This window comes from Molossus molossus, unplaced genomic scaffold, assembly GCF_014108415.1.
Source record: "Molossus molossus isolate mMolMol1 unplaced genomic scaffold, mMolMol1.p scaffold_m16_p_11, whole genome shotgun sequence".
NCBI lineage: Eukaryota > Metazoa > Chordata > Mammalia > Chiroptera > Molossidae > Molossus > Molossus molossus.
Genome location: NW_023425346.1, coordinates 11,434,972 through 11,507,060, shown reverse-complemented (window position 1 = coordinate 11,507,060; position 72,089 = coordinate 11,434,972).

Below are 72,089 nucleotides of genomic sequence, written 5' to 3'. Positions count from 1 at the left end.
ATTAGCTAAATTAAGATGAGGATATACTGGATTAGTGTGGGCCCCAAATCCAATGACTGGTGTCTTTATAAGAAGGCAATGTGCCCCTGGCTGGTGTGTCTCGGTGGGGTGGACATCGTCCTGTGCACCAAAGGGCTGCCAGTTTGATTTCTGGTAGGGGCACATGCCTGGGTTGTGGGCTGGGTCCTGGTGGGGGGCTTGAGGGGCAGCAGATTGATGTTTCACTCTCACATTGATGTTTCTCTCTCTCTCTCTTCCTCTCTCTTTCTCTCTCACTAAAAAAAATAAAAAATAAATCAATAAAAAAAGTAAAAGGTATGTGAAGACACAGACAGAGACACAGGGAAGAAGGTCATGTTACAGTAGAGGCAAACAAAGAGATACCAAGGATTGTCAGCAACCACCAGAAGCTAGGGGACAGGCATGGGCCATATTCTTCTTCACTGCTGCCAGGAGAGCCAAGCCCGACACCTCGATTTCAGACTTCTGGCTCCCGAACTCTGAGATGATACATTTCTGTATAATAAACCACCCAGTTTGTGCTGGTTATTTTTGTGTGGTAGGAAACTAATACAGTAATCTTTTCTTGTTTCAGACTATTGAGTATATTTTTGAAGTTTACTTCTGATTCCTGCATTCTCTCTATTTCCTCCAGGTTTCTTTCATTTGTTTTTGTTTGTTTGTTTTTTGTGGTTTTCTGTTTGTCTGTTTTTGGTTTCTAACTTTTCGGTTGGTGATATCCTCAAATTACTGGTGATGCTGTAACTGGTCACGGTTAAGAATGGGGCGCGGAGACTTGGTCGGAGTCTCTGTAATAGGAGACATTCACTGGTAGGCTTCTCTGTAGAGAAGTTAAGCAGTGAGTTGCCATTTTCATTGAGGAGAAACTACTAATGTTAGCCTGTTAACGTGGCACTTCCGTGAGACCATTCAGTTCATCAAGAATTAACCACAAGTGTCCTACCTTGTACTTATAAGCGAAGCTACCAAATTTTTTAAGTGGGGCAGGGAGAATGTATTGAGACTACTTCCGTCAATGGACAGATTCTCACTCAACTCTCATATATCAGCCTATGTCCCAGCGTCTCTCTCACCAAACTGTGCTGTGTCCTCAAGGCTGGAGAGTCTTAGATTCAGTTTCCTCAGAGAGAAAGCCCGTCTCTGGCCACGGGCTTGGCAAGGAGGAAGGGCTGGTTGCCCAGCTGCTCAAGTGCTTGGAGCCAGGAGCTCTAACTGTCCTGTGTACAACCATCCAGGCAGTTACCCTGGATTCAGCCTTACACCCATGTCTTCAGCAGGAGGTTTCAGATTCAGGAGCTCTGAGCCTGTGCAGGGGCATTCAGGGCCCACTGCATCCATTTCCGTAAGTGTGATCCTCTATCGGGCCCCAAGTCAAGCTTCTTCCACCCAGTCGGTTATCACTCTTCTGTCTGCTGCGAACTGCTGTCGAAATGTCTGCTGTTGCCCTTCCCTTCAGGTCTTTTACTGTTTGTGGCCTAAAACTTTTTAATATTTTCTTTTGCTGTAATTTTTAGTGGGTGAGAGAGAAACTAAGTCCATATGGGTTAGTCTATTACATTAAATTGAAAGTACCCTTTCATTTTTCAAATCATAGCTCACACCTCAAAACAAAAGAAAATGTAAGTCAAACAAAAAACCAGTTAGGGCCCCTATTTGGCCTGTAGATGCTTTGATCTCTGCCAAGGGCTTACTGTGGAGGCAAGAACAGAGACAGGGGTCTAGAGGTGCCATAGCAATGACACCTGGAGGTGTCAAGAAAATCAGGAAATATCAAGGAAAATCTGGAGTGAGACTGCAAATCTGCCACCCGGCAGGAGGAAGAGAGGAGAGTGCATGCTCCCCTGACGGGGACCGGACATCAGCAGACCTTGGTCTCAACCCACTAGACAAAGCGAGGGACTTATGAGTCCTGGGATGCTGGACAGAACTCTTGGTGTGAGGTTGTATGAGGCTGCATTGGTTATCCATTTCTGCATTACAAATTATCCCAAAATTTAGTGGCTTAAAGCAAATACTCATCATCTCAGTCTGTGGGCCAGGGATTTGGAAGCAGTTTAGCAGAGTGGCTCTGGCTTACTCCAGGGGTCAGCCAGGGCTGCAGCCATCAGAAGCCTTTCCCAAGGGGCTGAGGGACTCACCTCCAAGCTCATCCACGTGGCTGTTTGCAGAATTCCGTTCCCCTCTGGCTGTTGGTTGGAGGCTCAGATCCTCACCTGTGAGCGTGCCCTGTGATGTGCCAGCTGGTTTCTTCAGAGTAAGTGATCCAAGAGGGCAAGCAGCACGCTGTGGTACCATTCGGGACCCACAGTCTCCGCAGTCAACTTTGTCACCGCTGCTTTAGTTTATTTGTCAGAAATGAGCCACCAAGTCCAGGTTACTCCTGGGGAAGGGAATTAGGCTTTACCTTCGGAGGAGGGAATATAAAGGAATTTGAGGACACTTTATAACCACCACATGGGTTTATTTTGATAACTTTTTAAAAAAAGTCTTCTCTTTCTCACACGGACCTTATCTCTATGGGATATGTTTTCTGCTTAGAGGCATCATTAATTTTGGGAAGTGCAAACAAATCTATGTTAAGCAGATTTTCTTCTTGAACCCTTGAACAGTGATCCCTTCAAACTCCCTGAGGTAGGTACTGTTCTCAAATACAAAGCTCATTTATTAGTGCAACAAATATTTTTGAGCTCAAGTGATATTTCAGGCTGTGTGCTGGGTGCGGGGTACAGTGCTGAACAAGACTGGTGTCCGATCTCATCTACCCTATGTTGTCACGGGGTTTCCATTCCCGTCTGGGGGGCACCTGGAGGGAAGTCACCCTGTACTGCCCTCACTAAAGGGGGGGCAGGGACTAGAAGATGGGAGCATGGGTTTCTTCTTGGCTGCCCAGCACTACTCCGGGCCAGGAAGAGGACGAAGGGAGGGGGGAGGAGCCTCAACCCCCGGGAGGCGGTACATTTATCGGGGTACATCCTGGGTTGAGACTCTGTGAAGCAAAGGGACAAGAGCCCCGGCTCCACTGCCTTTAACTCAAGTAACGGACAATCTTGGTCCTGGGAAGGAGCAAGGAGCTGGATATCTGAGCACAAGGACTTTTTTCAGCCTTCCTCACATCATCTGTGCAGACAGCTGTCCCTTCTGCCTCCCCTTGGTCAGGCCTTCTCCCCGCCCGGGCGTCTGAGGACTGAGCATCTTGTGAGCTGGGACCTCAGACAGGGACCCATGGTGGGGACAGATGTTAACATGCACAGACATTCAGGGAGAAGCTTGTGACAAGTTTGGAAACAAAACTTGAATTGTTTCAGGGGGTTGGAGCAGGGACGCAAGCAGAAGCGAGCAATTTTGAAAGCCGGAGGCGAAAGGGAAAAAGGAACATTTGAATTTCCAGATGGGGTGGGCTGGCTCGGGAGCTGCCGGAGCCTGGGTGGCTGTGGGGAGCTTTTCTGCTCTGTTGCGGTTGTAATTACAGTATCTGAAAGCTTGCGTGACATTGCTAATTTTAGAGAAAATGGGACACTGATATCTGTAAGAACGCCCGGGCTCAGGTTGCTGATTAGTGCTTCCACATAGCGCAGAATCAAACCCAGAAATAGTGTAGGCATTAGGAAATATTATTATTAGAAGAATGTTCACAACGACGAAAATGAAAAATGTAAATGCCAACTCTTTAGAGAGGTTTAAAGAGATTAATTGGAATAATAAAACAACTAGAAGTCAAATTGGTTATGGAACTGTGCTTTGAAATGATGAATTCTATTTGAAGTCTATTTTCCGTCGGCGCATTTTTTGGGGGCTAATGTAAAAATAAATTGGTAAAACATAGTTCTGTGATGGAGCTTCTTAAATCCATGAAGGACTACATAATATGGGATATTCTGACCACGAATTTCCCATTTGTTGTAGGAAAATAAATTTTGAAAAGGAAAGAGCTGTAATGGGAAGGCCATAGAGTAGATATATAGGCAAACTTGTGAGCAGACAGTAAGACACAGGAACTGACCAGCACAGATCATTTAGGGGAACGCTTCTGGGGAAACAGGAGATGCTCCGCTCCAAAGCAGGAATGTGAGGATTATTTTAAGACCACGACGAGAAATAGTATCAGCAGGAATAGGGTTGAGACCCCCAGAATGAAACAGTCGGAGATAAACGGTAAACAATGGATAGGCCCAGAATAAATAACACAAAGGTTTATTTGTTTGTTTTGAATCAGACAGAGAATAATTCACAGGCAAGGAGCTGAAATCAATCATTATACTAAGGGATAATAGCCTGAGACAAATTTGACCGAAAATGTGTTACATCCCATCAATGCAGGCTAAAATTTTATCACGTTCTCTGACATTGTAGTAGTAATAGTGCATTTTTATAGTTTTAGAAGTTTAGCTTCCAAGAGGGCTGGGAAGAATATGAACTGTGAAGCCAAGCAGAGCTGGGTTTGATCTGTGTGACTTTCTGTACATTTTATTTCGCCGCAGCTGTGCTTCCTCTGTGTAAAGAAAATAGCAGTGTTAACATTTCAGGATTGCCATGATTAATGAGGCCACGTGTGTACAGCACCTTGGCACATATTACACACCTGTGAGGGCCTCTTCATTCTCTTTGCTTGAAGGGAAAAGTATGTGTGAAAGGGGAACTTACAATGTGATATGTTACCATCACTTAAGCTGCTGGCCACAAGCCTGTTTGACCTCCAAGGAGCATGCTCCGAAAGGTCAGAGCCTATTGGACTTCCCACGGACTCAGGAAAAGTTTACAGAGAATCCTGCAAAGTGTTTTGAATTCCATCTTTTTTTTTGGTACGTGCCCCTAGCAGGAACCGAACCCGGGACTCTCTGGTCTGCAGGCCAACGCTCCAATCGCTGAGCCAAACCGGCCAGGGCTGAATTCCATCTTAAAGAGAAGAAATGAAAAGGAAATTATTAGAGCAATTAGGCTAAAATGGAAGTCTGTGTTTAATGTCTGTGTGATTCTTAGACAATAAATCAAAGTTACTGATAAGACGTTAACCATAGTTTATAAAATATTTGCAGACAGCCTGGTTTTAGCCCTTATTAGCTGTGTGACCTTGGGAAAGTCACTTGACTTCTCATACCCTCTGTTTTTACAGTTCTAAAATGGGGATAAAACTAGTACCCACCACGAGATGATATATATAGCAGTGCTCAGTGGAGTGCCTGGCATAGGTTGGGAATTCAATTAGCACCAGGTGAAAATTAAACAATTAAACAAGTAATCGAATAAAATTCTTGTTCCTCTTGAAACCCCTAGCACTCGGGACTTTCGGCTCTTAGCCCTGGCCGCATCATTAATCACAATACGGTGAACTCCTGATTATCTGCACTAGTGAAGGGCACAGGCATGGATAACACAAAACAAGGGGAAATCTAAAAGCCATTTATATCTTTGGCTTTGGAATGAAGTCAGAGAAAGACACACACACACACACACACACACACACACACACATACACACTCACACACACACTCACACTCACGTTCGGTCCTGGCAAAGCCTTCTCAACCCGAATCCCTGTCAGCCTTTCTAGGGCTAGGGCATGGGGGAAGGTATACTTGGCAGTCAACAAAGTAGATAAAGGATATATAAAGCATGTAAAAAAGTTTAAAAATACAAAATGTATACAAATGAAATAGTCGTTGTATTAATAATAGTTTACTTGCAGTTTTGATAGTTGACTAAAGACAACTCCCTGCAGCGGACCCCGTGCTTGTCTGCTGCTCCACACCACCCACTGACTCAGCTGTGAACTGATAAAGGTGGGATGTGATTCACTCTTACATTCCTCTAGACTAGAGTATTTTAACTGACACCGCCCTTGCCGCATAGTAAGAGGTCAGCAAGCATTCGAAGTGTGAACTGATGACTTTTAGAGAGCTTTCTGTTTGGGTGAGCTCTGCACATGGACTTGGGATGGCAGAGGACTCTCGCAAAGTGCATGGAGACTCCATTTCATCTGCGATGGTTTTTGGTTGTTACCTTCTGAAGCTCGTGGCCCCTTCTGGAGAGGTCACTCTAGTTCTTCTACTGAAATATATAACAGTGATTGTGGAACTGGAGAGGGTTAGAGACCAAGAAGGGTACAGAGAAAGATGTGATGTCATGTTAAAGACGTTTCAGAATCTCCCAGGAGAAAACCCCTAGTCTCATGGAAACTTTATTCATTTAACTAATATTTGTTTAGTTTCTCTTGCAAATACAGTATCGTGCTAGATGCCAGGGAAACATACCCACTCTTTGTTTAGACTTGCTTCTAGGTCTTCTTCATCTCCTGTACTCAGCTCTTTGAGGGCAAAAGTGTCTTGTTTATCTTTGTGACCCTAGTCTCAGCACAATAGCAGCCCCACATTCAGTACCTAGTGGATGAAAGAGAGAAGGGATGAATGGATGAGGGAGACACAGTGCCATTGTCTCGGTAGGGAGGCAGCTCGTCAGGAATGTCTGCAGAACAGTACACCTGGTGCTGCTGATGGGATTGCTGGGAGAAAGTCTTCCTCTGTTTGCACGGCTGCATAAGGCTCACAGAGGAAGAAATGCACAGCAGAGGTCTCGATAAAGGGTATGAGTTGGCCAGAGGAAGAAAGAAGAGGAAGGCATTCCAAAAAGAAGAAACAGCCTGTGCTGATGCGTGGTATGCTGAGGGATGATCTGAGAACAGTGTCCACGTGGAAGAAGAGTGGGAGCAGAGGATGGGACACTGCACGGGAACCCAGGAGCCATTTAGCCCCTCCTTCTTACCTATGCATCACCGTGCCCTTTGTTTGTTTAAGGCTGATTGTTTCAACATTTCCTGTGTCTCTCCAAAGTATATGTGACTACTCCTCCCAAGGACAGTCTTTTCATGCCTTTGCTCTGTAGCACCAAGGGCAGATCAGGCCACAAAGCTTGCACAGTCAAGTCTGGTTGGCTGAGTCCCTAATTCTGGTCAGGGGAGAGGCACCCATCCCTTGTGCCATGCTTTTGTAGCCCCCAGTGTACAGGGTTTTGACAAAGATTATGTTTTTTGTCTCAATCTTTCTCTCACTCACCCATCCATCCATCCATAATTGAGAACGGCAGTCACACAGACAACCGACTTTAATAAAAAGTATGCTCATTAATCAGTAGAGAAGAGCAGAGGCGGGGTCTTCTAAGACACGAACGCTTTGGCAGGTGCCCCTGTAAGGGTTTAACTGCTTGATTTTCTTTTCTTCTTTGAGCCCCCCCGCCCTGAATAAATAAAGATGTTGACATTCTTGTATCAAGATGCCGCCCGCTGATGCTGGATAACTGGACTTTCCCTCCAGAGATGTCATCTTCAGTGGCAACAACCAGGGTGGGGGAGAGGAAGAGCGTGTGAAAGAAATTGCCCTTTCTGTTTATCTGAGACCTGCTGGAAATCTGATGCACCCCCTTTCTCTCAGCTGGGTCATGAGGCTTTCTTAATATCCGCCCCAACACTGAATATTTAGCACCGGGCAAGAGAGGCAGGGCGCGAAGGGAGAGGCACCAGGCTCTGTGCAGGAGTGCTTGCCGCCCACAATGGGAGGGATAGGAATAGAAAAGGCCCAGGCACGACATAAATATTTCCTATTATGGAGAAACTAAAGTCACAATGGAATCTGTCATGCTTGTGATATGAGAGATGGACAATATTTCGGGGCTGCTGCCATGCGGGCACCTGAATGGAGTTTATATTTTGTTTATGGAGCTGAATCCGAAGCCTTTTATTTTTTTGGCCAAGCCTGTGTAATTCTTCTTCATGGGAGCTCGAAATGGCTGCGGAGCAGCTCAATATTCCATTTATTTTATTTATAAAAGAAATTCAAAGGCTGAAAAGATGAAGTAATTGACTTACTGGGATGACAGTTAAACCCACTAAATTTAATCTTATCCTCTCAAGTACAACATATCGCGCTTACAAATTATCACCAGGCACCAGGCAGCCCCGCGCTCCTCACCTAATGCAAATGGAATGGAGGCCTCTGTTATTGTATTATCTGACTTTACTATCAGCATTAATCCGGCTTAGCTCACTTAATGATGCCACTTGTGGCACTCTGAAGGCAGCGGAGAAGTCTATAAACTACTTCCATTAAAATGCAAATCGGGCCCGCCGAGAAAATAAGTGACACAGAAAGTGGGAGAATTGGGCCGTGCGCGCGGGCCGCCGGCCGCGCGATCCCAGGATAATGACTGATGCTGTGATTATCGGCCCGCGCCGCAGAAAGGGGCCCGCCTCGCCGGGGCGCGCGCAAGTGCTCCAACAAGCCAGGGCATTTAATTTCTGAAGAGATTTCTATTTTTTTGTTGTCAGGAAATGAACAAATACTTATCAATGTAAAAGCTGCTATCTCCGATCTCGCTGCCAGGTTTTTCAGACTGATATTATTTGCACCCCATAACACAGGAAATGAAAATCTCGGCTTCTCCCGACGCCGCTGTATCTTCAAATCCTCCGCTAACAGACAGCCTTCCCCGCTGCCTCCCTCCCTGGTAAACAGCAAACTTTTGTGGGCTGGGGACTGAGAAATTCCAAGGCTTCGAGTTTTGCAGCCCCGACTTGGATTTCAGGGACAACTCCGAGGCGCTCTGCTCCCCGGGGTAGGGAGAGAGGTTGGCGGGGGAAGATGAAAAGGGGGGACGGCCGGGAATAATGGCCTTCAACAGTAACATCTGTTTTACTTAAGCAGCTTGATTCACTTTTAGGATGAAAAAGTATTCCCTTTCAGCAGGAGGAATCATGGGCCCTGGGTCTTGTATTGATTCAGAACAAGGCCTAATAAAACACGAGCAGGTGATTTAGTTTCATATTTTGATTCCGGTGTTTAAACAGTTTCTCTCAAGTTCTCCTGTGTCGGGATCATCCCTCTCCACTTTGGTTATGAGAGCGAGGCGGGGCCACGCGCCTGGCCTCTGCCCTCTCCTGGGCCATGCTGGATCCCGGGACAGCATTTCTGTTCCCCTGGGCGGCCCGCGCTTTGTGGCCTGGCTCTCAAATCTGCAAGGATTTATAGACCTCGCAGAAGGATCAATACTACATTTTAAATATTACAATACCTGTTATCCAGACAGTGTTATAACAAAAACATTTTATCCTGTCATGGGACCCAATTAAAATTGATTTCGGCCATCTCATTGGTGGGCTCTGTGTTGGCTACATCTGAGGACAAGTGTGCTCACAGGGCACGGGTCCTGCCCTGGAGGCCCCCTGAGAGCAGGGTCTTGTAGTGTAGGAGGGATCTGGGGTGCCCTGGGAGGGCAGTAGAAACCGGCTCTTGCCCAAGTGGCCTTCTTTGGGGGGCCTTGTTCTTAGCCACACTGACTCTTTCTGGCTGAGAAGTCATCTGAAGGGAAAGTGGGCTAACTAGGGAGACGCGAGCTGGTGCAGGAGAAGCTGTGGGGGAGACGGGAGACGGGGAGGTTTATCTCTGAGCCCTAACAGACCGAGTTCCGTGCATCCCGTAGTCCTCTCTGCCTGTCTGGTGTTCATTCGTCACATTGCCCTGTAACTCTCTCTGCCTTTGTCCACTTCCCACCCTCATGGACAAGGCTCTTCCCAAGGACAAGAGCTGCTCGGTGTCACTAGGCTTGGGCCTCTGCGGTGTAGATACCAGTATGAGCTCGATGATGGTTTGTTGAATAACTAAAAGAATGAAGAAAGGGAGAGTCTTATATTCTTACCCCATCTTTGCATGTGCTTAAGAATTGCCTATGAATACACACAGCACATCCATGGATTGCCCTTACACAGAAAGATCCCCTCAGACTCTCTTGGTCCACTTGAAATTGGCCAGCCCCACATGGTCCAAGTGTGGAGTCACACTGCATTTGTACCCTGGCGTCCTCACTGCGTGGCTTTGGATCTTCAGGGAGTTCCCGAGTCATTCTAAGCCTCACTTCCCTTATCCCTTAATGGGGAATGGGAATACCTGCCACATAGAGTTGTTGAGGGTCTGATGAGATGCTGTGTGTTAATGGTTCTCAGAGGGAGCATCCAAGGCAATTCTTCTGTGAGCTGAATGAGGTATGTGTAGTAACAGTGGACTGTGAGCTGCCTGGTACTAATTCATAAGAGAAAAAAAAATTAATTCAAATGATTTTTTTGACTTAAAATCTTGAATTGCATATTTTTTCTTTACTTAAAAGTTTGCCACATGTCTTCTGTAAGTGGTCCCTGTGTAATGAAATTGAATGTATTCAAGTTTCATGGTGTTGCTCTGCTCATTCATTATTCCACACGTACTTACAGCATGCTCACCATGTGACAGGCACTGGGCTAGATGATAAGATAGATAAAGAAGTAGCAAGAAAGACAAGATCAGTGTACTCAGGAAGCTTCAATTCTAGGAGGGGGAGAGGAGGCAAAGAAAGCAAGTAAATGAGTAAATAAAGACCATGATTGCAAATTGTGGTAAATGCCATGAAGGAAATGGTGAAGGTGATGTGATAGGGAATGTCCACAAAAAACCCTATCATTGCCCGGCTATGTGGATTGAGAGTCGTCCCATGGACTGAGAGGTCCCTGTTAGATTTCTGGTCAGGACACATGCCATGGTTGAGGCTCGATCCCCAGTAGGGGGCGTACAGGAGGCAGCTGGTAAATGTTTCTGTCTCTTCCTCTCTAAAAAATCAATGATAACATATTAAAAATCCTATCATTTCTAAATAACTGACCTTCTGAACAAATGTGAGCATAAGTGTGTGTGTGTGTGATACCTAGTCAGCCCCAAAACAGCTGTTTCCAGTTATCTAGAGCTGCAAAACAAAATAACCCAAAACTTAGTGGCTTAAAATATCAACATTCATTTTGCTCACAAACCAGCAATATGGGAAGGGCTCAGTGCGGATGGCTCATCCCTATTCTACTGGTCAGCAGCTGGGAGATCAAGGCTGGGATTGGGATCATCCCTCATTTGCACATGAGAGGCTGATTCTTGCTGTCGCTGGGACCTCAGCTGGGGCAGGGGCTGGGATACATGGCCTTTTTGAGGTGCTGCTTGGCCTCCTCATGGTCTGGGAGCTGGGTTCCAAGCGCAAGCATTCTAAGGCAAAGAGAACCAGGTAGATGCTATATTGCCTCTTATGAACTAGTGTTTAAAGTTCTACACACTTTTTCTGCATTCTGTTGACTAGAGGGTAGTCACTGAGGTGGACCCATATTCAAGGGAGTGGAAATAGACCCTATCTTTCTAGAGGAGAATAGTCAAAGAATCTGCAGTCTTATTTCTAAACCACTCAACTCCTCAATCGAAGAGATAAGAAGCATTTGTTTGAAAGACATTATCAAGTTATCAAATACACTTTACCTCCATACACCATCCCCCCCTCCCAATAAGTTCCCCTCCCTCTGATCTCTTGCTAGTTAGTGTAGCTACCTTGCCATGGTCATTGGACTAATCATCCAAATCTTGCTCTGTTTTTTATTTTGTCACTGTTTCCTTCATGACCCTCAAATGTCTACTAGAAAAAGCCAAGTACCTCCTTATCCAGACATTAAAAATCCTGTGTAACTGGCTTCAGCCTTATTCCCCATTTTACTTCCTAAACCAGTGGAGAGAGGCTGAAATTAAAGATGGAACCATTCAACTAGGTTGAACTAGCTATTTTCACCTAAAGGAGTCACATTGTGTTTTTCTTTGTCAGCTACTTTATCCGGTTGCTCCTAGCACCCGAAGTCTACTCATCCTTCAAATCTCAAACCAAGCCTGCCTCTAACCAGATATCTTTCCCAACCATTTAAAGAATAGTAGCCAACGTTTATTGACTACCTGCTGTATATTAGCTCGTTCACTACAAGCTTTACATTCATTTCCGTTAATTCTCACAGTAACCTTGCAAGTTACAGATGAGGAAATGGAGGCAATGAGATTTACTCTGGGCAGCCCAGCTTGTCTGGGGTGCATTTGGAATTCAAATCTGCCTGTCTTTCCTAAATTCAAGCTCTTTCTAACTGTGAAGTCTACAAAACTCCATGCTGTCTCTACAAGGTAGAAAGTGGTGGGTAGATAAGTCACAATGGACAAGTACCGGGTAGCTCTGAGGTCAGTGATCTTTCTCACTCTCTGGAAGTTGAGCTAATCAGGAACTTCCCTGTCAGTGAACAGAGCAATAAACAAAACTATTCACAGTAAAAGTGTTTGTCTTTAGTTGCATCTGGCTCAGGGCCAGCCATGCTTTTGAGAATTTTTATCATGGTTTCCTTAGGTCTCCCAATTACCAACTGGCAAGTAATGCCTTAAGTCCTGAGAGTATTATGTAGAATAATTGATTAGGAGTTAGGCAGCCTGGCTGTTTGTTCTACCTCAACACTTTTGAAATAAAGTTTTGCTGGGTTGGATAAAAAATGGCCCCAAATTCTCCCTTTTCCTGTAGATATGTCCCTTTGCAATGGGTCTTTGGTGGCCTTCCCCCACCCCCATAACAAGGGAGCTTGACTAAGGATGGGACTTGTCCACTTGCTTTGACCAATAGAATGTGGAAACAGTGACTGGATGGGAGTTCTAAGACTCGGCCTCAAGGGGTCCTGCAGCATCTGCTGCTCCCTCTAATGACTCTAATTCAATATAGCCCTGCTGAGAAGCGGGGTGGAGGACCAAGCAGAGAGGGGCCCAGCCATCCCTGCTCTCCAAACGGCCTCGGCTGAACCCAGCCCCCATTTAAACTTGCTGTGTGAGTGAGAACTGACCAATAGTCAACCACAGAACCTTAGGGAAAGGTAAATTGTTGTTTTAAAGCACTCGATTTTGACGTGTTACACAGCAAAAGATAACTAATACACACTGATGAGATTCCACTGGAGAAAGGGATTTGGAGATCCTTTGTAATACAGGTGTGGAAAGGAGCTTTGCTTGTAGGAATCAAATGGAATGGGATGAGAGAGCAGGCTCATTATCCCAGGAGTTCAATAAAATTGGAAGAAATCAGGCACATGAAGGATGTTCAGACCAAGAATTAATATTCAAATAATGAGTAAAATGAGAATTATAGGACAAGAACATTTCAGGGCTGGGAGGATCTTCTGGAAACTTGTGGTCCTGAGATTGTAAATAGGTTTCATCATTTTTTAGTTGCTTAGTAATGGCTGCCTGGAATGCTGTGTTGAGAATTCTGAGGCTTTGTCTATTTTCAACAAAAAAGAGGACTGTGATTGATTAGTAATGTCTGCCATGGGTGCAGATCTTACTTAAATTACTCTATTGTGCAAAACTCTTTCCAGTCTCAGCAGCTTTATCCATGCTGCAGACTCTATTAGGAATGCTGCTCCACTTCACCACTGATTTCTGGCTCACTTGTCTTTCAGGATTCACCTTCAATGCCCCTTCCTTGGACAGGCTTTCTTTCCCTGCCTCACGTAGAACTCCCCCACCCCGTGAATGTATCTTCATTGCGCTTGTCGTGATATGTTTGCATGTGTGTATTTGTTTTTTTAATCCTCATCTAAGGATATATTTTTTTCTTTTATCTTCAGATAGAGCGGGAAGGGGGGGGAGAGAGAGAGAGAGAGAGAGAGAGAGAGAGAGAGAGAGAGAAATCAATGTTTGCCTTCTGCACAACCCCAACCAGAGGAACCAGGGACCAGACCGCAACTGAGGTACGTGTCCTTGACTGGAATTGAACTCGTGACTCTGGTCTGTGGGCCGACACTCTAACCACTGAGCCAAACCGACCAGGGCTGTGTATTTGTTTTTAATTACCCCTTTTCAACCCCTTTGCACAATATATTTATATAATTGAATATGAATCGCAAGCTTCCTAAGGCCATGTCTATTTTTCCCAGCTATTTACCCAGTGTCTAGCACAGTGCTGGGGCACAGCAGGTATTTAGTGTATTTGTTGAAATGATGAGAGAGGACACGGACACCAAATTTGGATCTCCTAAAATGATCCAATTTCATCTTTTAACATGGGGTAGTTAGATCACAGTCTTTGCTCACACAGTCTGTTAAACTGCAAATTCCCTGTCCAGGGCTCTTCTAAACCACCAGAGTTGTGATGCACACAGATGGATTTTAGAGATTGTAAGCTCAAGGGGACAGGGGCTGAGACACAGCTGAGAGACTAAGGTTGTGCTGGAGCAGCCAATCAATTCAAATTCAGACATATAATCTACTGATGGGGAAAAACAATGATCAGTCACATTTCCTTAAATTTTGTTGCATTAAGCTGATATTTGGCCAGGCAGTGATAGGTGCTGTTGGATATTAACAGTTAAGGGCATGCAAGGAGTATTCTGTCTTGGGTTTTGTCTCTGCCCCCCTCAACACAAATGGAATGTTCAGGGGTTGAATTGATGTGTGGCTGTAGCGCCCTATACCACAGTGTGGGACAGATAAAATGTGATAAGACATTTTCATGACCCCAAACATCTTTTAGACATTAATATTTTGAAAAGAATATAAATGAAATAAAAATAAAGACAGGTAAAGATATTTTGTCTCACTCTCAAAATTAGAAGCAATAAGAATAAATTAATGACATATGGCCAAAGCAATCACCCTATTTGATGTAGGAAACCTGTGTTCACCCAGAACTTCCACAGAGGATGGACACATTTCACCACATATAAAGCCTTTCCTTATTAGGAGTGGCCAGTGCTTCTCCGAGGTGTTGGCTGCTCCTTGGGCAACAGAAGAACTGGCTACAGAGAGCACACAATAAAGAACAACAGCCACATTTTATGGCAGCTGGGTTGATATTAAGTAGTGTTAGGACACATTAAACATAATTTTAGTACTTTTTCAGTTGAAACCTTTATTCTCTCTTTATGATAAGTGTTCTTTCTCTAGCACTACCCTGCAGGTCAAGTCTTGGTAATTTTTTCTATAAAGGGCTCAATTATAAATATTAAGCTTTTGGGCCACAAGGTCTCTGTTGCACCCTCTGCCACAGTCGTGCGAAAGGCGGCACAGACGGGATGCAGATGAATGAGTGCGGTGCGTTCCAGTGAAGGATTATTTACAAAAACTGGATCTGGACTGCAGGCTGCAGTCTGCCCACCCTTCTGTAGAATAATGGGGTCAATGCCTTTTTTTCTGCTCTAAAGGATGAAAACTTCAGCAGCTGATTTCCAAAAAATTGCTTCTTGCCTCCCATTATATATTAACATAAGCAGTAAAGTATAGCTGGATTTCTATGATTTTAGAGTTATTAAAACAAAAGAACTAAGTTCATTGTGCCTCTAAAATGAAGGAACAGTGTCTAATCCAAGAAATTGTTAAAAAAAAAAGATGAGTAATTTCCAAATTCTGCTTTTATGCAGCAGCCCTCCTGCATTCGAAACTTTCCAGCAGAATAGCTATTATTTCCCAATGATGAACCACAAATGGGCTGAAGATATTTGCATACCTTTTCACACGCAATATACACCAGTACGCTAACCTCTGATTCTTCTTACCAAGTTCCATTTAATTTGTCATTAATTAGTAAATTGTTATGTGAAATGCTGCAAAGCATCTTGGGTGAAACAGCCAGCATGATGATTATTCTTCTGGAAGCTATCTGAAATTGTTACTATTGAGCAATTTCCATGAAAATAGAAGGGTCTTTGGAGCTGTTCTTTTAAAATAAGAATAAAATGAACCAAATGGGGGAGAACAAATAAAGGCAATAATAAATCAAGGACAAAAGACAGGAAACTAGTCCCCAAAAAGTATATAGGAAGATGTTTCTTTAACTTTCCTTCGAAGATGCAATAAAAACAAAACAAAACTAAAAACAAGTCCAAGAGTAAACCTTCGCATCCCTGAAAGACTTTAGCTAATGTGGCAGATGTGTGTGGGGTAAAATCTTGGCAGAGTATGAACAAGTTCAAGTTCCTTCCTTCTTTCTGCTACACCCATCATATTATGTATTTGCATTTATTTTGTCAATTTCAGAATCATTGCTTTGAGTAATTAGCACTGTTTTTCTTTCCCTTTCTCTCTCGCTCTTTCTTTTTTTTTTTGCCTTGTTTGCTTACTTGTTCGCTTTCCTGTTTCCTTCTTCTCTCCTCTTCTTTCACTTAAAGCCCGATGAACGCATCATCTTTCAGATAGATGGGATTTTGCCTTCATGTTCCTTCCAGTGTTTAATTCCTCCTTCCTGCCACCTCCATAACCAAGTCCAAATGAAAGGCGAGCCTCTTTGACCCTGTGCCCTCCCTTTCCTGCCTTCTCTTCTCCGAGGTTTCAATGGCTGATTGAAGGGTGTGTTAGGTTCACTGAACTTGGTCTTGGCTTCGGTTCCACCCAGAGACAAAGTCGGCTTCCAGGCCAATTTCCATATGAAAGCAGCTGAGAATTTCTCTCCCATTTTGGAATTCCAGGCAGCACCCTGGGCTCTGACTTCTCAGACTCAGAGTTTTGGCTCAACTTTCCCCAACCCCCACATCCGAACCCACCCGAATCTCCTCCCACTCCGCTCGCTGGCCCCTGGCGGGCTTTCCAGGTCTGCAGCGCACTGCTGTGGCCCGGGACAGAGGCTGTGAGCTGAGCATGAGAGCCCCTCACTTCGTGTGTCTCTGAGGCCCACGGTGTAAGAAAAGCATTTGTTTATTAGGGTTTGAGCTGGGCAGCGGGAGGTGGGAAATCTCAGTAGGATGGAGAGGGAGGGAAGAATCAATGCTTGTTAGGGTTGAGTCTAAGAAAATTGTAAATCCCGTTGCCAACTATTTGGAACAAATATAGCCCCATTAAAGAATTTATCCGGTTGTCTGTAAATCTGGTTTGGGGTCTTAGGCAAACTGCCTCCAAAAGTTCTGCTTTACTTCCAAGATGTGGTTTTGCCAAACTGGAAAATGACAACAAAAAAGATGTTGTTACTTTCCATTGCATTTCTTCTATAAGCAAATGGCCTGTTTGGACCCTTAAAGATGCCTTTAGCAAAACTAATATCCCCAAGCAGAAGGAACACAGGAAGCCTGTCTCTACTTGAAAGCCACAGAGATGTGTGTGGATTGACAAGCGAGAACATCACCCTCAGGCCCTCATCCACCTCAAGTAAGAATGGTTTCAGATGTTGCTGGTGGGCAAATCAGCCTTGATTTAGTTACTGGCTTGTATTAATATGGGTACCTTGATGTTTCTGCTCCAAGGTCTGTCCATTGTTAATACCTGGCGAGAATTTGGGTACGTTCTGAACAATGCTTTGCTTCTTTTTGTTGGGGAGTAAGGCACAGTGATTTATAGATGTCTTGTGGTAGAGCAAATGCTGTAATTGTTTTTATGATGTCTCCTAAAAAATGTCACTTCTATAATGGGGTGCAGTTGTTTGGAAGACTATAAATATAGCTATAATTTGACACCATGAGATTGTCATCCAATCCCTTCTGTGGCTGTGAGGACCTACAGGTTCATAGGCATGAAGGGCGTGTGTGCGTGTACACATGCACATGGACACCTGTGGGTTTTTATGAGTATGCACGGGTATATTTTCAACCTTGTGTGTGCAAGGGTACATGTAATGTATGTGTAACTGTGTGAGAGATATAAGATGTGCACATGAATGTGCACATGTGTGTATATGGACCTAAATCTGTAGAAGTACGTGGGTATGAGTGTCAGGGAGCCGATGAATGTGCGAATCAGGCTGTGGAGCCCATCCAGTAAGAACCCTGGCATCATCCTCCCAGCAGCCAGAGGCTTTCAAGGCTCTTTGTTACAGTTATTCCCGGTGGGCTCCAGACCTCAGCCTCCGTCTCGAGGTACACTGTGCTCTTCTGAAAGGAGAAATTATTAAAATGTGAAATGTCTGCTGTTGCGAGTCCAAACTCTACTAAGTTGTGTTGGCCAGGTCCCCAGGAAACATCCTGGACATCACTGGAAAAGCAGGCCCTAAGCAAAAACACATGTGCCTGCCTCTGCCGTGGAGTCTGACGGCCTTTCAGGAAATGGATCTATCTCTGTGGAAGAGCGAAGGAGGAAATCCTGCACCCACCCCACTGTTTGCAGTGAAGGTGCCTGGTGCCATTTATTATGCTGACCAGGTACCTTCTCTATGGATTACAATAACATAGTTCGCCCTCGTTTTATCTTGCTGGGCCTTTATTGTCCTGCGTCTGGCCTTGGTAATGAATTCATACATAGATGGGTGACCATAAGGAAAAAGTTCAAGTATTGTGACGCTGTTAGTATTGATCGTGGAATAGATTGGGGTAGCAAGGAGGGATTTCTTCATTGGATCAAATTCTCCTTCTTACCCCAAACCCCCAAAACAGTTGCAGCAGCAGACATCCCACATTTGTCAATGCAGCAATTTCAACTCTTCAGCAAAAAACCTCCCATCTCAGAAATTTTGCATCTAACAAATCATTGCATTTTGTTTTTAAATTTATCCTGTGGCAACATTTTGGCAGGATTGTTGGACTGTGGGATAAGGAGACGAAGAATTTTCAAGAAAGGATTTCCCACCCCCAACGGCTGCACACGGACCAGCATTGTCCAGGGAGAGGTGGGGATGATTAATCACGTCCAGTTCCCGAGGACCCGCTCTCCCGCTCCCTCTTTCCATTCCCCCCTTTCCATAGGCTGCTATGACAGGGAGAATGATTTACTGACTAGTTGAGGATAACAGATATCAAGTCTTAGTTTCAATCTAGTTTAGTGTCTTTTAAATAAACAGGCCTGGCTTTGCCTTGGGCCTTAACATCATTGGCTTTTTTGTAGCTTTTCTTCTGAGCAGTTTGTCTCAGCATCCAGGTCTTGAGTGCTTGGTCCCTGACCCCTGGACTTACTCTGCGGCCAGACCTAGAGTCTCAGACTCTGCTGAGCCTCAGATTGTGTTCTTGAGTCCCCAGCGCTGACCTCTGGCTTCCCTTCTTGACTACAGTTTTTACTTACCTTTCTGATTCTTCTGTTTGGGGGCTCTTGGTGGAAGTACGTTGCATGATCCCACTCAGCACTCCTGCTGCATCCTCGGTAGCTCAGGGATGGAACCCTAACTCCTGGCCTGCCCCAGGTGTCTTTTGAGATTTACTACTGGATGGAGATTTCATAGGAAATACAGAGAAAGAGGATGATGGTTTTTTGAGCATCTATCCCATGCCAAGCGCTGTTCAGAGGAGTTCTGTATATGTCACCTAACACAACAAGGTTTGTATTATCACTCCCGATGAACCTTTGCAGAAGCTGAATCCACAAGAGTTGAAATAACCTGCCCAGGGTCACTCAGTACACTTAGCCAGTGCAAGAACCAGGGTTTAATCCCACATCTAGCTTTTTTTTTTTGTTATCTAACTCTTTCCAATAACCCTTATCCCAATCACATCAGAATTTGCTGAGTATTTATATCTGCCAAAATATGTGCCAAACAAGTTATGTGTATTGTATTTTACACTTAAAAATGAGATAGAATTCACGTACTATAAAATTCACCTTTAAAAGCGTGCACTTCAGTTTCTTTGGCATATTCACAACGTTGTACAGCCCAGCACTGCCTAATTCCACAATATTTTTTATCTCCCCCAAAAGTAACCCATCCTCATGAGCAGTCACTCCTCATTCCTCCCTCGCCCTGGCCTCTGGCAACCACTAATCTGTTTTTGGTCTCTATAGAGTTGCTCATTTTTGAACATTTCATGTAAATGGAATGATACATTATGTGGCCTTTGCATCTGGCTTCTTTCACTGGGCATCATGTATCCAAGGTTCATTCATGTTGCAGCGTGGATCAATACTTTATTTTTTAATATATATTCCATTGTATATGTGTAATATTCCATTGTATGGACACACTAGATTTTTGTTTTTGAAGATAACCTTCAGCACTATGAAGTAGGTGCAATGATCATCACCATGGGTAAACCGAGCCCCAGGAGATAAAATGACTCGCTTTAAGTCATGTTCTAGGAAAGTTCTGCAAAATATCATCACTTCACATTTGTATTTTCAATGTAAAATGCTTATTGTCCATCCCTAGCAGGTGGTGGACCAGGCTTGGAACCACATGTAACAGGGATACAGGATGTGATCCATGTCACACGGGGGCTTCACACAGGCTGTCCCTACCCGGAGCCCTCAGGATTGCATACCACACAGTCCTTTCGGGACCAGCCCTTAGACCCGGAGCCCTGCAGTGCCTCTTGGGCCTCAGCAGTTCTGCAGCAGGACCTGGTCCCAGTCTGGCAGGGAGAGTAGACGCAGAGAAGTGGCACTTCTCTGATGTGACATCTGATTGTGCTTCTCGGTGGACATGTGTTTCCATGCAGGTCTTCCTCCTCAGCCAGAGCTGGGGAAGTTACAGTTTTTCTTTCCTTGGCAAGGATCCCAAGGGCCAAGTTGTTTATTGAGAATAAAATGATAAAACTACAGAACAGATAGATATGTATGATAACAGTAAGTAAACAACTTTTTCATCAACAAAATTTTATTCATGTCAACCTCTGATTGCTCCAGTCTGTCTGCATGACAATAAAATATTGACTCATTGCCTATTGCAGAGACTGTACAATAAGGCACAGTTCCTAACCTTGGGACGTTTACAGTCAGAGTGAGAGACAGAACCTGCCCAGGAGACATCTCTGGCCACAGCATACTCGGCCACACCTGCATTGGAAGTGGCCAGTGGAAGGAAGGGAAGGTCTTGTGTGTTGGAGCCAACTGGGAAGGCTCCCTCTGTTGGAGGAAGGAAGATGGGGCTGGGGGAGGTTGAGGCCTTCAAGAAGGGCTGCAATTTGGTCAAACATCCAGCAGAGGATAGAGGTGGAGGAACAGCCCAAAGAAAGGCACAGGGCTAGGCTGGATCTGGTGTGGTTGGAAAAAGATGATTACGCCTACCTGGCTGCAGTTGAAAGGACTTGGGAGGGTTGATGAGGAAGGCAGAGATGAGACTGTGGCAGGACAAGGGATTTGGATTTTATTTGGTAAGCAAACAAAATTTAGGGGGCGGGGATTGAGGCAGGGTCACCCTGAGCATGGTGCAACCTGCTGGTAGGACAGGCAGTGTCAAATAACTGGGGAAAAGTTTTTCAACTTTATTGCTCCTTGAGAAATAATGGCAGATGTAAGGGCTTGGACCCAGTGGGGAGAGCATGCCTAGGGTGGTGTGTTTGCAGGCAGCTGGAGCAAAATGCAGATAATAAGCAAGGTGCCGAGGACTTGACCTAATGCAGGCTTGTGCGATGAGAGGCACCAGAGTTGGTACTGGAATGTGTCTGGGACACTTGGTCATCACTACTTTCTATTGCCCAATTTGGTGGCCAAATCAAGGATGTGGGCTCAGAGTCAGAGAATTAAACATAGAGCTAGCATTTGGGATGAACTGTGCCTACACCTGAGCTTAAGAAATATGTCGATAATTTAGCTTAAAATCGGATGATTCTGAAGGTCCAGTGTGAAAATGTAAATGAGGACTCTTATGATCAGGAAATGCTATATAACATAAGAAAACCACTCAGAGATGTTGAGTGGCTTGCCCAATGTCACACAGCTAGCAAATGGTAAGCTCAGGGTTCAGCCCTTGTGCAGCTCACATCAAAGCCCACGCTTGTCTGCTCACTCATGTTACATCCGTACAGGCTTTCAGAGGTTGCGTTGCCAGAGAGGCTTCTGTGCACCTTTCCATCCTCGTCGTCGTCACTTTGGACTTCTTCATCCGCACGTGAGAAAGACAATACAGCCAGGCTGTGCTTCCTCGCTCCGGCCTGAAATGTAGATGATAAACACAGAGCCAGATTCAAAATTTAGGCGGCTAGTGTCTCTTCTCAGAGCTTCGGACAGTGGTTGAATCAATGTTCTCCATTCATATCCATGACTTTTTATGCCACAATCATGTGGCTGAACTTTTCTGCAACATTTCAACTATCTAGTGTTAGCATTTATTTATTTATTTTTTTATCCTCACCTGAGCATATGTTTTTTGTTGATTTTAGAGAGAGGAAGAGAGAGAGAGAAACATCAATGTGAGACAGACACATCTGTTGGTTGCCTCCCACATGCGTCCTCCTCTGGGGGATCAAACCCAGAACCTAGGCATGTGTCCTGACTGGGAATCGAACCCACAACCTTTTGATGTACAGAACCACACTCTAACCAACTGAGGGCCAGGATGGCTTTTAGCTTTTATATTTAAGTAGTTACTCTTTCTGTACCTAGATTTCATCATTTAAATTGAAATAGACGTTATTTTACAGATTTTTGTGCATCTTGGCCTCTTAGTCCATGACGTTTATTGGGGGAGTGAAAACGTGTGTGCACACGTGCTGTGTGTGTAGTGCACGTATGTGCATGTGCACGGTAACCTTTGTTATTGGAAGAGAACGAGCACGTCAGGGAATGGGAAGTGGTCTGGCACAGGGGGACCTCTTGTGGGTCTGGTGAGGTCCGTGAGGAGGCCCTGCTGCAGGGGTCTGCGGTGCAGGGGTGCGGAGGGGGTGGGATTGCTCCTCTCCTGACCTTTCCACCGAGATTCTGGCACCAACACTGACATTCCAAGCATCCTCTCCGAGGGCACTGCTTGGGGTATGAGGCCACTCACATCGAGCCAGGAAATTTCATACATATGTTTCTGATTCATTTACACTCATAAAAATGTGATTTTTCAAGAGCACCGTGAGATGCAGTAAGCTTTCGAGGCTCTCTCTCCTGCTCTGTTCTCTGCTAAGGGGAGTGGACAGAGCCCTTTGGCCAAGAGAGAACTTATTCTGGGCAGGATCCTGGACCCCAGAGGCAGGAACACCAGGAGGCTCACGCAGATGGTCCCCTGCCCGCGGAAGGTGACTGCGACAGGACACCATCAGGCTGAAACTGTGCCTGAGATCTGCCTTCTGCCCTTCCCCAGGGAGGCCTGGTGCAATGACCTGATGAGAATGATGGCTTTTTTTCTTGCTGTTTTTACTTTCTCTATTTCTCATCTTTTCATTTGCTCTCATTACCCTGGGAGCACTGATTCCTTGCTCTGCTTACCGCTCAAAATATTTCCAGCTCCTATTGTATCTTTGTTCCTCAGATTAGCTCATCATGAGCCAATTCATTTACTCTTTTTTTTCTGTTTGTTTTGTTTTTATTAACTGAGATATTGCAAATCGCCTGAAATAGAGGAGCTCTGTTTTATTCTCAAATCCATATTGCCTTGGAGGCGATTTGGCTCAGGAACTGTGTCTCTTGGCCTCTAATGTGTTTACCTAGTTTTACCATCATCCTCTACCCAGTCTATTCTTGTCTTTTTGTTTAACTGGCCAGCCCTGGTTGGTTTCCTCTTTGCTGCTCCCGGAGCTGGTGGGAGGGGTCTGCTCCTGTTATGGCATCGTTTCGAATGATGGGAAACAATTAAATGATGCTGCTCCAAATTAAGGCAGGCACAGGAGCTTTGGAGGCACACAGGTTGGCAAATTAATTCTAATACTATCCCTTCCTAGTCGTATGACCCCAGGCCTCAGTTTCCTCCTCTGCATCTGATGATGACAAAATCCGGTGCACAGAACTGCTGGAAGGATTTAATAAGCCTGTGTCACATTGGTCCCTCCACATGGCCTGCACAGTGCCAGCCATGCAGGAAGAACCATTTTATGTTAGTGCCAGTGTTCTCCAGCAAAAAGGCCACCGAGAACAAACCTGTAGCTAAGGAAGTTGGATTTATTATTCTTTGCAGTGAGGGAGAGCGTAGTCCCAGGAGATCGTGGAGCATCTCAGTAACAGGGTTTTTGAAAGAAACTATGATAGGATTTGGGCTTTAGCTAAGCAATTTGGGGGATAGTCTAAGGAAGCCGAGGGTTGATGCTGTCAGAAAGTGAAGGTAATTCTATAATTGGGTATCTCAACAAGGCTGATCCCTATGAAGGAGAGACTAGAGCACACAGCTGTAATCGGTAAAAAAGCAGTGGTCACTCATTCTGGCCCAGAGACGGGGTGTTCGCTATGCTGTGGCTCAGTGACCTTGCTTTTGTCCCTGCTTAGACACAATTATGACATGGCTTTTCACTGTCTCATTGACCCATGATCTCAGAGGAGCCTTGTGTGAGGTTGCTATTCTGTGAGTTGTTTATGTCCGGGAGGAGAAGTAACCATGTGTGCCACACCAAGTTCTGAATGTCAGGGGCTGCTCTTTTTTTCTTTCTTGCCAGCTTTCTCCTATTCTCTCTCTCAGAGGGGCAACAGGCTGTCTGTCAAGTTAAGGATGTCCTGCTATAACATCAAATGTCTCCCATGGAACCCAAGTCTGTGACAAAGTGACTACTTTGAATGAAGAACAGTTCAGGCAGAGGGAGGAGAGAAAAGTAAGGCATTAGGGAGGGGACTGCATATTATCTGAATTTTTTTCCTAGACAAGAGAGGAATTAGGGCCCCCAAGAGCTGGGCTGGGCATACAGGGAAGCAGCCCGGTGTCTGGGGCAAAGCCAAGACGGTGCCTACGCAATGAGTCTCAGCTGTGCGGAGAGGCCACGCACCGAAAACACGGGCAGGAGACCAGGGAAACACTGGAGTAGAGAGGTGGGGAGCTTGGGAAAGCTTTAGAAAGCACCGGAGTAGAGAGACAAGGACAGCTGCGTCCTCACCTACCCGCGAGATGGAACTCTGGAAGGTGCTGGACCAGTTTGCATACACATGGCACATCGCCAGCCATAGAGGCAAACATTTGCCTGAAAGTTGGAAAGTTAGGGTGTGACCAGATGATCGATATTTGTGAACAGCCTCCCTGCCCTCCATTCCACACATTTATCTGAACAATTGATAGATTACAATGGTTAGATTTCTGGGAAGCTGTACTGAGGTTACAGAAAGACTGGTGTTGCCTAGAGATCTTTCTGCCCTGGGTCACAAAGACGACTTGCCTCCGTGGTAGAGTCTCCTTGCAACTGCTACAGACTGAATGTCTGTGCCCCTCCCCCAAGTCATAGGTTGCAATGGAGTCCCCAGTGTGATGGTGCTTGGAAGTGGGGCCTTTGGGAGGTGACTGGGTCATGAGCGTAGAGCTCTCATGAATGGGATCAGTGCCCTTATCAAAGAGACCCCAGAGAGCACCCGTGCCCTTTGGCCATGCAAGGACACAGAGAGGACAGTCACCTACAAACCAGGAAGTGAGCTCTCGCCAGACACTGTGTCTGCAGGCATCTTGATCTCGGCCTCCCAGCCTCCAGAACTGTGAGAAATAAATGTCTGTTGTTTATAAGCCATCCAGTCTATGGAACTTTGTGGTAGTAGCCTGAACAGGCTCAGAAACACACTTAGCATATTGCAAAGGATGGCACATACTTCGCCACATGTCTCATAACTTGCCACCTGGAGAGTATCTCTGCAATGGGTCTTTTTGTCTGCAAAGTCAGTGCCAAGAACGGTCCTTTCCTTGGGCCCACTTTAGCAAGAATTCACCACTGGCTGTAAGGAGAAAGGACAATAAGTAGGCAACTTTGTGGGGGCAGTCTGGGATCCTTAACTCCTTCGCTGGTTTTCTAGACTCTTCTACATTCTTTGTCTTGTTACTGACACTCTTGTCTGTGCCTTTAATCTTTCCTCCTTGATTGCTTTCTTCTTATCAACATTTAAGTAAACTCATTCATTTAAAAAAATACAACTCTCCCTGCACCTCCCTCCAGCCACAGTTCCACCTTTTTCTATTTCTTTACAGTTGTTTTTCTCTGAATGTTGTCTACCCTATATCACCATCCCCTTTACCTTCCACTTCCTACAGTCTGCCTCCCCTGTCACTCCCCAGAAATTCTCCTGTGCCGTGCTCCTGGGATCTCTGCTCCCAGAATATTTAGCGCCCCCACATTTCAACCTAACCAGGATGCCTCCTCTGAGCTCCAGAACCATCTACCCACCTCCCACAAATAATTTCTACCTGCTTCCTCAAACGATGCACAGCAGGGTTTAAAATATTCCCTTTCCTTTTTAACCTGCTTCTCCTCCCATGTTCCCCACCTCAGCAAATGGTGCTGCCATTCATCCAGTTGTTCAAATGACAGACCCAAGACATCACCCATGGCTCCTGCTCCCCCTCCCTCCCATTTCCAACATGCAGCTGGTCACTGAGCACTCCCTGAACAAATCTGCAGGTAATTTGCTTTTGCTAGCTCAGGCCACAGTCTTTATTTGCCTGGATGACCGCAGCAGCCTCTAGTCTTCATGCTTCCAGTCTTTCTTCTCTGAGGCGCATTCTCCATTCTACAACCAGAGTGAGCTTTCGAAGTAATACCCCACTCACTTAAAATCCATCACTGGCCCTCACTGACCGTGGCATGGAGTTCAAACTGGGAAGCATGAGTTCATATGCCTCATCTCTTCTGTAATAGCTACCCAAACATACACAAGTCAGTCTGAGACTTAGTTGCTTCATCTGTAAAATAGGAATAACAACATTTGCTCTTCTTATTTAGTAATGAGGATGAAATGTCATCAAATATATAATATACAAAGTGCTTTATGAAGTAAGGAATGATGATCCACCGCTCAGCACATATCTGTTGAAGCCACCAGCTGGGGGTGGGGGGAGCAGATCTGTAGGGGAGACAGTATCTAGCCCCTTAAATCTGAGGGGCTGCTGCTTGACAATCTGGGGCCCGCATGTTCCGCGTTGCCTTTCCTTCTCCTCGGGCGTCTTTATTGCATCCATTCGTAAATCAGCTGCGGAGGAAGAACCACTTCAAATGAGCTTTCCTCAGCATTTATCACCACCTCTGAGGAGCATATGTTCTGTGAAGTTAAGAGAATAAATATAGATCTTTCTAGAAGGGGGAAAAAAAGGAAGGACTTTCGCTTTTATTCAATTATCACTTCAGCAGCTGTCTACATGACTTGGAAAATTCCCCTCACATCTCTCATGGATTCTCCATTGTCAAAATCCCCGTTCTCACTGGCTGACAGAGACTGGTCTTTAGTGCCAACAATATTGGATGTCGAAAAGCAGAAGGAGGTGACACTGGGATCTCTTATTCCACATTAATCTCTTCATTATTTCTGACATAGATATTATAACGTTGTCACAGATTTAATAGAGGATAATGGTAATACAATTCCAATGCATTAGGTGTGATCTGGGGTGACTATAGTCTAAACTTCTAATATGAAATAGATATTCCGTACGTGAAGGTAAATGAGCTTGAACACAGATGCACACAAAGGCACTGCCTTCACAATAGGGAGTGAGAAATGAGCTTTTCATTACTGGATATGATTGACATCTTTTTGTGTCCATTCATGGCTGCAAAGCTCCCAGTGTCAGAACAGAGAACATGAAAAATTTCTCCAACAGCTGTGATGGAGACTTTCAGGCTCTAAGTTATGGAAGCTTGAAGTCAGTTGTTTCAAAAAATGCAGAGCAAAATGAAATAATTTTGCACTTTGCTGTTAGTCAAGATGTTTCCTACTAAGGCATTTTTTTTTTTTTCACCCAGTGGTATCTAAATGATATGTAGCTTTCCAATAGCCACAGGTGGTAGGTGTCTGTTCCAAGGATTTCCCTTTTAGATGTTTCAGCAGGCCCCCACGGAGCTATAGAAATGGGAGAAGATCACTGCCCAGTTCTTCTTCAGTTCTAAGCCACTTTAGTTTCCTGAAACTAACTTATCTATCCTGTTTTTTTTTTGTTCCTTGTTTTCTTTCATGTGGGTTTTGCATCTGGACTTCTCTTTTTCCCATCTCCAAGGATTAGGAATTCAAATCTGTCTTTTAATCTCTAACTTACTCCCTCGAGTTGATTTTTTTCAAAACCAGTCTCTCTGACCATAGTTAAAAGAGACACATCACCTTCTTTCCACTGTTGGGTCTGCAGGGACCCCTCCCTGGTGGGCCTAGACCATCTCTCAGGCCCTGCTTGACCTGCAAGAGAGATGACATGACAGGTCAGGTCATGAGGATAGGACCATGAAGCCCATTTTATGGATGGGAACCTGGGCTTTGAAAAGGTCATGAGAGTGCACCATCCTAACTCTCAATTCAATACTCTGCTTCATAGGAGACAAGAAAAAATATTGGAATGAAGATAGTTTTCCTATTTGTTTCATAACCAAAATATTTTAGAACACACACACACAAAATGAATTCACACAGGTGGTGGAAGTTTTCTTAAATTTTGGCTAGAAGAATTTCTTCCTTTAGACATGTGTTTCTTGAGAGTTTCTCCTGACTCTGACAAGGGTAAACCACAGAGACTTTACAGGAAACTTTATTGCCATAATGAAAAAAATATAGCAAAAATCTCATAAGATCGCATAATCGTGAAATGTAATAATATATCTCGCAAAACCATGAGCTTTCCAGCAGGTATAAAATGGATCAATTTCCTACCTACGTTTATAAGAAAAAAAAAAAAAAAAAGACCATTCTAGTTTGTAAATGAGTGTTTTTTAGGATGCTGGTATATTTGGTTTATCTTTCTCGGAAAATACTGGATTCAAATAGGAAGTCATGAGAAGAATCACCTAATTTCAGCAAACTGAACTGGCAAATCCAAACTGTGAACACACATTTTTATCTTCGAAATTGCTCCATCACCTGGTCACTTGAGGCATGTTACTAATTAGATATTGGGGAGGAAAAGAAGTGGAGATATGTAAGTTCTAAGGAGCAAAGGAAATGCAGGAGTGAAGACTGGGTGGAGGGGGTAGGAGACTGTGGCTGGCAGACAGCATGTTAATGTCGTCGTAATGTTTACCACATACTGAGTATTTACTGGTGCAAAGGGATTTATATGTACTATTTTTAGTTTTTCACAATGATACTGCAACACTCTTATTATTAGTCCCATATCACAAGTGAAGAAAGAGAGCTGGGGTTATTTGCCTAAGGTTAAAAAATTTCTGTGGTGGGCAGCTTCAGTAATTTATATCTTCTCTCTCTCTCTCTGGTCCTTTCTTTTGTCTTCTTGTTTGCTCACTCTGATGAAACAACTGCCACGTTGTGAAGTGCTCTGGAGAGAGGCCCATGTAACAAGGAGCTGAGGGAAGCCTCTAGCTAACAGCTCACGAGAAACTGAGGACTCAGTTCAACAACCACAAGGAACTGAAATGATCTCACAACCACATTAGTGAACTTGGAGGTTGGATTCCTCAGTTGAGCCTTCAGATGAGACCACACCCCCAGCCAACACCTTGAGACCTTGTGAGAGACCCTGAACCAGAAGCATCCAGCTAAATTGTGCCAGATTTCTGACCCACAAAAACTGTGAGATAATAAATGTATGTTATTTTAATCAGCTATATTTAGGGGCAATTTGTTAACATAGCAACAGATAACTAATGCAATTACAAAGTGGCTAAGCTAGCATTTCAACCAAGTAGTTACTGGACTCCCAAACCTATCTTTTGTCTACATTATCTTCAATTTTTATTGACCATTTTCTTTGTGCTGGCCATCATGTTAGATACCGAGGATGCAAAGGCACAGGGCCTTTAGAGGAAGAAAGTCTAGGTAAATTTCCACGAAGAGTTAGGATTTGAATTTGTCTTTGTCTCAAATGTAAGGTAAATGAATTAGAAGGAGGATCACATCCCAAACCTGGAGAATGGTATGAGCATGGATATAGAGAATGAGATTAGCTTGGCCTCTAATGAATGGACCATATGAGAAAAAGTGGAGAGTTAAAAAAAAATGACTCCAATGAAAACCTTATGTGCCCTCAGGATACAATTAAAAAGGACCTGGACAATTTTGTTATATATACTTATATTAGCATTTAAAAATTTAAATTAATGTTACTATAGAAAAGATTCTGAGATATAATCTTTCAAGCTCTCTTTGAATTGTTGACTCCCATGATGTAGTAAGTGAATAAAGCAAAGTGTGGGATAGTAGTTATTCTAGTATTTAATAAGAAACATTGACCAGCAATTCCACTTTGGGGAATATATCCAAAGAAACCTGAAACACTAATTCAAAGAATATATGCACCTTTAGGTTCATTGCCACATTATTTACAATAGCCAAGATTTGGAAGCAGCCCAAGTACCCATCAGTAAATGAGTGGATAAAAAAGCTGAGGTACACTTACACAATGGAATACTACTAGCCCACAAAAAAGAAGGAAATTAACCTTGGACAGTGTGGCTCTGTTTGTTGGGCTTCATCTGGTGCATTGAAAGGTTGCCAGTTCGGTTCCTAATTGGGGCATATGTCTGGGTTGGGGGCTCAATCCTTGGTGGGGTGTGTGCAGGAGGCGGCTAATTGGTGTTTTGCTTTCACCTCAATGTTTTTCTCTCTCTCTTTCTCCCTCTCTCTCTAAAAATCAATGCAAATTTTTTAAAATAAAAGATGAAAGTCTTACCTCTTGTGACAGCATGGGTGGACCTTCAGGTTATGTGAAATGCTAAGTAAAATAGGCCAGTCAGAGAAAGACAAATGCCATATGATTTTACTTGTATGTGGACAAAATAAACTAACAAACAAAATATAAACAAACTTGTAGATACAGAAAACAGACTGGCAACTGTCAGAGGAGAGGGGGTTGAGGAGCTTGGTGAAAAAGGTGAAGGGACCAAGCAAAAAAAAACAACCTCATAGATACAGACAACAGTATGGTCATTAGCAGAGGGAAAGGAGGATGGGGAGAGGTAGAAGAGGGTAAAGGGAGATAAATGGGGACAGAAGAAGACTTGACTTGGGGTGGTCAACACATAATATAATACATAGATGATGTACTATAGAACTGTACACTTGAAACTTATATAATTTTATTAATCAATGTCAATAACTTTTTTTTTTTTTAAGAAGCATTGAAAGGATAAAGCAGGAAGCAACAACAACAAAAGGCTAGCTTTGGGATAGGGTGGAAGAGATGTGAAGGGTACAGGAAGGAAGCAAGCCTAGTCTGAACGTATTTTTTTTTTTTTATAAATTTTTATTTTTTTTGTTACAGATGTTTCTCCTTTTTTACCCCATTGGCACCCCCTACCCATCCCCCCCCATCCCTGGCTTTGTTGTCCATGTACATTGGTTATGCATACATGCATATAAATCCTGTGGTTTATCTCTTCCCACCCCCCCACCCCCTCTTCTGAGGGATGTCAGTCTGTGCCCTACTTCCATGTTTCTGGGTCTGCCGTATTCCTCAGACTGTTATGTTCATTATATTCCGTATATAAGTGAGATCATGTGGTATTTGTCTTTTTCTGCTTGGCTTGTTTCACTTAGGATAATACTTTCCAGGTCCCTCCATGACGCCTCAAAGGATAAGAGATCTTTCTTACAGCTGCATAGTACTCCATTGTGTATATGTACCACTGCTTTTTTATCTATTCTTCTACTGATGGACACTTGGGCTGTGTCCAGATCTTAGCTATTGTAAATAGTGCTGCTATGAACATGGGGTTACATATATTCATCCTGATTGTTGTTTCAGTCTTCTTAGGGTATATTTCTAGAATTGGGATCACTGGGTCAAATGGAAGTTACAATTTTTAATTTTTTGAATTAACACCATATTGTTTTCCACAGCGGCTGCACCAGTCTGCATTCCCACCAGCAGTGAACTAGAGTCCCCTTTTCTTCGCACCCTCACCAACACTTGTTTAATGATTTGTTGATGGCAGCCATTCTGACATTGTTGTTTTAATTTGCATCTCTCTGATGATTAGTGATGTTGAGCATTTCTTCATATGTCTCTTGGCCATTTGTATGTCCTGTTTGGAGAGGTGTCTATTCAGCTCCTCTGCCCATTTTTTAATTGGGTTCTTTGTCTTCCTTTTGTTGAGTTGTATGAGCACTCTCTATATATTGGAAATTAACCCCTTATCTGATATATCATTGGCAATGATGTTCTCCCATACAGTGAGTTGCCTTTCCATTTTGATGATTGTTTCTTTTGCTGTGCAGAAGCTTTTTAGTTTGATGTAGTCCTACGTGTTCATTTTCTCCTTTGTTTCTGTTGCCTTAGGTGATGTATCACTGAAAATTCTGCTGCGTATGATGCCCGAAATTTTGATGCCTACATTTTCTTCTAGAATCTTTATGGATTCACGGGTCACATAAGTCTTTTATCCATTTTGAGTTTATTTTTGTATATGGTGTAAGTTGATGGTCTAGTTTCCTTTTTTTTGCATGTAGCTGTCCAATTTTCCCAACACCATTTATTAAAGAGGCTGTCTGTACTCCACTGTATGCACTTGCCACCTTTGTCAAATATTAATTGAGCATATTGCCTTGGGTCCATTTCTGGGTTCTCAGTTCTGTTCCACCGGTCTATATGCCTGTTCTTGTGCCAGTACCAGGCTGTTTTGATTACAGTTGCTTTGTAGTATAACCTGATATCTGGTATTGTGATCCCACCTACTTTGTCCTTCTTTTTCATAATTGCTGTGGCTATTCGGGGACTTTTTTGGTTCCATATGAACTTTTGAAGTATTTGTTCTAGTTCTGTGAAATATGTCGTTGGTATTTTTCTATAACTTTACTTTTGAATTTTGTAAATATCTTAGTAAAATTTTAAAAAGTAAGCATTAAAGTTGAAAATAAAGTAAAACAAATTAATCTATTTGTATCTAAAACTAAAAAGTATTATCCCAAAGAATGTTTGAACATCCTATTACTGTGCACACATAGAGTATTTTCTTTCTTTCCTTTTCTTTCTTTCTTTCTTTCTTTCTTTCTTTCTTTCTTTCTTTCTTTCTCTCTCTTTCTTTCTTTCTTTCTTTTTCTTTCTTTCTCCCTCCCTTTCCCTCTCCCTCTCTCTCTCTTTCTCTCCCTCTCTCTTTCTCTCTCTCTTCTTTCTTTCTTTCTTTCTTTCTTTCTTTCTTTCTTTCTTTCTTTCTTTCTTTCTTTCTTTCTTTCTCTCTCTCTCTCTCTCCTTCCTTCCTTCCTTCCTTCCTTCCTTCCTTCCTTCCTTCCTTCCTTCCTTCCTTCCTTCCTTCTTTCTTTCTTTCTTTCTTTCTTTCTTTCTTTCATTCTTTCAATCCTTACCCAAGGATATGTTTAGAGAGGGGAAGGGAGAGGCAGAGAAACATCGATCGGTTGCCTCCCATATGCACCCAGCTGGGGATGGAACCCTGCAACATTTTGGTGTATGGAACAATGCTTCAGCCAACTGGGCTACCCAGGCTGGACCATAGAGAATGTATTCTAAGAACAAATAGGACTGATTCTGCTTAGTATTTTAATGTAATGCTGGTGTTATAATTTTGAAAACTACTTAATTGATTTCATAGGATGAATCAATTAACTTATGCCAATGTTATCAGGGACCAAGAGAAAATAAATGTGATATAACAAGATGTGCCTGGCTTACTCTTCACATTATCTGCCCTAAACGTAAAATCAGCCACTTCTCCAGAAACTCTGCTTCCTCTTATTGGGAAGTGGTATTTTAAAAACATAATCTGGGCACTAGAGAATAGTAAAAACGAAATCTCTTACTTGTGTCCTTTTATTGCCCATGACTCTGGATGCAGCTGCTTTGGTTTAGTTTTACCTCCAGCTCACAATGGGAGTCGTAGGAGATGAGTTTGGAAGGGGTGATTGCTGTCAGATGGTAAAGGGCATTAAATGCCTATTATACAAGTCTGGATGTTGGCTATCAGTGGAGGGGAACAGTTGAAGGTTGCTGGGACTGATGTGTCTGCTGTTGATGGCAACAAAGAATAATATTTAGTCTGATACACATTATATACTTAAGTTAGTCATCTGGATCTAACACTGGGGTTCATAATTTCTTATTTGCCTGTATTCTATAACCCAGTTATAGAATGAATACAAAACCTCTTATGCAATTTTGCAAATGCTGGTTTTATTGCTAGCAATGTACCATCGGACCTACTTGAGCTCCTGAGCTTAGCTCAGCAGGATTTTAGTTTTATCTTGTTTGTTATCAAGTTGTTACAACAATCTTAGTTAAATAAATATTGAACTTAAATATGTGAATAAAAGCTATGCTAGGCAGCCCAACATTTTGCACTAAACCAGAATGTCTCCAAATTTACTTCTTGGGAAATGTACTTACTTCATTGTCACTTTTATTTTATAAAATACAGAAATAATACAGAATAATTTATATAGTATAAAACATTAATAATTGAGATAATAATGGTCTTCCTACCCCCACTGTCACTTCCTGTATGCTTTTGATTTTTCCATTGGTTACCACCATAATTCTAAACAACAGATCAGTAATTCTTGATTTATAGACTCCCTCATTTGGAAGATGAAGAATTTAACTCACCTACATGTACTAACTTAACCTTCCTTTCTGTTTGCCTCTAAATTTGTTGGTTAGATTGTTATTGTCAGTTGTACTGATGATCTTTACAATGTAAATTAATATACCAAAACCTCTACTTTCGACTTTGTTTTAAACACTATTTTTTATTTATTATTATTTAGAAATAAAATACCTGTATGTTACTTTCTATTTTTTCTCCTCCTGCTTTGCTTTTCATCCTCAATCAACTTAATATTTTTCTATTACCAAGATTTTGCATTGACATTTTGTTCTAGAATTATAATTATATGTTAAGTGTTTTCCCCATGGTTTTATTTCAAATATTAAAAATAAATACATTTATATCATGATTACAAGTATTTTTACTGTAGAACTAAACAGTGGTGAGATCATGGAGAAATAAATGTAATGTTATATTATCAAACTTGTGCTACATATAGAGAATGTTCCAAGTGGCAAGGTCAATGAGAATCTCCTTTTTAAACATATGCCTTAAGTTGCTTAAGTTAATGCCATAATTTAGTACACTTTGCTTTTGATTCATGGCTTTCGTATGCTTTTTGATTTTTACTGGAGCTTATATTTGTATTTCTTTCTTTCTTTTTTTCCTTTTTGAGAAAAGGAGCTGTACTGTATTAGCATGGTACTTGGGATCTTTTTGCTTCTACTTAAATCATAATATTTGTTGAATAAAATGTATTTTTCTTAAAGAAATTTCCCTTGGGATCCTCCAACTGCTGGTTCTAATTTATGTCAGGTTGGTATTGCTTTAATTGCATTTTGTAATAGTTTTCTTGATTCCTAGAGCCCGTGACTTTTTACTTCCTAGATTCCTTTCCATGTACTGAAGTACATCCTCAAATTTTTTTGTCCATGAAGAGTGTATGGTAAGTAAACCTATGGCCTTACATGCATGAGCATATCTATTTTTATTCTTTTTCTTTTTTTTTTTGCATTTATCTTCAGATAGTGTGGGAGGGAGAGAAGCGGGGAAACAGAGAGAGAAACATCAATGTGAGAGAGACACATCGACTGGTCGCCACTTTCACGACCCCAACCGGGGCCGGAGACAAACTGCAACCAAGGTACATGCCCTTAGCGGGAACTGAACCTGGGACTCTCTGGTCCCTGGGCCAACGCTCTGACCACTGAGCCAAACTGACCAGGGCTATTTTTATTCTTCATTGATAGTTTTCCTGGGTATAGAATTCAAGTTTCAATATCATTTTCTTTCAAAACATTGAACACATTCTTGGTCTTCCAATATGAAGTCAATCTTGACTCAATATCTTTCTTTAGTTCTGAAAAATTTATCTTCTAGTTTTTCATTGATTATTTTCTCCTTCCATGTTCTCTTTTAGTTTTTTTTTTTTTTTAACCTGGGACATCTATTAGGTAGATATTGAGCTCCTGGATTATTTCTCTCTGTTTCTTACTTAAAAAAAACCACAAAAACTCACATTTGCACTTTTTGTTCTTTTGTTGTACTTCTTTTTGTAGCTTTCTCTAATAATTTCACACTTGAATTTGTTTTCTTAGACTATATTTTTTAGTTTTTCAAAATCAGCTGACACCCCGTAATATATTAGTTTCAGTGTACAGTATGTATAGACAATCTTATTTTTTATTTCTAATATTTATATCAAAAATTACTTCATTGAGCTCCTAGTTAGTAGTATCCTATTCTTGTTTGGCAAGTTACTTTTGAGCATTTTAAAGAAGTATTAATCTTAAAATCTGCCCTTCCTCTGAAGTCAGGTATTCGCTGTCCTGCCCTTCTGTACTTCTGGTTTCCTCAAACACCTGCTGATCCTTAGGTACCTTTTCGTATTTGTGAGTTAAGCACAGAGATGTGTAGCCGAGGATCGGGCGGTTAGGTGAAGGTGAGCTAAGAAGGGAGCATCCGAGCAGCGGAGACTTGAGGAGGAGACCAGAGCAGAACCGAGGAGAAAGGCCCTGGGAAATTCTTCTTCCCCAAGTTCCGGGCCCAGGTTGCGATGCTCAAATTATCCCGGAGCCAAAGCTGTTCTGTTTTTCTAGAAATAATATGGCCGAGGCAATAGATTTAACTTTGTAAAGTGTCAAGCCTTGAGGCAAAAACAGAAATAAAAAAAGATAAAGAAACAGGAAAGGCAAAGCCCGCTGGTTAAAGCCCGGGGAGAGTGTCCCGTCTGCTGCTGCTCTGCGAGGCTCCGCTCCGCGTGCAGCTGGCTCCCGGTCTCCAGCTGCCTCGTGCCTTTGTGTCTTTACGCCGAAAGCGTGAAGCTGTGCTCCCCTGTCAGAGGAACCCCGCCTGACAGTCGCGAGCGCTGGCGGGAGTGTCGGCGGCAGGGCTGTGCAGGCGCGGTTAGCCGGTGCTTGCTGGCTGACAGTCACTCCCGGGTCAGTCCTCCCGGCAGCTCGGCAGGAGGAAGCCCTGCTGGAGGGACACAGACCCTTGGAGAACGCAGCCTTATTCTCCCTCCAGAGCCAGCTTTAAAGAGGGGGTCCTGCCACTGGGGGAAGAGGCCACATTCCCTGCGGGGCTGAAATAATGGAGAAAAAATCCTCTCATGTTTCAGTAGAGAAATGACACTTTTTCTTTCTTTTTTTTTTGAATTTCAGCACTCAGAGTTCTACATGTGGCTGGATGAGGTGGTTTCCAGATGTCTGCGACAGTCATATGAAGAACTAAAATGAACTAATTGGAGCTAGCGTTTAGGTTGTATGCACGGTTACAAGCTCTTTCAGCACCTACTGCCTGCGACCTTCATAGCCGCCTTCAGAGAAGGTACGTCTCCATTCCCCAGGCCCCTGGGAGCCGAAATCCACCTGCAGACCTGGCTGGCTTCACAGTGCCTTTCCCACCAACACCCACCTGCACCACTGCATTAAAACCCCCTTCACTGCTAATTGGATAACTTCAGGTAAATTAACCTCTTTGTGCATTAGATTTCTTATCTATAAAATGGGGATAATAATAATATCAATAGTATCAACTTCATGATCTGTCACATGGGTTAAATATATATGTATAACTCAGTACATGCTTGGTACATAGTACACATTCAGTAAGTATTTGTTTAATAATTGAATAAAAAGATATAATAGTCTTATAGAACATCTGTTGCCATATAGGAGGGATTCTCAACTTTGGCATTATTAACATTTGGATTGGACAATCCTTTATTGTGGGGGGCTTGCCTATGCATCGGAAGACGTTCAGCAGCATCCCTGACCACTCCTCACTAGATGTGAGTAGCAATCCTCCCACACCCACAATTGTTTTAACCAAAAATATCTCTAGGCATTGCCAAATGTTCCCTGGGAGGCAAAATTGCCCAACTGAGAACCCAGCCTCAGAGAAAACCAGGTCTGCCTTGGACAGCATAGAAGAATACTCTCTATACAGTCAGTAGTTTAGATGGTCAATCAATAATAAATAATTCAGACTTTGTGGGACACCTGGTCTCTACTGCATCCACTCAACTTGGCCGTTGTAGCATGAAAGCAGCCACAGACCCCCATGAACTGAGGAGTGCTACTGTGTTCCAGGAAACTTCATTTACAAAACCAGGCTGACCCTTGGGCTGTCATTTGCTGTCCCCTGCAAATGCAGAATGAGCAGCAATGTAGCACTCTTGTTAAATATGCCCCACTGTAACTGTGCCTACAGCCTGGGCCTGGCCTTAGGTATAAGCAGAAGGGACTTGGTCCACATGTATACAGTGAAAAGGGCACCTCTAAAACCCTCTGCCTCCTACGCTGGGTATGGTACCTACAGCATCGAAATGGAAGGGTCATCTTGTGAAGAGCCAAGCATGGCTCTGACCAGTATCGCTTCATGAGAGCATATTCCTACAAGAAGCCTAGAAGATAGCGCTGTTTTTAGTGCAGATCACCCACATGTAAATGAGTTTTTCCATTCAGAGAGATTCTTAATCATCTATATCCACAAAACGTAGAAGGATATGGAAGTGAGGCAGGAGAAGAGACAGGTATGTAAAAATGCATATGGTAGTCCCTGAACTATCTCTGATCGTCCCTTGACTTCTCTGATCGACCTATGCAGAATATATACAGTTTAGACTGAAGAGGAAATGGCACAGGAGTCCACTCTATTATTTGGCAAAGGTGTAATTAGGCTTACAGATGGAACTTTATTAATAAGGAACACTGAAATCCTTTAAATAGTACCCTACAACCATCGTGTCAGCTGCCTGCAGGTTAAAGCATGTCCTTTGTTAGTGAGATGATGGTCTACATATCTACAGAACACAATGGACACAAACATCGACCTGCCACAGACACTCTCACGGTGCCATGGTTTGAAGCCTTGCCAAGTGCAGGCAAGAGGGTGCTAGATGGTAAGTAAGGAGTTTGAATTAGATCTGTTTGGGATCCCACTGCTTTACTTTACTTAACTCAGATCTACCTCTGGCATGGGGTATGCTTTGGTTGTGACTTCACTGTAGCTTTCAGAGCAGATTGGGAAGTCAATGAGGAATAAGCAACAGTCATGGGAGGATTCAAGAAAAGCTCTATAAAGGGGCCAACTTAGCTGGTAGATCCATTTTGTTTTTTTGCTCTATCCCCTTATTTCTGCCCAAAACTTGGTTGTGATGGCTGGAATTTTTGCGGCCACTCTGTAATTAGAAGTCTGGGTTGCTTGGCAACACTATAAAGCTGCCACTACGTCCTGTATAACCTATCCTTGGACAAATGTCTTTATGAACTATTTCTAAAGTCTTTGCTGTAACAAGTGCTGTAGCTTAAAGATGACCACACATTCTTTTCCACTCTTTTGATAGAGAGATAGATTCTCTTTCCCTTATCTTAAAGTTTGGGTTGCTCTATGGCCTGTTTTTATCAACAGAGAGTAGCAATAATGTATCTTTTGGGGCTGGACTTTAAGGGATCTTTAGTTTCTACCCTTGCCTCTTAGAACTTGCCCTCTTAGAACCCAGCTGCCATGCTGTGAGAAGCCCAAGCCACGTGGCAAGACCACATGGAGGAAAACTGAGACACTCTGATCAACATGTCAGCTCTACTCTCCGCTCAGAGCCTACACTGACATACAGCCATGTAAGTGAGTCTTCTAGGATGTTCAGACCCAGTCAAGACTCCAGATAACTGCAGCCTTTGTTAATACCACATCGAGCCAAAGAACCACACAGCTGAGCCCAGTCTTCCAGGTGACACCACAAAAGCATTCGATGTGTGAGAGTCCCCTTGGATGTACCAATCCCTCAAGCCTGCAGATAATTGAAGCCCCAGCTGATACCACTGGAAATAAAACAACCACTGAGCCAAGCCCAGTCAACCCACAGATTTATGAGAGATAATAGAAGCTTGTTGTTTTTAAAGGCATACCAATATGGTAACTGAAAATAGGAACCACCGAGGATAAAACTGAGATTCTGCCTTGTGCAAGTAAGAAAGTTGGAAAACATCAGAAAAACTGAAGTCTTAAGTGTACGTTAATTATTGCAAACATGGCAGCCTAATTCTCAGCCTAACTAATTATTTTGGAGGCCCTTGGAACTAAGAAATAAACATTAAAACTGAACTAAAAGTGGTAAATCTTTAGATCTCTGGGCTGGCCAACTTATGAAACCATCCCACAGGTCTGCCAGCATGACCCTGGGGACACAAATGCCCCTCCACCCTAGAGGATAATTCCTGTTGATGAACTGATGGGTGAGAATTACACAGCACATGGGGAAATGTGTGCCTTATAGTGCAAACAGTGGTGAAAGGTCACAGCCCAAAGTGATAGGCAATGAGAAGGACAAAAGGGACTTTAAAATTATGTTAAAGAGACTTAAAAAGATAAAGGGTTAAATCTGTAGGGTAATAATGGAATGCTATGAAAAAAAGAACAAACTAGTTGAACAAAAAAGTGAAATTCTAACCCTAGCCAGGTGGCTCAGTTGCTTGGGGCATCATCCTGTACACCAAAAGGTTTTGGGTTCGATTCCCAGTCAGGGCACATACCTAAGTTTTGGGTTTGATCCCCTGTCAGGGTGCATAAGGGAGGCAACTGATCAATGTTTCTCTCTCACATCAAGTTTCTCTTTCTCTAAAAATCAATAAAAACATATCCTTGGGTGAGAATTAAAAAAAAAATTCTAGAAATGAAAAAGAAAGTAATTGAAATGTAAAAGTCTCAGTGGATATATTAAACAGTATACTATATATATATATCTGACTCACACATACAAAGAATTAGTGAATTTGAAGCCAGATATGTGAAATTATTTAAAATATAACACAAATAGCTGAAGAGACATAGAGTAGAAAGAACTTAAAGACATAGGTGCTATACTGTGAAGTTCCCACACTGGTCCAATGAGGATTCTGGGAAGAGAACATAAAGTGAATGTGGGTGGGTTTTATAATTTTTCCAGATATAAATATCTGAGTCCTTGAGTTGAAAAATCATTGAATCCCATCCAGCCGGTATGGCTCAGTGGTTGAGTGTCAACCCACGCACCAAAAGGTCACTGGTTTGATTTCTGGTCAGGACACATGCCCAGGTTGTGGGCCTGATCCCCAGTGGGGGGCATGCAGGAGGCAACCAATCTATGTTCTCTTTCATCGATGTTTCTATCTCTCTCTCTCTCTCTCTCTCTCTCTCTCTCTCTCTCACTTCTTCACTCTCTAAAATAAATAAAGGAAAAAAAATCATTGAGTCCCAAATAATAGCATACACTACACAACTAAATTATTAACTGAAAGAATATACATGTATACATTTATGTGTGTGTGTGTGTATATAATTATACTTTCTTAGAAAAGAACTCATTTTCATATATATTCTTCTTTGTAATTTTTACCAATGAAGCTGGATCTTTGATCTATCTATCCATTTTCTCTGGCCCTTTCCCCCATATATGTGCCTTTACTCACTGTGTCTCCCTTTCCAAGGTTGTGGTGGTACCAGTTCTATCTCCAATGCCTGGCAGAGACCTACCACCTCCTAAAAGCCTCCTCTGACCGCCCCAGAGCATCGCTTCTACTTTCTCTAAAATTTTACAGCACTAAAGTCTGCTCACTTATTTGGCTCTTAGTCCACTGACTTTTGCACGAGCTGTGTGGGAGCTCTTTCACGTGGGAGCCTTCGGTTGTATTTCTCTGGGCTCCCCAGTGACTAAATTTGTTCTTGATAAATATTAGTTCATTAATCAATAGATAACCCTCTAAAGATCTGCAAGTCATCTTTGGGAAGATCAAAAGGATAACAAAGAGAAAGTGTGTTGGCAACTTTTAGAAAAACATGATGTTACTATGGCTGCACACCCACAAGAATAACAACACCACCACTATGACTCCCGTAACACCGCTCCTTCCACTGGCACTACTGTCAGCACCACTCTCACTGCTGACGTCCAGCAAAAGTCTCCAGTGAAAAACAGAAGCCTTGAGTAGAACTGTCCAGTGAAATGGAGCAAGAGGACTACCGAGCGGTGGTGGTGTAAGCCGGCGGAGGGTAGAGGTCTGAAAGGTAGGAGAGCAGTGAAAGGACTAAGGTTGCAGGAGAGAGAATAATGTAAGAGGGAAAGAGAGGAGGACTGAGAGTCACTCCCTGTGGGGGCAGAATGCTTGGAACAACAAAATTAAAATGAGGCAAAGAACCACAAAAATGATGTAATGCAATTTATTCCCATAGAAGGGAAGACATTTAAGCCCCTCAGTCTTACAGAAGATGCAGAGGCTGCTGCTCAAGAGCAAGCTTAATGAATGGCTCAGAGAAATGGGGTTGTCAAGTCCACAAAACCACTTCCCTAGAGATGTAGCTCTATTCTTTCAGTGATCCAAATTCACTGGAACAATTGGAAACTACTTCCGAGGTCACAGAAGCCAAGGTCCTTCCCAGGGTACAGCCTCACATCAATCCAGCTTGGAAGGGAACTAGAGCTTTGTGGATTTGGCAGTTTGGGCTAAGCCAAGAGTATTTTGACCCTTTTCCCCAGCTGATAAAGCTAGAGAAATACCTGGATTGATATCACCAAAACCACCAGTAGATTTGTCATAAGCATCAATCCTTAATCACTAACCGACTGGGTTCATTTCTATAGCCTTTACTTTTTAAATCATTTTCAAAGGGAAACTACCTTTAATCCAAAATTTCTCTCATATCCAGGATGAAGTTTGTATCATTTTATCCTTTCAAAGTCAGAACATTCTTTCCTTGTTTAATTTATTAACTGAGCTTTCTACATTGTGTGTGATGGCTCTTGATTCAAAATGTCCTGCTGAACACATCAATCTGTTTAGTTGCTGACTTTCAACTTTCTGGCTCAATCAATCACAAAGCACCCTCATCCTTCTTGGCTTGTCCTGAATTACATTTGATACCAGTCCAACCTTATCTTTAATAAGCTCACCTAGGTAATTTGCATATAACAAACAAATTAGGTCTTCCAATGATTATGTATAGGGTGCCAAAGCCATAAATCAATCTAGAAATATTCTACCACTAGAAGCCTTCTGGCTAAATGGGGAACAGAACCTAATAAACAAATTAAATTAATTCCTTCTCTCAAATTCAATTTATTCTTTACAATATAGAGTTCTATCTGTTATCTATACTTAACAGTTAGATTTAGATCAGGAATAAACTCATGCTACTGTTTTGGATGATTTGGCATCAATTGTTTGATTATTTTGGCCAGATCACAAATTTGTGGTGTTCCTCTGTTCTACTTTAGTGGCTCAGCTGTGAGTATACATGTGGAATAGTACCGAATAGAGCCACAGGGGACCTGGATTGTCCATCTAGCTCTGACAGAGAACCTGTTAGTTTAGGATAATATGCTACCCTCAACTTCCCCACTCCAAACTGAGGGGGAAGGAGTCTGTGGATAAGCTTCAAGGGGTCTGTAAATTTGAAATGACATAAAATATTTTTAATGTGTTTATACAGTTTTTTTCCTTTTAGAGAAATATTCATAATTTTAATTAATCTATTTCTAATATCAAAAGGCTAAGAAATTCCAGATTAAAGTATAATCTATTTCTATTTTAGTATTTATGTAATAAAATTTGATTATTATTTTGTGGTTTCAAGGGAGATTTCTATTTTTCAAGAAGTCAGAGTTTAATACATTTGACTATACTCCCTAAATTGAATGCATCTACAAATCAAGTGTGAGGAAAGATGGACCTTTGACAAACTATCCTGGGACAATTGGTTGTATGAAGAAAAATTAAATCCCTACCTCACACCATATAAAAAAACAAATTTAAAATATATTAAAAACCTAAATGTGATAAGCGAAAGCTAAAAGCTTTTAGAAGATATGCAAGAATATCCAGCAGTAAAGTATTTCTAAAATAAAACAAAAATTACATCATAGAAGAAAACATGGATACATCTTACTAGGCTACAGTTGCAAACTTCTGTATTGTCAAAGACTTCTAAATGAATTTTATAAACATACCACAAACTAAAAAAAAGTGTTTTAAAAACTTGTAACTCACAAACTATTAATATTTTGAATATATTAACAGTTTCTTTCTCTAAATTAATAAGAAAAATGGGGAAAAGATATAAAGAGGTAACATAAAGCAGAGTTACTACTCTGAATGGCCTGCCTCTAGCATTCACATCCCTTCACGCTCAAATAGGCCCTGCCATTTCTGCTCATTTACTATTTATTTGAAAGCTTATTCTGTGCCACTTGCCATAGTTATCTATTTCATCTGGGCAGCTCTTTATGTTAAGTCCCTTGAGGCAAGTACTATGTTTTAAACTTTTAAATATATCTATCAGACAGTCCCTAGCTCATCACAGGATACCCAGGAGAAACTCAATATATGCCATGTATACATTTTTTTTATACTTAAACATCTCTGAAATCAAGATGCACATTATAGTCTATGGCATCTGACATCATCAACCAACTGGTATTCAAGACGTAATTTGCCTTTAACTGCACGAGCACAAACTTGGTTATCACTATAATCATTTATACTGAGTACGTGCATTGTTGGCACTGCATTTATTGAGCTTAATTGTCATTTAAATATATTTTAAAAGATTACACTATGATTTGACATTGATACACAAAATTATAGTGAAGGCAAAAGGCACGGAAACAGTAATGGGGAAAAAAGCAACTACTCATCATTGTTAAAAGGCCATGATTCCACATCTTGAGAAACAAAGACCAAGTACTTTAAAGGGTCTCAGAATGGAAGGGACCCATGACTTCATGAAGTTGTGAGAAATTCTGTCCTGAGATACGTGTAAAAGGGCCGCCTAACATAGGCCAGGCAATGCAGCCCAAGGCAAGGGAAATTGCCGAATGTCAGAAGGAAACTCAAAGCAACGGGCTGATGTAATTGATTCAAGCTGCCTCTTATTCAATCAAGAAAATATCAGCATAAACTTGAAGCGTGCACTTTAGCAGCTCCGAAGAGAATTCCCAATGGAATAGTGCAGAGTACTCTTTAAGAAACACTGCCTCACCCTGTCTGGTTTGCTTCGTGGTTAGAGCGTCGGTCTGCAGATGGAAGGGTCATGGGTTTGATTCCTGGTTAAAGGCATGTACCTGGGTCATGCAGGAGGCAACCAATTGATGTGTCTCTCTCACACTGATATTTCTCTCTCTCTCCCCCTCACTCCCTCCCACTCTAAAAATCCGTGGGAAAATATCCTCAGGTGAGGATTAACAGCAACAAAAAAGAAACACTGCCTCCTCGGTGCACTTGACGGCACAGAGGGTGATACTGTGGGGAGAAACATAAATGTGGACTCTCAAGTTAGACTCTGCATATGAAGAACTTTTAGAAATGTCCTAACTATCTCACATTTACTTTTTTCTGTGTGTGCAATAGTGATAGTGGATAAAAATCTGGGCAAATATGTCTAAAAGATCTCTTTCACTGAGCTTATAATAAACAACACTAAGTGTTAAAAATAAAACATGGTGTTATAGTTGTATATAAATAGAAGGGCAACCTACAATTAGTTGAGGTAATAGAAGCGATCATTTTCATTAGCTTGTGGTTTACCTGTTCACTGAAACTGAACTGGCCTTTGAATAGCTTTGATGGAGAGAACGTAATAACAGTGCTGAGTCCAGGCCTAGCCTTTAAGATCTTTAATTTTTACTCTTTTGGAACTTAGACATCATTCCCTAAAGAAGCTAGTCTAGACTTCAGGAGAAGAGAGGCCATGTAGGGGAGGAATGAGGCACCCCTGTGATAGCCAGCAGCAAGTGTCAGAAGTGTGAGACAGGCCTTGGGCATTACAGCCGGAGCTGAACCCCGCTGTAGGAGTGACCTCAGCTAACACCACATGGGGCAGAACCAGCTGAGCCCAGCCAACCTACACAAGTGTGAATGGTGATACATTATTATTGTTTTAAGAAACTAAGTTTTTCAAGGATGCTTTTTTATGTAACAGTGGATAACTCAAAGGGGCTGTTACTATCACAGCAATGTCAGATATGTAGCATTGGCTTTGGGGCAGAGAAACAAGACAAGGCTGTGCAGGCAACAAGGAGAGGGTGAAAAAGCGTGAAAGGCTCTTCGTGAAGGAGAAAAATGGTGACCACTCAATGTGAGCATTGCTACCAAAGGTTGGTAAAAAAAAAAAAAAGAACAATATTATATAGTAGCAGAACTAGGAACAAGACTGCCACCTGGGATAACTTGGAAAAAGAAACACTACCAGTCTAGCCTGGGTAACTCAGTGGTTGAGTGTCGACCCATGCACCAAGAATCACTGGTTTGATTCCTGGTCAGAAGACATGCCCGGGTTATGGGCCTGATCCCCAGTTGGGGGCATGTAGTTAGGCAGCCAATCGATGTTTTCTCTCATTGATGGTTCTATCTCTCTCTCCCTCTTTCTTCCTCTCTCTCTAAAATCAATAAAGGAAAAACAGAAAAAGAAACACTACCGCCCTGGCCGGCTTGGCTCAGCGGTTAGAGCGTCCACCTGCGGTACAGAGAGACCCGGGTTCGGTTCCCGCTAAGGGCATGTACCTCGGTTGCAGTTTGTCCCCGGCCCTGGTTGGTCGTGCGGGTGGCAGCCACTCGATGTGTCCCTTTCACATCGATGTTTCCCTCTCTCTCTCTTCCTCTCTCTCCCTCCCACTCTGTCTGTACAAAAAATGGAAAAATGTCCTCGGATGAGGATAAAAAAAAAAAAGAAACACTACCAAGTAAACTTGTGGATATGGATAAGAATATTTTTAGGCAGACTGTTTAAAATGACTAACTAGCTTCTGTTAGAAATATACAATACAGTGTTGCAAAAAAAATTGAATTAAAAAGTAAACTGTTTAGTTTTCAAGCATAATTTAGAAGAAATATGGAAGACTCAGGACATTTTCTCTATCTGGCAAAATATTTTCAAAGCCTCATGGAAAAGAACAAATCTAGACTACTTCCAGTAAAGTGTCCTTAGCGTCAACATTAAATCAAAAGTGTATTAAAATACACAAAAATTAAAACAAAATACTCTTTGTTTAGGCCTCAGAAAAATTTAAAGTGGTATTTGGTAGACCCTTTCAGACAAATAATAGAGCTACCAAAAATTATAAGGCAGTGCCTCTCAGAGAGATATCTGTCTCAAATTGAATTATGGATATGACTTTGAGGCACAGAATAAAGCCAATAAAATTTATAGAAAACCCACAGAGTTTCTAAGAGGAGTGTATTAGTGAAAATATTACCAACTTGAACTAAAGGGAGCAGAGCAGCTCATAGTGAAAAGAAGGTTCTGGACTTCCAGTTTTCTACAAGCAGGCTGAAAGAGCCTCTCTGCTGAAAATACTCCATTTCGTGTAAAGGTTCAGCCCACAGCCCAGATGAATTAAGAGAACCAAACCCCAGGAGAAGAACTGGCACTTAATAAAAATAAAATTCCCTCCCTCAACATGTGCCCAGCTGGGTTTCAAATTTACTAAGGACTAGTACATGTTATGTGCCTTTCATGTGAATAGTGGTGAAATATAACATAAAATTGACCATTTAGCTACTTTAAGTGTACAATTCAGTGGTTTTAAATACGTTCACATTGCTCATCTCCAGAACTTTCTCATCATCTCAAACTGAAACTGAGTCCATCAAACAATAACTCTCCATTTTCCCCTCTCCCCAGCCTCTGAAAACCACTTTTGAGTCTATGAATCTGACTGTTCTAATACCTCATATAAATGGAATTATAGAGTATTTATCCTTTTTTGTCTGGCTTATTTCACTTAGCACAATCTTTTTAAGGTTTACTCACATTGTAGCATGTCACAAAATTTTATTCCTTTTTAAGGTTGAATAATATTCCATTGTATGTATATGTCACATTTTGTTTCTACATTCACCCATTGAAGGAAATTGACTTGTTTCCACCTTTTGATGAACGTGAATAATGCTGCTATGAACATTGGTATATAAATATATGTTTGAGTCCCTGCTTTACTATTCTTTTGTATACCGTATGGTAAGTTTATGTTTAATTTTTTTGAGAAACTGTTATATTGTTTTTATGGTGACTATACCATTTTACATTTCCACCAGCAATGCACAAATGTTTCAATTTCTCCACTTTTTGCTTTCTTTCCTCTTTTTCTTCCTGCTTTTCCTATCTCCCTTTCTCCCTCCCTCCCTCCTTCTCTCTCTCTCTCTCTTTCTTTTGAGACTAGACATTCTAATTGGTATGAAGCGGTATTTTATTGTCATTTTATTTGCATTTACCTGACTAATGATGTTTAGGATATTTTCACATATTTTTTGATCATATGTATATCTTTTTTGCAGAACTGTCTATTTAAGTCCTTTGCCCATTTTTAATTGGGTTGTTTGTTTTTGTTGTTGAACTGTGAAAGTTTTTTTTTTTTTTTAATATATATTCAGATATTAATCTCTTATCTGATATATGACTTGAAAATATTTTCTCTGATTCTGTGAGTTCTTTTTCACCCTGTTCAAAGTGTATTTTGGTGCTCCACAATGTTTAAATGTTATAAATCTAATTTATTTATTTATTTATTTTTGTTGCCTGTGTGTTTGGAGGCATATCCAAGAGATCATTGCCAAACCCAAACCTCTGAAGCTTTCCCCTCTACATTAAAATTTTTTTTTTCTTTATTGATTTGAGAGAGAGAGGAAGGGAAAGGGAGAAAGAGAGAAACATTGATGAGAGAGAACATGCCCCCCACTGGGGATTGGGCCCCCAACCTGGGCATGTGCCCTGACCGGCAATTGAACCGGCGACCCCTTGGTGCATGGGTCAACACTCAACCACTGAACCACACTGGCTGGGCTCCCTCTACATTTTCTTTTAAGGGTTTTATGGTTTAGCTCTTATATTTATGTCTTTAATCTATTTCGAGTTAATCTTTGTCTATTGTGTAAGGTAAAGGTCAAATTACATTCTTTTGCATGTTGGATATTCAGTTTTTCCAATACTATTTGTTGCAAAGACTGTCTTTCCCTATGAAATGGTCTTGGCGCCTTTTTCAAAAATAATTTGATTACCTAAGTCTGGCTTATTTCATTTAGCATAATGTTCTCCAGGTTCTTTTATGTGGTTGCCAATGGCAGGGTTTATATCTTTTTAATGATTGAATAACATTAATATTTCTTCGTGTATGTATAATATATTTTCTTCATCAATTCATCCATCAACAGACGTATAAAATCTCACTTATGTGTGGAATCTAAAAAAGTCAAATTTACAGAGGCAGAGAGTAGAATGGTAGCTGCTAATGGCCGGGGTGGTGGGGTGGTAGTGGTGGTGGTAAATGGGGTGATGTTAGTTAAAGGGTACAAAATTTTACTTATATTATGAATAAGTTCTGGGAAATCTTGTATATAGCATGATGACTGTAGTTAATAATGTAGTATTGTATACTTGAAATTTGATAAGATAGTAGATCTTAAGTGCTCACACTAACAAAAAAAAAGGTATCTATGGTGATGAATGTATTTGCTTGATTGTGGTAATCATTTGACAATGTATACATATGTCAAATTTAAATATATACAATTGTTATTGTCTCAATAAAACTGAAAAGATAAATTAAAAATTACTTGACAGCCCTGGCCAGTTTTGCTCAGCGGTTAGAGCATCGGCCTGCAGTCCAGAGAGACCCGGGTTTGGTTCCCACTAAGGGCATGTACTTTGGTTGCAGTTTGTCCCCGACCCTGGTTGGGTCATGCGGATGGCAGCCATTCGATGTGTCCCTTTCACACTGATGTTTGTCTCTCTCTCTTTCCTGCTCTCTGAATAAAAAATTAAAAAAAAAAAAAATGTCCTCGGGTGAGGATAAAAAAAATAAAAATTACTTGACAATATATGTGAGGATTTATTTTCTGGCTCTCTATTCTATTCCATTAGTCTATATTTCTGGCTTTATGCCAGCATCACACTGTTTTGATTATTATAGCTGTGTACTAAGTTTTGAAATCAGGAAGTGTGAGTTGTTCAACTTTGTTTTTTCCCTCCAAGATTGTTTTGACTGTTCAGGGTTCTGTGCACTTCATATGGTTTTCAAGATGTGTTTTTCTATTAATATAAAATTGATCATCATGATTTTTGACAGAGATTACATTGAATCTATGGATTGCTTTGGTAGTGTTGTCATCTTAACAATATTAAGCCTTCTAATTCATAACTATGGGCTGTCTTTTCAATTTTTCAGGTTTTCTTTAATTTCTTTCAGCAATGTTTTATAGTCTTCATTGTATCAGTCTCGTCTTCTTAGTTAAGTTCATCTATAAGTATTTTATTATTTTTTTATGCTATTGTAAATGGAATTGGTTTCTTAATTTTCTTTTTAGTGTTTAGTATTAGTGTATAGAAACACAACTAATTTTTGTGTATTAATTTTTTATCCTGCAACTTTGATTAATTTATTTATTAACTTTTTTTGGTGGAATCTTTTTTTTTTTTTTTTTTTTTAATACATAAGATCATAACATCTAAAAACAGAGACTATTTTACATCCCTCCCCCACCTCCAATTTGGATGCCTTTTGTTTCTTTTTCTGGCCTAATTGTTCTGGCTATAACCTCCAATACTGTGTTTAATAAAGGTGGTAAAAACAGTCATCCTTGTGATATTTCTGGTCTTAGAGGAAATGCTTTCAGTCTTTCACAATCAAGTGTAATGTTTGGTGTGAATTTTTTATATACAGTATTATGTTGAGATAGTTTACTCTTATTCTTAATTTGTTAAGTGTGTTGATTGTGAAAGGTATTGAATGTTGTTAAATAACTTTACTGCATCAATTGAAATGATTATACCCCTGTCTTTCATTCTGTTAATGGTATATTACATTGGTTGATGTTTGTATGTTGACCCATTCTTGCAATCTAGGACTAAATCCCATTTTGTTATGGTATATATGTCTTTTAATATTCCCCTAAATTTGGTCTGCTAGTATTTTGTTGAGGATTTTCCCATCAATATTCATGTGGGATATTGGTTTGCATGAAGTCTTCATTTCTTGTAGTTTCTTTGTTTGGTTTTGGTATCAGGGTTAATACTGGCCTCATAAGATGAGTTTAGAAGTGTTCTCTCCTCTTTAAGTTTTGGGAAAAGTCTAAGAAAGATTGGCATTAATTATTCTCTAAATGTTTGGTAGAAGTTTGATTACTGATATGATTTTTTAATTACTGACTCAATCTCTTTAGTAGTTTTAGGTCAAACCAATTTTCTATTTTCTCTGATTTAGTCTTTTAGGTTGTCTGTTTTCAGGAATCTGTCTATTTCATCTAGTTTACCTAAATTGTTTAGTAATAATTATTGGTGGTTATTATGATTATGTCCTTCATAATTCTTTCTATTTTTGCAACACTGATAGTAATGTTTTCACTTTCATTTCTGATTTTAATAATTTGAAACTTCTCTTTCTTTTTTTTCTTAGTCAATCTAACTAAATGTCATTTTTGTGACTTTTTTTTAAAACCACTGATTGGTTTCGTTTATTTTTCTCTATATATTTTTAAAATATTTTTTTATGTATGTATGCTTTGATTTTATTCCTTCTGCTAGCTTGGAATTTATTTTTAAATTTTTTTATAATCCCTTAATCTGTACATTTAAGTTGTTGATTTGAGATATTTATTTATTTATTTTATTTTATTTTTTATCCTCACCTGAGGACATTTTTCCATTTTTTATTCAGGTAGAGTGGGAGGGAGAGAGAGGAACAGAGAGAGAGAGAGAAACATCGACGTGAAGGGACACATCGAGTGGCTGCCACCCGCACGACCGACCAGGGCCGGGGACAAACTGCAACCGAGGGACGTGCCCTTAGCGGGAACCGAACCCGGGTCTCTCTGGACCGCAGGCCGACGCTCTAACCGCTGAGCCAAACCAGCCAGGGCAGTATTTATTTTTAATGTGAGTGTTTACGACTATAAAATGTCCTCTTAGTGCTGCTTTTGCTGCAACTGATAAATTTTGGTATGTTTTAACTTCGCTTGCATTTGTCTCAAGGTATTTTCCAATTTTCTTTGTAATTTTATTTTTGACCCATTGATTGCTTAATTGTGTGTTGTTTATTCTTTATATATTTAAATTTTTTTTCAGTTTGCTTTCTGTTATTGATTTCTAGTTTTATTCCATTGTAGTCAGAAATGATATTTTGAATAATTATAACATTTTAAAATTTAGTAAGACTTGTTTTGTGGCCTAACATATGGTCTGTGCTGGAGAATGTTTCATGAAAAACTGAGAAAAACGTGTATTGTACTGTTGTTAGTGGAGTGCTTTGTGTATGTCCATTAGATTTAATTGACCTATAGTGTTCTCAGATCTTCTCTTTCTTTGTTGATCTTATGTCTGGCTGTTCTTTCAAATTGAAAGTGGGGTGTTGAAGTCTCCAACTATTATTGTAGATGTATATTTTTCTCTTTGATTTTGCTAATGTTTGCTTTATATATTTTGAAGCTCAACTGTTTGGCACATACATGTTGATAATTATTATGTTATTTGGGGTATTAATTCTTTTATCAATATATAATGTTCTTCTTTGTCTATTTAACAATTTTTGACTTATAGTTTATTTTATCTAATATTAGTATAGTTACCTGGCTCTCTTTTGATTAGTGTGTGTGTATATATATATATGGAATATCCTTTTCCATAATTTCACTTTCAACCAATTTGTGTCATCGGATCTAAAGTGAATCTTTTGTAGACTGCATATATTTGTATCATGTTTTTAAATTCATGCTGTCAATCTTTACCTTTTGATTGGGAAATTTAATTCATTCACATTTAAAATAATTACTTATAAAGAAGAACTTAGTTTTGTTATTTCTTTTCTGTATGTCATTTTTTTTTTTTGGTCCTCATTTCTTCAATTACTACTTTCTTTTTTGTTTAGTTGATTTGTGGAGTGTCAAATTTTGATTTTATTCTCATTTCTCTTTGTGTATATTTTATAGATTTTTTTTTGGTAATTATCATGGCAATTACATATACCATTCTAAAATTCTAACAATATGAGTTGATACTAATTTAACTTTAATTGCATATAAAATCTCTACTATACAGCTTCTCCCCTCCCACTTATATTATTGATGTCATAAATTACAACTTTATGCACTGTATATGCACTAACACAGATTTATAATTTTTGCATTTATCTTTTATTATTTAAATTTTATTTATTTATTTTTAAACTTATCTTTATTTTTTAATGTATTACAGATGTTCCTCATTTATCCCCCATTGACCCCCTCCTCCCCACTCCTGCCCCCCTCCCTGCATTTTCCCACACTGTTGTCTGTGTCCCATTGGTTATGCATAAATGCATATAAGTTCTTTGTTTTATTTCTTCCTACCTCCCAATCCCCCTTCCCTTTGAGGTCTGTCGGTCTAGCAATCAATTTGTACTTCTTAATTCCTTCACCTTTTTCACCCATTCCCCCAAACCCCCTCACATCTGGTAACCAACAAAATGGTCTCTGTATCTATGAGAATGTTTCTGTTCTAGCTGTTCATTTTGTTTGTAGATTCAATTGTTGATACATAAGTATTCATTGCCATTTTTTTCTTCATATCTTTTATCTTTTTCTTCAAGAAGACCTTTCAACATTTCATATAATAATAGTTTGGTGGTGATGAACTTCTTTAGCTTTTCCTTGTCTGGGAAACTCTTAAATGGCCATCGATTCTAAATGACAGCTTTGCAGGATAGAGTAATGTTGGTTGTAGGTTCTTGCTTTTCATCACTCTGAATATTTCTTGCCCCTCCCTCTGGCCTGCAATGTTTCTTATGATAAATCAGCTGAGAGTCTTATGGAAACCCCCTTGTAGGTAACTAACTGCTTTTCTATTGCTACTTTTAAGATTCTCTCTTTGTCTTGAACCTTTTGCATTTTGGTGATGATGTGTCTTGGTGTGGGCCTCTTGGCGTTGATCTTGTTTGGGACTCTCTGTGCTTCCTGGACTTGTATGTCTGTTTCCTTCACCAAGTTAAACAAGTTTTCTGCCATTATTGTTTCAAATAGGTTTTCAATTTCTTGTTCTCTCTTTTCTCCTTCTGGCATTTCCAAGATTGGCACACTTGAAGTTGTCCCAGAGGCTCCTTACACTCTCCTCATTTTTTTGGATTCTTTTTTCCTTTTGCTGTTCTGATTGATTGTTTTTTGCTTCCTTATATTCCAAATCAATTGTTTGCTTCTTGGCTTTACCTACTCTACTATTGAATCTGTGTAAATCATTCTTTATTTCAGATAGTGCCTCCTTTATTTCTGACTGTGCATCTTTCATATCTGTCTGGTCTTTTTTTTATGTTCTTGAGGTCCTCACTAACTTCGCCGAGGTTCTCACTAAGTCCATTGAGCATCCTTATAAGCAGTGTTTTGAACTCTGCATCTGTTAGGTTGCTTATCTCCAATTCGCTTAGTTTTTTTCCTAGAGTTTTGTTCTGTTCTTTCATTTGGGACCTGTTTCTTTGTCTCCTCATTTTGGCAGCCTCCCTGTGTTTGTTTCTATGTATTACTATGTAATGAGAGGTATGGGGCTAGCTGAGACTAGATGCTGCTTGTTTGAAAGAATTTAGGAAAACCTGAAGCAGGATCCAAGACAGGCCAATCCTATGGTTAAGCAACTGGCAACAGCTTGGGTGGGTCTAAAAGTTGGGTGAGGTAATGCCTCAGGGAATCACCAGGGTGGGGCAACCAGTGTAAGCCAAATTGCTGGAGTCCCAGATATGGCAGCTGTCTGCTGCCTCAGGGAAGGGCTCACCAAAGGAACAAAGGCCTCTGACAGCATGTCTTTCAAGGAGAAAGACCCCTCTCCAGCCCTTGCTCCAATGCCAAACAGCTCAGTTCTTTCCTATATGTCTCTAATGCCCCTCTGAGCTTAGAGGGAGCAAGTCTGAGTAAGTCCGTGCACACGTTCTTTAAGAGGAGCTGCCTGGGTCTCCAGCCACCTCAGCCTCCCTGAGCCTCAGTTCCTGCTGGTTTTCCAGCCAGAAGTTATGAGGACTCCTCTTCTTGGTACTAGAACCCTGAGCAGGGCGTCTGATACCCTCAGTCCTCAGGGAGGACCTTTCCAGCCAAGGTATCCTCCTAATTTTTATACTCCACATGCGGGTGTGGGACCAGCCAGTCATGCCTCCGCCCTTCCTACAAGTCTCTGCTGCTGCTTCTTTAAATTCGTAGTTGTAGAACTTCCATTCAGCTTGATTTCAGGTGGCTTTGAATGATGGTTGTTCTATAGTTTAGTTGTAACTTTGATGTGGTTGTGGGAGGACGTGATACCGCGTTTACCTACGCCACCATCTTGGCATTTATCTTTTAAATCCTGCAAAATATATAAGTGGAGTTAGAAATCTAAATTATAATAATACCAACTTTATATTTGCCCATGTATTTATCTTGACTGCAGATTTTTATATCTTTATATGACTTTGAGTTACTATTTAGTATCTTTTTATTTCAGTTGAAAGGACTCCCTTGAGTATTTTTTTATTGGGCAGATTTAATGTAAACAAACTAAATTTTTGTTTATCTGGTAATGTCTTCTTTTTGTTGTTTTTGTTAATTCTTACACAAGGATATTTTTTTTCCCATTGATTTTTAGAGAGAGTGAAAGGGAGGGAGGGTGAGAGAGAGAAAAAAAACCAAACATCAATGCAAGAGAGACACATTGATTAGTTGCTTTCCACGCATGCCCTGACTGGGAATTGAACCGGGAATTGAACCTGAAACCCAGGTATGAGTCTTTGACTAGAAATCGATCCCATGACACTTCAGTGCACAGGCCAATCAATGCTCTAACCACCGAGCAACTCAAGCCAGGACTTATCTGTAATGTCTTTTTTTTTAACTTGTATACATTATTATCTTTTTAATTTAAAAAAAATTATTTTATTTATTTTTGTTACAAATGTTTCTCCTTTTACCCCACTGATTCTCCCCTCCCCCTCCTTCCTCGCACTGTCCCCAGCTTTGTTGTCCATGTCCACTGTTCATGCATACATGCATATAAGTTCTGTGGTTTATCTCCCCCCCACAACCCCTCTTCTGGGGATTGTCAGTCTGTACCCCACTTCCTCGTCTCTGGGAATACCCCATTTCTCAGACTGTTATGTTCATTATATTCCACAAATAAGTGAGATCATATGAAACTTGTCTTTCTCTGTTTGGCTTGTTTCGCTTAGGATAATAATTTTCCAGGTCCCTCCATGTCGTCTCAAAGGATAAGAGATCTTTCTTTCTTACAGCTGCATAGTACTTCATTATGTATATGTACCACAGCTTTCTTATCCATTTGTCTACTGATGGACATTCAGGTGGTTTTCAGATCTTAGATATTGTAAATAGTGCTGCTATGAACATGGGAGTACATATATTCTTTCTGATTGGTGTTTCAGGCTTCTTAGGGTATATTCCTAGAACTGGGATCACTGGGTCAAATGGCAGTTCAATTTTTAATTTTTTGAGGTAACACCATATTGTTTTCCATAGTGGCTACACCAGTCTGCATTCCTACCAGCAGTGTATAGAGTCCTCTTTTCTCCACACCCTCGCCAATACATGTTGTTTGCCAATTTGTTGATGGCAGCTGTTCTGACAGGTGTGAGGTGATACCTCATTGTTGTTTTAATTTGCATCTCTCTGATGGTTAGTGATGTTGAACATTTCTTCATATGTCTCTTAGCCATTTGTATGTCTTGTTTGGAGAGGTGTCTATTTAGTTCCTCTGCTCATTTATTAATTGGGTTCTTTGTCTTCCTTTTGTTGAGTTGTATGAGTATATATATTGGAGATTAACCCCTTATCTGATATATTACTGGCAATTATGCTCTCCCATACAGTGGATAGCCTTACCATTTTGATGATTGTATCTTTTGCTATGCAGGAGCTTTTGAGTTTGATGTAGTCCCATGTGTTCATTTTCTCCTTTGTTTCTGTTGCCTTAGGTGATGATGTATCAGTGAAAATTCTGCTGTGTATGATGTCTGAAATTTTGTTGCCTACAGTTTCTTCTAGGATTTTTATGGATTCATGAGTCACATTTAAGTCTTTTATCCATTTTGAGTTTATTCTTGTGTAGGGGGTAAGTTGATGTTGTAGTTTCATTTTTCTGCATGTAGCTGTCCAATTTTCCCAGCACCATGTATTAAAGAGGCTGTCCCTACTCCACTGTATGCTCTTGCCACCTTTGTCAAATATTAATTGAGTATATTTCCTTGGGTCCATTTCTGGATTCTCTGTTCTGTTCCACTGGTCTATATGCCTGTTCTTTTGCCAGTACCAGGCTGTTTTGATTACAGTGGCTTTGTAGTATAACCTGAAATATTTAATGTGATCCTTCCTACTTTGTTCTTCTTTTTCAAGATTTCTGTGGCTATTCTAGGTCTTTTTTGGTTCCATATGAACTTTTGAAGTACTTGTTCTAATTCTGTGAAGTACGCTGTTGGTATTTTGATGGGGATTGCATTGAATCTATAGATTGCTTTGGGTAATATGGACATTTTAATGATGTTAATTCTTCCAGTCCATGAACAGGGTATGTGCTTCCACTTTTTTATATCTTCCTCTATTTCTTTTTTCAATGACCTATAGTTTTCTGTGAATAGGTCCTTTATTTCTTTGGTTAAGTTTATTCCTAGGTATCTTAATTTTTTTGCCGCATTGGTAAATGGGATTTTTTTTTTGTTTCTCTTTCTGTGAGTTCATCATTGGTGTATAAGAATGCCATTGATTTCTTGATGTTAATTTTGTATCCTGCTACTTTTCCAAATTCATTTATTAAGTCTAATAAATTTTTGACAGAGTCTTTGGGGTTTTCTAGGTATAGTATCATGTCATCTGCAAATAATGACAGTTTCACGTCCTCCTTTTCAACTTGGATCCCTTTTATTTTTTCTTCCTGTCTGATTCCTGTGGCTAAGACTTCCAGTACTATGTTAAATAAGAGTGGTGAAAGTGGGCATCCGTGCCTTGTTCCTGTTCTTAAGGAAAATGCTTTTAGTTTTTGCCCATTGAGTATGATGTTGGCTGTAGGTCTTTCATATATGGTCTTTATTATGTCGAGATATGATCCCTCTATTCCCACACTGCTGAGCGTTTTTATCGGAAATGGATGCTGGATTTTGTCAAAGGCTTTTCTGGCATCTATTGATATGATCATGTGGTTTTTAGTCTTCATTTTATTTATGTGGTGTATCACGTTTATTGATTTGAAAATATTGTACCAGCCTTGCATCCCTGGGATGAATCCCACTTGGTCATGGTGGATAATATTTTTTGGTGTATTGCTAGATCTGATTTGCTAGTATTTTGTTCAGGATTTTGGCCTCTATGTTCATCAGGGATATTGGCCTGTAGTTTTCTTTCTTTGTTGTGTCTTTTTCTGGTTTTGGAATTAGAATTGTGCTGGCTTCATAAAACAACTTTGGAAGTCTTCCTTCTTCTTGAATTTTTTGAAATAGTTTGAGGAGAATGGGTGTTACTTCTTCTTTGAATGTTCAGTAAAACTTCCCCGTGAAGCCATTCGGGCCTGGGCTTTTGTTTGCTGGGAGAGTCTTGATTACATCTTCAGTTTCTTCTGTTGTTATTGGTCTGTTCAAGTTTTCTATCTCTTCCTGGTCCAGTTTTGGGAGACTATGTGTTTCTAGAAATTTGTCCATGTTACTTAAATTGTCGAAATTGTTGCCATAGTAGTTGTTGATAATCTTTTGTATTTCTGTGGTGTCAGTTGTTACTTCTCCTCTTTCATTTATGATTTTGTGTATTTGGGTTCTCTCTCTTTGTTTCTTGGTAAGTCTAGATAAGGGTCCATCAATCTTGTTTATCTTTTCAAAAAACCAGCTCTTTGTTTCATTGATCCTTTGAATTGTGTTTTTGGACTCTAGGTCATTTATTTCTGCTCTGATCTTTACTATTTCCTTCCTTCTACTTGCTCTGGGGTTTTCTTTTTGTTTGCTCTCTAGTTCTTTAAGTTGTGAGGTTAGATAGTCTATTAGAGACTTTTCTTGTTTTTTGAGGTAGGCCTGTAGTGCTATAAACTTCCCTCTCATACCTGCTTTTGCTGCATCCCATAGATTTTGTGTTGTTGTGGCTTCATTTTCATTGGTTTCCAGAAAGTTTTTAATTTTTTCCTTGATCTCCTTGGTAACCCATTCATTGTTTAATAACATGCTATTTAGCTTCCATGTGTGCAAATGTCTTTGCATGTTCTTGTTGCAGTTGATTTCTTGTTTCATGCCATTGTGATCTGAGGAGAAGGTTGATATGATTTCAGTCTTCTTGAACTTGTAGAGATTTAGTTTGTTCCCTAACATGTGGTCTATCTTTGAGAATGTCCCATGTGCACCTGAGAAGAATGTGAATTCTATAGTTTTGGGGTGTAATTCTCTGTAGATATCTATTAAATCCATTTGGTCTAGTGCTTCATTTCAAGTCTCTGTTTCCTTGCTAATTTTTTGTCTAGAGGATCTATCCAGTGATGTCAGCGGGATGTTGAAGTTCTCTGCTATGATTGTATTGCTATCGATTTCTCCTTTGAAGTCCTCCAGAAGATTTTCAATATATTTTGGTGATCCTATATTGGGTGCATATATGTTTATCAAAGTTATATCTACCTGTTGGGTAGATCCTTTCAATATTATGTAATGGCTTTCTTTGTCTCTAGTTATGGCCTTCATTTTGATATCTATTTTATCAGATATGAGTATTGCTACCCCAGCTTTTTTTTCCTTTCCGTTTGCTTGGAAGATTTTTTTCCATCCCTTCACTTTCAACCTATGTGAGTCTTTTGTTGTGAGGTGGGTCTCTTGCAAACAACATATAGATGAGTCATGCTTTCTTATCCAATCAGCTACTCTGTGTCCTTTTATGGGAGCATTCAATCCATTTACATTTAAGGTGATTATTGATATGTACTTATTTATTGCCATTTTTATTTAGTGTGGTTCTATTTTTCTTCCCGTTTCTCCTGCTAATTACAGCAGTCCTTTTAACATTTCTTGCTGTGCTGGTTTGGTGCCAATGTATTTCCTTAGCCTTTTTTTTTTTTGTCTGGGAAGCTCTTTATTTGACCTTCTATTTTGAATGATAGCCCTGCTGGGTAGAGTAGTCTTGGATTCAGATCCTTGTTTTTCATGACCTTGATTACTTCATGCCATTCCCTTCTGGCCTGTAGTGTTTCTTGTGAGAAGTTAGCTAGGGAAGTTTTCTGTCACTATTTCTTTGAATATATTCTCTAACCCTTGCTCATTTTCTTCTTTTCCAGGGACTCCGATGATGTGAATATTATTCCATTTCCAGTTGTCCCACAGTTCTCTTAAGCTGTCTTTCTCTTTTTTAATCATTTTTTCCTTTTGGTTTTCTGATTGGTTGATTTTTTCTACCCTGTCTTCTAATTCACTGATCCGGTTCTCAGCTTCCTCTACTCTGCTTTTTGACCTTCCAATGTGTTTTTCATTTCTGATATGTCATTCTTCATTTCTTCTTGGTGGTTTTTAATTTCCAACTGGTTGATTTTCAACATTTCTATGTCTTTACTCATGGTACTCATGTTGTTACACATGCTATTGAGCTTCCTGATGATCATGGCTCTGAATTCTAGTTCTGTTAACTTGCTTAAGTGCACCTCATTTATCTCGTCTTCGGTAGAGGTCTCTTGTTCTTTCATTTGGCTTTGTTTCTGTTTTTCACCATTTTGGCTATCACATTGGGCTTTGGAGCCTCCCTGTGGGTGTTGGTGTTCTACTGTTTGTGGCTCCCTCTCCTGAGTTTGGATGAGGCAGGGAGGACCCACTTTTAATACCACTGTCAAGTCTTAACTTTCCTGGTTAGAGTTGCTAGCCCAGGGAATGGTAGTTATCCTCTAGATTTATTGCCTGGAGGCTATTAGTAGCGGTAACCTGAAGAACCTTGGTTTCTGAGTTGACTGAAAAACTCCCTCAGTTGCTCAGTGTAAGAGGATTTCTCGAGGGTGAGGCAGGTGCTGGTTGTTAATGGGTCTCAATTAGCATTTCAATGGACACCGGGTGGGGTTGAATCACCGAGGGAGGGGCCGCCACCTCTCCCCAGGTCCCTGGGAAGGAGTAAGATGACCACAGTCCTGCGTGGTTGCACTCAGCAAAAGCTCTGAGTACCCTCCAAATCCCGAGTGTCCCCACACAGTTCCAGTCCAGTCTGCCTTTCCTCTGCTGGAGCCCAAGGTGAGTGGCTGCTGCCAATTTAGCCTCTGTCCCGCCTCTGCATCGAGGAGCTGCCTGGGACTTTAATCCCAGAGCACTGCTCTCAGCTAAGGGTAGTCAAGGCTGCGGCACCAGTGGAGGGCGTAGCACCCAGCCGGGGAGGCTGCAGGACCCAGCTGAGGCACCTGCAGGTCCCAGCTGAGACCACAGCACTAGCCGAGGGCACAGCTTCCAGCCAAGACTGCTGGCTCCAGTGGAGGTCCCAGGACCCAGCCCAGGTCGCCAGACCCAGCTGAGGCGGCAGCAGCTTCCAGCCAAAGCCGCTGGACCCAGCCAAGTGTGTAGCACCCAGCCAAGGTCGCAGGATCCAGCCGAGGCGGCTGCTGGCCCCAGCCGAGGTCGCAGGACTGAGCCGAGGTCGCAGGACCCAGCTGAGGTCACCGGACCCAGCCGAGGGCACAGATTCCAGCCAAGGCCCCTGGTCCCAGCCCAGGTCGCTGAGGTCCGTGGGCTCCCGGCCTCCTCTTGCATCCTTGCAAGCCTACCAGGATTGAGTCAGTATCCCTGGTTATGTGGTCCTCCAAGCTGCCTTTCGGTTGCCCCTTCCGGACGATTTGTGTTTATTTTCATTGTAATTCCAGTTTGGTCCTGGGAGATGGTCTGTGTAGCTTCCATTCACTCCACCGCCATTTTTTTTTTCCTGGTGGGATCCTTTGTCAAATATTAATTGAGCATATTGTCTTGGGCCCATTTCTGGGTTCTCTATTCTGTTTCATTGATCTATTTGCCTGTTCTTGTGCCAATATCAGGCTGTTTTGATTAGAGTGGCTTCATAGTCTAATCTGAAATACGGTAATGTGATCCCTCCTATTTTGTTCTTTTTCAAGATTGCTCTGGCTATTCGAGGTCTTTTTTGGTTCCATATGAACTTTTGAAATATTTGTTCTAGTTCTGTGAAGTATGTCGTTGGTATTTTGATGGGGATTGCATTAAATCTATAGATTGCTTTGGTTAGTATGGACATTTTAATGATGTTAATTCTTCCAATCCATGAACAAGGTATGTGCTTCCACTTTTTTATATCTTCCTCTATTTCTTTTTTCAATGACCTGTAGTTTTCTGCAAATAGGTCCTGTATTTCTTTGGTTAAGTTTATTCCTAAGTATCTTAATTTTTTTTTGCCATGACGGTGAATGGGATTGTTTTTTTTTGTTTCTCTTTCTGTGAGTTCATCATTGGTGTATAAGAATGCCATTGATTTCTTGATGTTAATTTTGTATCCTGCTACTTTTCCAAATTCATTTATTAAGTCTAGTAGATTTTTGATGGAGTCTTTAGGGTTTTGTATGTATAATATCATGTCATCTGCAAATAATGACAGTTTCATTTCCTCCTTTCCAATTTGGATCCCTTTTATTTTTACTTCATGTCTGATTGCTGTGGCTAAGACTTCCAGTACTATGTTAAATAAGAGTGGCGAAAGTGGGCATCCCTGTCTTTGTAAGTAAACTGTTGCTTATCTCTTGCTGCCTTTAGGATTCTCTCTTTGTCTTTAATTTTTGTCATTTTAATTACTATGTGTCTTGATGTGGGCCTGTTTGGGTTCTTCTTACTTAGGGCTCCTTGTGCTTCTTGAATTCAAATGCCTTCTTCCTTCACCATGTTAGGAAAGTTTTTTGTCACTATTTCTTCAAATATATTCTCTAACCCTTGCCTATTTTCTTCCTCTTTGGGTACTCCTATGATGCGAATATTATTACGTTTCCAGTTTCCCACAGTTCTCTTAAGCTATCTTCCTGGTTTTTAATTTTTTTTTCCTTTTGGTTTTCTGATTGGTTGATTTTTTCTACCCTGTCTTCTAATTCACTGATCCGGTCCTCAGCTTCCTCTACTCTGCTGGTTAGTCCTTCCAATGTGTTCTTAATTTCTGCTATGTCATTCTTCATTTCCACTTGGTTGGTTTTCAATGTTTTTATATCTTTACTCATAGTGCTAATGTCCTTACTCATACTGTTGAGCTTCCTCAAGATCATGGCTCTGAACTCTAACTCTGATAATTTACTTAGCTTCATTTCATTTATCTCGTCTTCAATAGAGTTCTCTTGTTCTTTCATTTGGGATTTGTTTCTTTGTTTCATCATTTTGCCTATCTCAGTGGGTTTTGGAGCCTGCCAAATTTTCCCTGTGGGTGTTGGTGTGCTGCTGTTTGTGGCTCCCTCTACTGGGTTTGGATGAGCCTGGGTGGGCCCACATTAAACACCACTGTCAAGTCATACTTTCCTGGGTAGATTTGCAAGCCCAGGAAAGGTTCAGTTATCTTCTAGCTTTTTTTCTGGTGGCTAATAGTCAGTTACTCAGTGCCTTGGAATGTAGCCCTGTTGTTCTGCATAAGAGGATTTCCAGAGGGTGGGATAGATGCTGGTTGTTAATGAGGCTTAATTTCCATTTATTTGCCTCACCTGGGAAAGGCTCAATCTCTGAGTGGGTGGAGGGCTGCTGCTTTTCCCCACAGTTCTGCGAAGGAGCACACTGGCCACCGTCCTTTGTGGCTACAACTCAGCAAAAACACTGAGTGCCCTCCAAATCCTGTATGCCCCCACAGAGTTCCAGCCCAGTCTGCTGAGTGGCTATGGCTATTTTAGTGCACTGTCCCAGCTCTCTGTGCTGTGGAGTAGGCTTGGTCTTTATTTCCCAAGGGCGCTGCTCATAGCTAAGACTGCTGCTGTCTGTGGGCTCCCAGCCTGTCACCCTATTGCACCTCCACAGATCCTACCAGTGTTCCTGGTTATATGGTCCTGTCCTGCTGCTTTTCTGTTGCTTTTTTATGAGGATTTTTTTTTCTTTATTTCAGTTGTAATTCTCATTTGGGAGATTGTATGTGTAGCTTCTATTCACTCTGCCTCCATTTTCACATCCTCTACACCTATCTTGTGGGCAGCTGGGTCACACAGGCCTTTCTGGTGACCCCGCACCCTGCAGGTCCCACGGGTAACTGTATTGCACAGTCCCTTTGGGGACCTGACTCTATGCCTATGTTATGCGCTGCTGGGTCTCACAGGCCTCTCTGGTGCTTCAGCACCCCACAGGCCCCATGGATAACTAGATTTCACAGTCCCTGCTGGGTCGCACAGTTCTCTCTGGTGCTTTAGCACCCTGCAGGTCCTGCGGGTAACTAGATGGCACAGTCCCTGCTGGGTCACACATATCTGGTAATGTCTTAATTCTTTCTTTATTTTTGAAGGACAGTTGTTTTAGGTATAGAACTTTTGCTTGACAGTTTTTTCTCTCTCAACACTTTAAATATATTAAACCATTGACTCTGGCCTGCATGATTTCTTCTGATAAATCAGCTGAAAATATCATTTAAGCTTTCTTATATCTGACAAGTTGTTCCTCTCTTACTGCTTTCAATAGTCTTTCTTTGTCTTTGTCTTTTGACAGTTTTATTATAATGTGTTTCAGGATGGGTCTCCTTGGAATTCATCCTACTTGGAGTTTGTTGAGCTTCTTGGATTTGTAGATTTCTGTTTTTAATCAAATTTAAAAAGTTTTTGACAATTATTTCTTTTTTTAAAAAAAATTATTGTTAACACAGATGTTTTCCACTCTCTCCACTTTAGTCACCTCCATCCAACCCCCACCCACCCTCCCTCTCACCATCATGACACTGTTGAAAGAAGGTGGCCATTATTTCTTTAAATAATCTCTCTGCCCATTTTTCTTCCTCCTCATCCTTTACCTCCTTCCTCCTCTTCCTCTGCCTCCTATCCCTCGTCCTTCTTCTCCTTTTCCCATAGTACATATATTGTTCTGTTTGATGGTGTCACACATGTCCCTGTGGGTCCTCTCACTTCTCTTCATTCTTTTTCCTTTCTGCCCTTCAAACTTGATCATTTTAATTTTTCTGTCTTATGTTCACTTTTTTTCTGCCTCTTCCCATCTACTTTTGAACCTCTCTAGTGATTATTGCAATTTAGTTATTGCTTTTTTCCCCCAGCTCCAGAATCTTATTCCTTGTAATAATTTCAATTTCATTGTTAATATTCTTATTTTGCTTATGTATTGTTTTATCAATTTTATTTTATTCCTTGTTGTTGTTTTTTTTTTTAAGATCTTTGAGCATATGTAAAATAGATGTCCGTGTTTTTTCAAAACAGTACTTTTTAAACAATTTTAAAATTGTTTCTTTGAATGAATTATGATTTTTCATTTAGTTGTGTGCATTGTGATTTTTTGTTGTTGGAAATTTGGCATTTGTAAAAAACAAACAAATAGCCACTTCTCCCAGTTTTTGCAGACTGGATTTGTTCCTGGACAGTCATTCACAGAGTAGCAGGGCATTCTGAGTTTAGGAATCAGCCTGTGGTAAAATCTTAAGTTCTTCTCAAGTCTTTTCTGAGCATGTATCTTACCTAGACTTATATATGACTATTTCAATTTTCTTTATATACACCTGCTTTGGAATCTCTTAATTTTCTAAAGAGTTTCATACAGATTGTTATGAGCCTCACATGGTCTACTGACTGTCTCCACTCATAATCTCTTTCCCATGTATATGTATGTCTATACTCTCTCTGCGGCTTTCACAAGTAGTGGTCGCCACTTTTCCCCACCCCATATCTGAGTCAAGCAAAACAGAGACCAGTTATTTAGGCAGGTCCCAGACAAGTTAGAACATAGCAAGTGTGATCTAGTCTGCTCCTTATAGATCAAGGGAAATATGTAACTATCTTCTTCTGACCAAGATTACATCATGCTGAGAAGGGGGAAATGGTTAAGTAAAAACAACACAAAGTTTCCTACCATTTTGTATAAGGATTTTTTTTTTATTGTATGTTTGCTTGGTTACTATAGAATTTATACTCTTTTTTAGACTTTATACTCTGGAAAAGAGTATATAGTTAATTCATCCACCAGTTTCTGTTTTTTTTTTTAACATTTTTCTAAGGGGGAAAATGGTTTGATACTTCCTAATTTTCCATTTTGCTAACATCACTCAATTTTCCCCATTTTGAATGACAGAATCTAATAGTTATCCAATCCATGTCTTACCATTTTATGCTGTGCATGTGAGGGCAAATAACATCTCTTTAGTTTACAGATCTCCAAATCAAGAATGTTGTACCAAGGAGCTCCATATACTTCCCGACCTAATGCAAATAATGAGATTTGAAACTTCTGCCACAATAGAATGAGACTTTTGAAGCAGGAGTATTTCACATGTAGGAGAACCATAAAAACTGTTGTCAGAGGATGTATCAATTTCAAAGAGAGCCAAAAAGAAGTTCTGTCTTATATATACACACTCATCCTTCCATCTAGAGGTGGAGTATATTTCCCCTTCCCTTGATCAGTGTTGGTCTTGTAACATGCTTAGACCAATATAATACAGTTAAAATGATGCCTTGGATTACAAAGCCAAGCCCTTACAAGATCTTATATCTTTCATTTTCAACTTCTAATTTAGCCTTAATGTTAAGAATCTTAGGTTGTTCAGGCCAGTTTTGCTCAGTGGTTAAAGTGTTAGCCCACGAACTGAAGGGTCGAGAGTTCAATTTCAGTCAAAGTCATGTACCTGGGTTGCAGGTTTGATCCCCAGCCCTGGACAGGTTGTGTGGGAGGCAAACAATCAGTGTGTCTTTCTCACATCAATGTCTCTCTCTCTCTCTCTCTCTCTCTCTCTCTCTCTCTCTCTCTCTTTCTCTCTCCCTTCCACTTTCTCTAAAAATCAATGGAAAAACATTCTTGGGTGAGGATTAACAATAACGATAACAACAAACCTTAGGTTAAGTCCTGAATTGTGATAGACAACATGGAGACAGGGTATACAGAGGAGCACCAAGGCTCCCCAGTGGAGCCCTGAGGACACCAGGGCCTTCCTTGAGCCTGACCAAATTATAGAATCACAAGCAAACAAAATGATTGTTGTTATTTCAAGTCACTAAGATTTTTTTTGAGCAGTGAGAGGGAGAATTGTTAAGCAGCATTGTAACCTTATTTATCTGGGACAAATATTTAATATATGTTCATGAGTAATTTGGACTATAAGCAATATTAATCTATGTAGCTGGCCTCAGAAACTAGCCATTGTTTAAATGGAGACTCCTTTATATCATGTCTTTTTATTGTTAAATTTACATTCTAGAGAGAAAAGGGCACACATGGGGGGGGGTTACACAATTCTTGTTATTAAATTCTATTTCTGCCATTTATTTATAAGTTATGAGGCCATGTTAAGTGATTTTACCTTTCTGAGTCAAGGTTTACTCATAGTCAAGGTTTATTCTATAAAGTGAAAATAATAATTCTGACATAAATTTTGGGTGGATAAGATATGCTAATATGTAGAGTGTGTCCATATGTATATCTTCACAATGTACATAACTGCATCTGGTGATGCTATTGTGTAAAACATAAAGCACACTTCTTGGCCCACAGTAGGCATGTGAATGGTAATAATTAGAGGATTCCTCTTCTCTAATAAGAGAGGTATTCTTAGGCATTGAAATGTGATCAGATCTCAAAGGAAGAAAGCTATGCTAGCAAACTGATAGAAGTTTGGGCTATTAATTAAATTAATAACACAAGTTTATGCTTGTAAAGAGATTGGAACTGGGCTTTTCTACATAGTAAGCATTAGATAAATATTAACTAATATTATTGTTGTTGTTATATCTGTTATTATTTGGATGTGTTACTTAACCTAACATCCCTTGTGGTAAAACCAAGGAGAAAATGTTTTTCTAGTCTTGCTTTAGGTCCTGGTACCCTCATGTTGGTTAACCATCTTTGTGACTTCTCACCCTCAGGAGAAATCAATTACACCACAGCTTGTATCCCATGCCCAACAGATGCATCTATTTCATTCTGACATTCTCAATTAGCCATGCTTCCTCTCTACTTTATAAGTCTTTGCTCTTTGGAGTAATCAAATGGTTTTATTATTATTACTATTGTCTAAAGAACATAGGCTTAGATAAATGCTTTATTGTTAAAACTAAAATGCTCCTAGGAATGCTTTATTTCTTCCCTTCTCTTTGTCTCTTTTCACTAACTTGATAACCTACCATTTCCAAGGAGTATTTGGAAAACAAAATATTTCCCACTTTGCTTTACCTTAATTTAGTCACTTATTTTTTAGTTCAGACATTTTTTGAGTATTGATTTCACACTGACATGTGGTTTTTGACCTGGAGGGTTTCAGATTTCTATAGTCTTCATCCTTGACTTTATTCTTTTGCCCTGTGGTCAGAGTTTCACATTTTATGTCCCCCACCAAACAGCCCTCTGCTAAGTAACCTGGATCTCTTTGGCTCTGTGGTAGCCTCAGATCCTTTGTATTTCTGACCTAATTTCTAGATGTACCAAGAGAAGAAGTTATCTACTGTCGCCTAACAAGTCACCCTAATGTTTAGTAACTTAACACAACAATAATGATTTATCATTTGTCACAGTTTGGGTGGGTTAGAAAATCAGGAACAGCATGATTGGGTTGTTCTGACTTGGGATCTCTCGTGAGGTTACAGTTAGATGTCACCTGGGGCTGTTGTCATCTGAAGATTTGACTGGGGCTGGAGGTGGCTCACTCATGTGACTGACAAGTTGGTATTGGTTATTGATAGGAGGCTTCAGCTCCTTAGCATGTGGGCCTTTACATAGGGCATTTGAGTCTCCTAACAGAATGGTGACTGGTTTCTCCCAGAGCAAAAATTCCAAAAGAGGATGGCAGAAGCTTCAAGGTCTGTTGTGACCTAGCCTAGAGAAACAATCCATCCCTTCCCCCATATTCTGTCGATCACAACAACAGGCCTCTAAGGAGACTACACAAAGGAGAGAATACTAGAAAATACTAAGTTATTAGAAACCATATTGATCACACCATCACTATGCTTCACTGAGTTTTCAAGAGAATGTCCAAATCTGAAATACTGACTAGCCCAGCTATCAACCACATGTCTCAGGGGGAAAATGTTCGTCTGTACTTTATAAAAGTACCTTTACCTTGACCTTCTTCAGAGCCATTATTCTTAAACAATGGCTCTAGAATTAATTATTTTATTTATGCAATCTTTACTAACCTTTCTTATTGTAGAAAGAAGTGAGGGAGAGAGGGAAGAAAAGAAAAAGGAAAAGAAGCACGGAAGAAGGTTTTTGATTTTTGTTCTTAAAGAATTCTGGAATTCCAACTGTCACACTGAAGATAATGTTTTTCAGTATTGTGTTTTAAAGGACCAGGCCCATTAATAATTTCCAAACTTAGATTTCTTCCTCTATTGGTTATATCAACTTGTTCCTCGGCATTTTTGACAGGTCCTCACACTGCCTCCATGAAGTGACAAGGGATATTTTTACAAATATGGTCTTCTTAGTTCAGATCTAGTTTGTATATACATGGAATATTTAATATTCCCCATCAAATACAAAGAATGTGTAGCAATTAGAATTTCTGCCTGTGTCTGCCCTGCAGACATATTGCTATGGGAAAAAACACACATATATTTGGATTTTAAAATAAAGGTCTACATAGATGCTACTGTCCACAATTTGGTTTTCCTTTTACTAAAATGGGCAGGTTTTTTTCTAGGTCATGTAGACACAGGCCTCTTCATGAAGCACATAGATGTTTTTAGACAGGATAATCTAACAGGTGAGACCTCAGGCTCTGGATTCTACACCTGGGTGTGAATAATGGTTCTGCCATTTATGAAATGAGGGGCACTGGCAGGTTATTTAAATGCTGTAAGATTCAGTTTCCTTATGTATGAAATGAGGACAACAATAGAACCAACTTTACAAGGTTGTCAGTTCGACACTGGCCCTCACCGCCATACTCAAAAACTGATTTTTGAATGAAGTCTAAAGCAGCACAGTCATCGTGGCAAAGTGTGAAGTAAAATGGTACAGGTGAACATGTTTGGAAGAGCTAAGACCACTCACTATATTCTAAAAACATATCTGCATGTATTATTTCTGCAGATGAATTCAGACCACTATTACTCTGGAAAACACCCAGCTTGTCACACTGCTAGATATATCCAGTTCAAAATACCACAGATAAACTTTAAATCAGACATAATTTAAAGTTTTTCAACATTGATTTCAATACTTAAGTATTGAAGTAAGCAAGAAGTATCAGGTCTCTGTCTTTGATGTCATCATGGATCTGGGGTACTGTATGGAAATGGTGTCCTCTTTTGATGGAAACTTCTGTCAGTTTAAAAAATGTGGGAATATGAATCTTAAAAAGATAACTATATTTATAAAATATGCACAATTTCTAAGTTAATATTATATTCTACACATTAAGAACACACACAAAGAATAGACAGTAATGAATGAATAAAAACAGTGGTTGCCAATGTTTTCTCTGTGTATTACAATGGATATCTTGTTCATGTATGGGATGTACACATTCTGCTTTGGAGATCACTGCTTACTCTTAGTTGAACACAAATGAATGGTTGATTAAAACGAGAATGAGATCACACCACCAACCTACTTAAAATTGCTACAGTCCAAAACACTGATGATGTGCAATACTGGCAAATGATAGAGAGAGACTCATTCAGTGCTGTTGGGAATGCAAAATAGTGTAGCCACTTTGGAAGACAGTTTGACAGTTTTTGAAAAACTAAACATAGGCTTATTATATGATCCAGAAATCATGCTCCTAGGTGTTTACTCAAATGAGGTAAAAAGTTATGTCCACACAAAAACATGTATATAAATGTTTATAGAAGTTTTATTTATAATCGCCAAAACTTGGAAGCAACCAAGATGTCTTCGATACACGAATGGATAAATAACCTATGGTAATTCATTCGATGAACTATTATTTAGCAATAAAAATAAATGAGCTATCAAACCACAAAAAATGAAGAAACCTTAAATGCATTTTGCAAGTGAGAGAAAACAATCTGAGAAGGCTGTCTGCTGCATGATTCCAACTCTATGACATTCTGGAAAAGACAGTGGTTGCCAGGGTTTCAGATGGGAGGGGGAGGGAAGTTGGTGGAGAAATAAATAGGTGGAGCACAGCACATTTTTAGAGCAGTGACACTATTCTGTATGATACCCTAATGGTGGGTAAATGGCACCCATTTGTCAAAACGCATAGAACGTACAAGGCAAAGAGTGAACTCTAAACTCTGGACTTTACTTAATAATAATGTGTCAATAGTGGTTCACCAATTATAACAGAATTGCAATATGTTAATAATAGGAGAAGCTAGGCGAGGAAAAGCAGGGCAGCATATGAGAACTCTATGTACTTTCAGTTTTTCTGTTAACCTAAAACTGCTGTAAAAATAAAATATATTTAAAAAGCATAGACTCTAAAACAACAGTCACATCGACTGGGTTTCACTGTCATCAATTGAGAAGGATGACAGATGCCGGGTTGGCATTCTTGTGGACCATGTTTGCAACATGATAAGGGAAGGACTGTGTTTTTCAAACTTTATTTAACCCAGGTAAAATATTGGGTTATCTCTCTAGAAAGACTTATGACTTTTTTTTTTTTTTTTTATCCTCACCCGAGGACATTTTTCCATTTTTTGTTCAGGTAGAGTGGGAGGGAGAGAGAGGAACAGAGAGAGAGAGAAAAACATCGATGTGAAAGGGACACATCGAGTGGCTGCCACCCGCACAACCGACCAGGGCCGGGGACAAACTGCAACCGAGGTACATGCCCTTAGCGGGAACTGAACCCGGGTCTCTCAGGACCGCAGGCCAACGCTCTAACCGCTGAGCCAAACTGGCCAGGGCAAGACTTATGACTTTTAAGCAGACCAGATTCCAATACTTACAGACCCTGAGCAGTTCACTTGACCGTGTGAGTCTCAGTCTCCTTATCTGTAAACTGAAGATCATTTGTTATCTCACCCCATCAGGTCACTGTACGGATTAAATGGAGGGGACCTACGTAAGAAACTAACCAGCAGTAGGCACCAATAAGGGATATTTTCCGCAGGGCAATCCAAATAATTATCTTCTAAGAACCATCCTTACTTATTCTATCTTGGTTTATACAGTTCTAGAAATTAAAAAGCATGATGTCTATTAAAAATTCTTTCAATGATGCTAAATTTTACTGAAGCATAGGAAATAACTGGGAACCGTAATAGTCTTAAGAAATGAAATAAAATGAGGCCAACTTAAATAAAAAGGAGTTACCTACTGGCTTTCCCCAATTAATTAGCATATACACGTTCAATTATTCATACCTTAGGGAACTCATTTAAGCAATCAGGTATCCTATAAATATTCATCTTATTTACCCTCAGTGTCTCTGTCATTAGGGCTGGAATTGGCAGTGTTTTCTCAATATATTTCACAACTGGTTGCTTTGAAAAAAATTACCTGGGATTAAATTTGTATGTCATTAATGATGAAAATGATCTG